Here is a 72,089-nt window from a genome sequence, read left to right on the forward strand (position 1 = left end):
CTTGGTCTTAAAAACCCATTTGCAATCAATGATATTTTCTTGGTTTTGGTTAGGCACTAGTGTCCAAGTATTGTTGGACATTAGAGCTTGAAATTCATTTTGCATTGCTTCTTTCCATTGGGATCTTGTGAGGGCATCTTTGGCATTGGTAGGTTCCACATCATCAATACATGTCTCAGTCAGTCCAATGTATGGTAATTTAGTTTTGTGAATGCTTGATTTTCTTCTGGTACGCATACTTGTGTCTGAGTCAGTGTTAGGGCCTGGTTCTGCGATGTTTTGTTGAGTAATGACTGGTGCCCCAAAGTGATCCATGGTCTCATGAACTGAGTTGTTTGCTGGTGAACTATTGTTGACATGATCCGAATCAATGTGTTTGTCTTGAAACATCTTCAATTTGAGTTGTTTCTTCTGCATTTTCAGGGTTGGTGTCAGCTTGAGTTGCTGTTGCAATCACTGGTGTAGGATCACTATTTTGAGAATTACCTACATGATGTAAAGGAAATGAAACAAAAAATTTAGTTAGTGTTTTTACGGGACTTCTTGTATTGAGAAGTCCATCATGGAATGTAAAATGATTTTCATTGAAGATGACATGTCTGGAGGTAAAGATTTTTCCATTGGAATTGATGCATTTATAGCCTTTGTGTGAGTTGCTATAGCCAAGAAATACACATCTGGTTGTGTGAAACTATAACTTGTGTTGATTGTATGGTTTGAGGCAAGGATAACAAGCACAACCAAAAGGCTTCAATAATGTGTAATCTGGTTTCTTCTGGTATATGAGAGTATAAGGACTCTCATTTTGAGTGACTAATGAGGGTAACCTGTTTATAAGATATACTGCAGTAGAGAAGGCTTCCCACCAATAATGTAAAAACATTTAAGCTTGAGCAAGTAAGGTTAGTCCAAATTCAACAATGTGCCTATGCTTTCGCTCAGCTCTGCCATTTTGTTGTGAGGTATAGGAACATGACATTTTAAATTGTATGCTTGTTTCTATGGCAAGTTTTTGCACTAGTTTATATTCATCCCCACCATCACATTGAATTGTGTTGGTCCTTTTATTGAATTGATTTTCTACCAAGTTTTTAAACTGAATAAAAACTTAAGTATCAGATTTTTGTTTCAAAGGATAAATCCATGTAAATCTACTAAAATCATCAACAAAGTGAACATAATAGTTGAACCCAGATGGTAATGTTATTGGTGTACGGCCCCATACATCAGTGTGAACCAACTCAAGGGTTTCCTGAGCATGAGAAGAGGAAGATTTAAATGGTAACAAATGCATTTTTCCATATTGACAGGCCTCACAAAAGCTAAAGTGATCACTAGGTGATAGTTTCACATTAAAACCTTTTAAGACTTTATCTAGGATGTTTATTCCTTAGGATTGGCATTAATTTTGTAAAACAAATAATGTAATCATCTCTGTTGTTTTAATATGTTGGGTTGAAGAAGTTCAACATCTGGACCAACATGTCATGTACGATGTCACGACATCATGCCTGTGACATCGTACATGTGTAGAAAACTGAATTAATTAATTCAGTATATATTCTGGGATTAGCAAGGATATCTGGTGAATATCCTAACTCCCTTGTGGAGGTCTTAAAGACTTAATCAGAATATATATAGGCTCTAAATATGGAGATATATATGGAGAGATTCTAGGATTGAAGACCTTGTTTGTAGCAGAATTTTTCTGCTGAAGTTGTAACAGCAAAGAACAAGTCTGCTGCGATTTCTGAAGGACCAAATCCAGTTGGGTGATTAGGTTATAAATAGCTAATTGTAACCTAGTATTTGTAAGCCTCTTAGAATGAATTTTTAGGGGTGTGTGTGAGGTAAACCTCCCAATCTGTGGGAAGGTTACCATGTGTTTCTCAGTGGTCAAAGCTGAGAGTATTTGTAACTCAAAGCCTGTAGGCAAGAGTGATTTTGTTCTTGAATGGAGCTGTGAAGCAAGTTCAAGGTGTGTTAACATTACATTGTATTTGTAGTGATAGGAATGGAAACTGGAGGTTTCTATCTAGGAATTCCTAGGTATAGATTGCATTGGGTAGGGATTAAGTGAAGAGTTGTAAATGGGGGAGTTTAACTCTGAATTAATACTGCTGATAGTGGATCTTCTTCCTGGCTTGGTAGCTCCCAGATGTAGGTCATGTTGGACTGAACTGGGTTAACAATTTCCTGTGTTTGTTTTCCTTCTGCATGTGTTTTTATTACTGTCATAACTCAGCTGGTATTTCAGTCTGCTTATCAAGATGATAACAGACCTGGTATATAGCCTTCTGTTTGAATGTCAATCAGAATGTTGTAACATTCATCAGTGACAGCGTATACTGATTAATAAGAAGGTTAATTTCAGTTCAGTATTTATTTAAGTCTGTTCTTTTCAAGGATCACAGACCTGGTCGAAGGATCAGTGTGAACCTGTCAAACTGGATGTGTTTACAATTGATACTGAAGGCTGATACTGAAGTAGAGACTAGTTGGTCTTTTACAGTACTGCAAACTTAGCACAGTTCGTTTCCAGGAACATAATAGAATCAACATATGTTCAGGCTGTCGAACTGAATGTTGTGACATTCATTCCCAATAGCATGTGCTAAAGTGTAGGATGATTGGTTTTTCTGTTTCAGTTTTTTTTCTCAGGCTATTCTTCAGGGATTCAACAGCTGAGATAAAATTCAGGAAACCTGTAACACCCTTCTAAAATACCCCAAATATTTAATAACAACAACAAGTATATATATCAGAGTAAATACACAAAACAAGGGTGTCACATCTTCGAAAATAACATCTGTCATGCTCTTTTATTATTTTAACCATAAAACATCTCAAAAATACGCAGCGGATAGAAATTATGTCAACCAATTAAAACGTATAACATATTACATGAAAATAGTTCAACAGCCGACAAGAAACACTTAAAACATCCCGTCCCGATGTTACATCTATCAGAGCATGACCCACAACGGAGACTACGCTAGACTCCAAGCACTAGCTTCTACTCACTCATTACTCGTTACCTGAAAAATAGTTGTAAGGGTGAGTTTCTCAATCAATGTAATAAGCATTATAATTCATCATGTAAAGCTAAGTAATTTAACACGTTTCATCACCCAAATCAGATTACACATACAACAACGGCAGTTATCAACTCAATATCATACTCAATAACAACATAAAATGCAACTCATATGAGACTCGACTCGTCATGCATGTGGTACCATTCGGAGTAAAACTCCCAACTTAAAATCACTGCCATTTTAGTGGGCATCAAGGCATAAGCCTTCAACTTTCAACTTAAAATTTGCCAATCCAGGCCAACGTGGTGTGAGCAACGCTCCGACTTAATGCATATGAATGTACATGGCATACACGACTCTAAACTGTCGACAACATAATAATACTATCAACACAGCAACGTTTTCAACAAAAATCAACTTATAATCAACTTTGGCTCATCAAGCCTACAACTCAGTATTTTCAACAACTTTAATACAACTTATCAACATATTTGGATCAACATTTTATAACCTCAATTCAACAAAATTACTCATCACAAGTAATTATAATAAGCCAATCACCAATTAGGTTCACAACATGAAAATATCAATTTTTTTCTGATTTCCAACAGTGTTAACCGGTTAACGCCCTGGGTTAACCGGTTAACGCAGGACAAAACACATTTTCTGGCAAAACGCAACAGTGTTAACCGGTTAACGCCTTGGGTTAACCGGTTAACGCAGGCCAAATAGCACATTTCTACAAAACATAACAGTGTTAACCGGTTAACGCCCTGGGTTAACCGGTTAACGCAGACAAAACAGCAGTTCCTGCGCTAACACAAGGCAGAATGCAGAGTTTCCGCATTTTCCGCCGTTGGAGGACTTCCGGACCTCCGATTCAATTTCCGTAAAAATCTATACGTTCGGGAAAACACTACTCGTCCAATTACCGATTTAATTTCAGGTTTAACACAACTTATTCATCACAATTTTCAGCACCAACAATCCCAATTAGGGTCAATTTAACGGCTTATCACTACCCATGACATGTTAATCTATAATACCCATTAAACGATGATAAACCCCCCTTACCTGAGATAATCCGGCAGTCTCTAAGCTCCAAGCTTTACCGATCTTCAACCTTTGCTCTTTCTCCACTTTTCACCTTTCAGCCGCTTTCTCTGTTTCACGTGAAAACTCTTTACCAACAATGAACCCTTTTTTCCATATTCCAACTTATATATTTTCCACTAATTATTATTCCAAATAATAATAATAAATAAATAATCCAATAATCTCAATTACTTAAATTAAATTAATAATTAAAATATTAACTTAAATTAAATAATTATCTTATTTATTTATCGGGGTGTTACAACTCTCCCCTACTAAAAGAGTTTTCGTCCTCGAAAACATACCTCAAGCAAATAACTCCGGATAAGACTCCCTCATCCGACTCTCAAGTTCCCATGTCATGCTTTCGCCCGCAGCTCCCAACCAAACGACTTTAACCAACACAATCTCTTTTCCTCGAAGAGTCTTTGTTTCACGATCTTCAACTCGTACAGGCTTTGTCTCTACTGTTAAATTATCTCGCACTTGCACATCATCCATACCAACCACATGAGACGGATCTGAGATATACTTCCGAAGCTGCGACACATGGAATACATCATGCAAATTCGAAAGATTAGGTGGTAATGCCATCCGATAAGCAACTTTTCCAACTCGTTCTAAAATTTGATACGGACCAATGAAGCGAGGAGTGAGCTTCTTAGACTTCAAAGCCCTCCCAACTCCGGTCACAGGCGTGACTCTCAAAAACACATGGTCACCAGCTTGAAATTCTAAATCCTTCTTCCGCTTGTCATGGTAACTCTTCTGCCTACTCTGAGAAGCTTTCATCTTCTCCCGGATAAACTTCACTTTCTCGGTAGTTTCTCGAACTAACTCTGGTCCAAGTACTACACTCTCACCAGATTCGTGCCAACACAACGGAGTTCTACATCTACGACCATATAATTCTTCAAAAGGCGCCATTCCGATGCTAGAATGGTAACTATTATTGTATGTGAACTCGATCAATGGAAGATAAGTGTCCCATGAACCTCCTTGTTCAAGAACACAAGCTCTCAGTAAATCTTCCAATGACTGAATAGTCCTCTCAGTTTGGCCATCAGTTTGAGGATGATATGCCGAACTCAACCTCAACTTAGATCCCAACGAATCTTGCAAACTTTTCCAAAATCCCGATGTAAACCTCGGATCTCTGTCCGACACAATACACAGAGGAACACCATGCAACTTTACAACTACTCGGATGTAAATCTCTGCCAACTTCGCAATTGGGTAAGTGATGTTAATAGGTATGAAGTGAGCCGACTTCGTGAGCCTATCAACGATCACCCAAATCGAATCATGCCCTCGTAAGGTAGCAGGCAGCCTCGTTACAAAGTCCATAGAAATGCTATCCCATTTCCATTCTGGAACTTCCAACGGTTGCATCAACCCAGCAGGCTTCTGATGCTCAATCTTCGACTTCTGACAAGTTAAGCACGCATACACGAAACGAGCCACATCTTCTTTCATTCCGGGCCACCAAAATAATTTCTTTAAATCCTGATACATTTTAGTAGCTCCTGGATGAATACTCAAACTGCTTCTATGACCCTCCTCTAGAATACTTCTCTTCAAAATCGCGTCGTCAGGAATGCAAATTCTTTCCCCTAATTTCAACACACCTCTCGCATCAACCTTAAAGTCACTTTTCCCTGATTGACCACAACGATTAAGGATATCTACTAATTTCACATCCAACTTCTGTGCCTCTCGGATACTATCCATAAAATCATTATTAATCTTTAGCATTCCTAGCATCACACTCTGCGGTGTTACTTCGCAAACCAAACTCATATCCCGAAATTGCTCAATTAATTCCAACTCCTTAATCATCATTGCTGACACATGCAAGGTCTTTCTACTTAAAGCATCGGCCACAACATTTGCTTTTCCTGGATGATAATTCAAACCGAAATCATAATCCTTAAGCAATTCGAACCACCTACGTTGTCTCATGTTCAGCTCTTTCTGGTCAAATAGATACTTTAAACTTTTGTGATCGCTGAAAACTTCGAATCTGGAACCATAAAGGTAATGCCTCCAAAGTTTTAGCGCAAACACTACAGCAGCAAGTTCAAGATCATGCGTAGGATAGTTCTTTTCATGAATTCTCAACTGTCGTGACGCATAAGCAATTACTTTATTATTCTGCATGAGCACACCTCCCAAACCCATCAATGAAGCATCACAGTAAATTATAAACGGTTCCCCCGGATTTGGCAAAGTCAAAACCGGCGCCGACGTCAATCTCCTCTTTAATTCATTAAAACTCTCTTCGCACTGAACATCCCACACGAAAGCTTTACCTTTGCAAGTTAATTTAGTCAACGGAAGTGCTAACTTAGAAAATCCTTCAACAAATCTTCTATAATATCCAGCTAATCCCAAAAAGCTTCTAATCTCGGTAACCGACTTAGGAGTTTCCCATTGCAATACAGCTTCTACCTTGGAAGGATCTACAGCAATACCTTTTCCTGAAATTACATGGCCGAGAAAACTGACTTCTCTTAACCAAAACTCACACTTGGACAGTTTCGCATACAATTTCTTATCTTTCAAAACCTCCAATACTAATCTCAAATGTTCCTTGTGCTCTTCTTCGGACTTAGAGTAAATCAAAATATCATCAATAAATACTACCACAAAATGATCCAGATAAGTATGGAAAATACGATTCATGTATTCCATAAATACTCCCGGCGCATTAGTCACACCGAAAGGCATCACAGAATACTCATAATGTCCATACCGAGTTCTGAACGCTGTCTTCTGGATGTCTTCATCTTTCACTCTGATCTGATGATAGCCCGATCTCAAATCAATTTTACTGAACACACAAGCACCCACTAATTGGTCCATCAAATCATCTATCCTCGGCAGTGGATACTTATTCTTGATCGTTACTTTATTCAATTGTCTATAATCAATACAAAGCCTCATACTACCCTCTTTCTTCTTTACTAGCAACACTGGAGCTCCCCACGGCGACACACTTGGTCTTATAAACTTCTTCTCAAGTAAGTCTTCCAGTTGCTTCTTTAATTCATACAATTCAGATGCCGACATTCTATACGGTGCCATCGAAACAGGCCTAGTACCAGGTACCAGATCAATAGTAAATTCAACTTCCCTCTCTGGTGGCACACTAGGAATTTCATCAGGAAAAACTTCAGGGAATTCTTTCACCACTAACAGTTCCTCTATCTTAGCTTTACTTTCAACCGACAACGTCGCCATCAAAGAAAACATCTGAGCTCCCTCTTTCATCAATTTTTGCAATTCTCTGAAAGGTAATAAGTCAACTCCTTCCTCTTCAGGAGTGGAAAACCTCACCGACTTATGATGACAATTTATATGAACATAATTATACTCTAACCAGTTCATACCAAGAATTACATCCATCCCATCCAACTGCAAACATACTAAATCAACACAGAAATCTTTATCGAAGATCGACAAAGGACATTTTAAACATACCAAAGAAGTAGTTACTGATCCCTTAGCTGGGGTCTCAACAATCAATTCACCATCCAAAGCGGACAATTTTAAACCCAGTCTTCGAGCACAGTTAGCAGAAATAAAACAGTGGGTAGCACCGGTATCAATAATAGTAATTAAAGGAGTACCATTTATGAAACATGTACCTCGGATAAGTCTGTCCTCACAGGAGGTTTGAGTTCCGGTCAATGCGAACACCTTCCCAGTCTGAGATTTCTTTGGCTTATGACACTGGCTTCCAATATGCCCTTCTTCGCCACAATTAAAACAAATCATTTCCTTGTGCTTGCAATCAACTATTGCATGACCAGTCTTACCACAACGAAAACATCTCTTTACTTCAGCAGTGCATACATTACTCTTATGACCAGCCTGACCACATTTGAAGCAAACTATACCAGCAGGAGCACCTCCCCTACTGGTCCTCTGAGCCGGAGCAGCTCCTTGTTTTCCTTTTCCCACTGGGGCATCATACGGCTTGCCACGATTTTGATGTTGCTTGCCCCTGCGGTCACTGACAATCTTGTAATGAGCATTATTGTCCTCTTCAAATATCCTGCAGCTATCAACCAGTTCAGTAAAAATGCGTATCTTCTGATACCCAACAGCCTTCTTAATCTCAGAGCGCAATCCGTTCTCAAACTTGATGCACTTTGAAAATTCAGCACCAGCACCAGTGTAATGAGGATAAAATTTGGACAACTCCACAAATTTTGCAGCATAATCAGTGACAGACATGTTTCCTTGCTTCAGCTCAAGGAACTCGATTTCCTTCTTACCACGGACATCTTCCGGATAATACTTTCTCAGGAATTCCCTACGGAATACATCCCAAGTAATGTCTTCACCTGCCACGGTCAACCTCTCGTGAGTCTCTAGCCACCAGTCATCAGCTTCGACTGCTAGCATGTGAGTACCATACCGAACCTTCTGAGCTGGAGTGCAATCCATAACACGGAAGATTCTCTCAATTTCTTTCAACCATCCCAAGGCTGCATCTGGATCATGCTTCCCTTTAAACACCGGCGGATCCTCTCTTTGAAAAGTCGCCAAGCTACGTGATCCAGCATCTCCACCAGCATTTGGCAAGTTCTGCACAGCTTATGCCATTGCTTGCATTGCGGCAGCCATTGCAGCGTCATTCCTTCCAGCCATTTCAACTTATCAACACAACACAACTTAAAGTTAGATTGGTAACAATACATAATTGTTAGACAGTAACGACACGACAACTGGCCGGACAGACCGACCTGCTCTGATACCACTAATGTAACACCCTTCTAAAATACCCCAAATATTTAATAACAACAACAAGTATATATATATCAGAGTAAATACACAAAACAAGGGTGTCACATCTTCGAAAATAACATCTGTCATGCTCTTTTATTATTTTAACCATAAAACATCTCAAAAATACGCAGCGGATAGAAATTATGTCAACCAATTAAAACGTATAACATATTACATGAAAATAGTTCAACAGCCGACAAGAAACAATTAAAACATCCCGTCCCGATGTTACATCTATCAGAGCATGACCCACAACGGAGACTACGCTAGACTCCAAGCACTAGCTTCTACTCACTCATTACTCGTTACCTGAAAAATAGTTGTAAGGGTGAGTTTCTCAATCAATGTAATAAGCATTATAATTCATCATGTAAAGCTAAGTAATTTAACACGTTTCATCACCCAAATCAGATTACACATACAACAACGGCAGTTATCAACTCAATATCATACTCAATAACAACATAAAATGCAACTCATATGAGACTCGACTCGTCATGCATGTGGTACCATTCGGAGTAAAACTCCCAACTTAAAATCACTGCCATTTTAGTGGGCATCAAGGCATAAGCCTTCAACTTTCAACTTAAAATTTGCCAATCCAGGCCAACGTGGTGTGAGCAACGCTCCGACTTAATGCATATGAATGTACATGGCATACACGACTCTAAACTGTCGACAACATAATAATACTATCAACACAGCAACGTTTTCAACAAAAATCAACTTATAATCAACTTTGGCTCATCAAGCCTACAACTCAGTATTTTCAACAACTTTAATACAACTTATCAACATATTTGGATCAACATTTTATAACCTCAATTCAACAAAATTACTCATCACAAGTAATTATAATAAGCCAATCACCAATTAGGTTCACAACATGAAAATATCAATTTTTTTCTGATTTCCAACAGTGTTAACCGGTTAACGCCCTGGGTTAACCGGTTAACGCAGGACAAAACACATTTTCTGGCAAAACGCAACAGTGTTAACCGGTTAACGCCCTGGGTTAACCGGTTAACGCAGGCCAAATAGCACATTTCTACAAAACATAACAGTGTTAACCGGTTAACGCCCTGGGTTAACCGGTTAACGCAGACAAAACAGCAGTTCCTGCGCTAACACAAGGCAGAATGCAGAGTTTCCGCATTTTCCGCCGTTGGAGGACTTCCGGACCTCCGATTCAATTTCCGTAAAAATCTATACGTTCGGGAAAACACTACTCGTCCAATTACCGATTTAATTTCAGGTTTAACACAACTTATTCATCACAATTTTCAGCACCAACAATCCCAATTAGGGTCAATTTAACGGCTTATCACTACCCATGACATGTTAATCTATAATACCCATTAAACGATGATAAACCCCCCTTACCTGAGATAATCCGGCAGTCTCTAAGCTCCAAGCTTTACCGATCTTCAACCTTTGCTCTTTCTCCACTTTTCACCTTTCAGCCGCTTTCTCTGTTTCACGTGAAAACTCTTTACCAACAATGAACCCTTTTTTCCATATTCCAACTTATATATTTTCCACTAATTATTATTCCAAATAATAATAATAAATAAATAATCCAATAATCTCAATTACTTAAATTAAATTAATAATTAAAATATTAACTTAAATTAAATAATTATCTTATTTATTTATCGGGGTGTTACAAAACCAACTACTAACCTACAATTACTGAACCTAACAAATAGCCTAGTTGTTAGCAATCTAATAAGTGGAAATTAGATTAACGTGTTCAACCTTTAATTCAGGAAATACAAGTAAAAGACAAACACACTGGGACAATGTTACAGATGATGTCCAAAATCAACAGTAAGACATCATGCTGATAACTGTGTAAGAAAACAACAGAAGTAAGTGCTATGAGGGATCTGTACTGAGTTTGTATACCAGATGCACAGGACTAGAGGTTCCTTCCCTCTAGGGTGACATAGAAGGAGATGTCGTGACATCTGTGAAAGAGTGCGTCAGTACAGGGTTTTTAATGTGTTAACTGTCTTGCTGTATTAGTTACAATGTTGGATCAGATGTCATGACTTGGAGTAGAACATCTGAATTCTGACTACACCAGAATTTCAAATGGTATCAGAGCAGGCATCCTGTTCTGTTTCTGGATGAGATCCATGGCTGATACTTTCTGGTATCTTGCAAGAAGTTATGTTAGTACTGATGTTGGAACCTGTAGAAGGTTCTGTGGTTTCCCTGAATGGTCCCTTGAAGTAGGTGGATGGACTATTCATGACAGGAACTGTGTGCACCTGCCTCTGGAGATTGGCAATTGGCCTTTGTGTGGGACAGCTGTGCAAGTATTGAATCATATTCAAACTTGGTATGGAGTGTGTGTTCATTGGTTGAGTTGTATTATGATTTCCGCTGCATAATACCTGGCAAAGCTCAAACTCTGATGTAGATTCCCCTCATGTGGATGAATTGCTGCCATATTCAAGATCTCATCATAATCTACTGAAGATGTCAAAGATACTTGAGTCTCCTCAAGTCCACTCATCATGACGTCCTCAATTCAGGATGGTAAGAATCACTTAATCACTGATTCCTTTACTCTCTTGAGTAGTGTATATGAAGACCTTGAAGACTTTCAAGGAAGGTTTGTTCCAAGGAGGTGGAACTAATGTTCTATGTGATGTTAGAACATGGTGTTCAACAAGGATGCAGCTACTGGTTGAAGAGTAGATGTTTCTAGGTGTCAAACAAAGGGATACTCTTGTTTGGAACCTACTCCTGACCTGGAAGAGGAGACATCTATGTGTGCGAAGGTGACAAGGGTAGGGTCAACTGTGTGTGTGCTCAAGAAGGTCACTTTTAGAAGTCTGATCTCTAGAAGTGGAGCTGGTTGGAATGTGACACTGTGCAATCCCCGCGGTGTGCCTTATCCCTGTAAATTGATCAGGGTTGGATAGTTGGTTTCTGAAGTACTATAGTGTACTAGAAGACAAGTCCCCTGGATGATAGAAGTCAATAATAGGGTAACCTAACTGCTATTCCATTTAAGAGGATTGGGACCATGAATCTTGTTATTCAAACACCACGATCAGAAGTGGCAGTTCTTTCAAGGAGTGAGAATATGAAGATTCAGAGGTTGGTTGAGGTAGTATGCTCTGGCAATGCATATCTACTATGGACTAGTGTTGTTGTCTTTCACTAGTACTTATGGTCAGCTGAAGTCTGATTGGTGTGAGTGGAGTATGTGTAGGTATAACTCATAGAGTTAGGTGCCACTGGTAGGGATGGTGTGTGTCATGTTGAGACATGTCTGTACAATGCATGGATATTGGTGTGAAGTTTCCATGAGTGTTAATTTGAGGGGGAGTTTTGGTTAACCTCCTCACATTTGTTCAGCCTAGGGTCTGGTTGGCTGTTGACCTGTGTCACATGGGTTCTGGTGGTTGTGTGACACATTTGCAAGGAAGAATTCATCTCTCTCATTCCTAAGGGTGAATTTAATCTGGGAAGACTTTCAAAATTGTCGAGGTGCTTGCAAGCAGAAGATGTTGACACAAGAAGAGTACTTTCAAAGTATTCTTATGGTAGAAGTATCTGAAAGGATAATTGGGAAAGGATTTAAGATCAATGTCTACTTGTGCCAAGTACAAGTGCTTAATTGATTATCCTTGGAGCTCAAGATAACTGATGTTATTAAAGATGTTGGAACATCACTTCTTCAAGACCCTGTGCAAAATCACAGGAAGGATAATACATTGGCTTATGATCTATCTCTTTGGTGGCAGCAAAAGCATATGATCTCTGAAAAGGTTTCCTGGCAAGAAACATGTTCAGCCTTGGTATGTACAAGAAGAAGAAGACATCATAGTCTTGATGGTGGTTACTTGGATCAGTTTATTTCTGATCTAGGTAAGGAAGTGCATTAGCTTATGCACACTGTGGAGTCAAGAACAAGTGGTAGCAGTCTTGACATCATGGAAACAACCTTGCTTTAGGAAGTGGAATCCTTGGTATAGCTGAAGGGTTAGGTTCTAACTGGTCCTTCTGAAGACTCATGCATCAGAGTGTCTGATGTCTTTGGAGAAGAAGCAGGGATTTATCAAGGTGTGAGCTTGGATGACTTAACTGCAAACCTGCAGGATGGAGGTTGTTTACTCAAACTTGGTTCCACAATCAAGTCTATGAGAACATTGAACTCTTGTTCTGTGAAAGGAGGAAGTTCTTTCAAGTGGCAGAAGAAGGAGCTGAATTCAACAGCTAGATGTCTAAACACAATGTTGTGACATTTGGTTTAACATCAGATTCTTAGTTGGTGAAGTGGCACATCAACTTAAGATAGAAGGGTCTACAGAGTTGTAGATTGGGTACTTCAAAAGGATCGTTCTCATTGCAGTTCTTAAGAGTTGCTGGTTGGAGAAGATGTTACATGTTCATGTCTAAGATACCCTAAGCCTTGGTTAACATGTAACTTGAAGTTCAAATCTCACTTGGAAGGTCAGAATATCTTTGGGAGAAGTCTGATAAACTTGGGGAGGTCAAAAAGCGGCATTTGACCTTTTCACATGAGGATTCATGAAGGAGGTAATCAACCAGTGGCATTTGGTCTATCTCAGAAGTGAGTTCGAAGAATCAAGATAATCCACATATGGCAGCTGATTATTCTTGAGGAAAGTCTGAGACAAATTACTTTTGAGCAGAAAAGTAGTAAGTGGAAGACTAAAGGAGGTGTTTTCTATTCATCTCTTGGAGCTTGTGGTAGGAGTTCTGAGCTATCTATGGAAGAGTATCTCTTGTAATGGGATGAAAATGTATATGTCCCAATTTATGTCTGGGTTCTTCTTGATCAAGCTGGTGACTCAGCAATATCTGAAGACTATCAGATGGTGTTCCTTGTTATGTTGTGAAGGATGTCCCAGCTGATGTTAGAACATCTTGTGAAGTGGTCTTCTGTTCTGGTTAGAAGAGAGATTGACACAGAGTGTGAATGTGTTCAGCTAAGAGGGTTGAACAGAGGGTGTGCTCTTGAAGACATGAAGATGCGTCTTATATTTTCCATTCATCAAGTGGTCTGGATTCTATTTGAATCAGGAAGTATGTGAAGGTCCAACTTTGGGGTGTTGGATATGCTCATGTGTGACCTCCAAGTTTCAAGAGGAGAGTAGGGCGTCCATGACAGGGGGAGTTCTGTCTTTGAAGCTGCAAGTAATCATCAAGCTTGTGGTCTATGTGTACTCAGATAACCAGGTATGGCACCTTGTCAGTTTTCAGGATGCTGTGATGTATGTCAAGGCTGAGTGAGCAGAAGAATGTCTGACTGGATGTCATGACATTGCCCTGGACAATGCCTTCTGAATCTTAAAGTCAGTAGGAATTATGAAGGTGATGTGTCTAATTCTGATAAATTAGAATAAGCCTGATGGCTACAGCTGTGTGGTACAGGGGGAGTAATCATCTGCTGAAGTATGGGAAATTGGCTATAACAGTGCCAGATGTCAAGTCTCTACTGGAGGTTTGAAAGGGGTCTTGGGAAATGTTGAATACTGGCAGAATGCAGGAACAAGCCGCGTGGAATGTTAAGACATCGCGTGCAACGTGTCTGACTGCATATATGGAATAGTCTCCATGCACTGGAACTGCTGTTTTGGAAAAGAAACAGTCAAGAGCTATAAAAGGTATTCAAAGATAGTCTGAGATTTTGTTGGTGATTCTCTGACTGTTTCTCAGCAAAAATTAATGAACCTTGACCAAGCATTTATTCCTACCGTTAATTCCTAAGCACGGGCTGGACTATTTAAAGGATGTAATAGCCCTCTTCTTCTCACAAGAGAAACACTCCATTCCCTCAGAATCATGGGGTATGTTAAGGTTTGGGCAAGCTGCGCCTGGATCTGGTAGTGTGAGGGATGCCTTTACAAATGTTTAGCTAAAAAGGGGGAGAGAAATACAGTCCTGGGGTTGAGAATGTACCAGAAGCAAGCCAACTGTGGGTGTGGTAGCAAACAGAAGTTGGCGTCAGGCACAAAATCCACCAACTGGGTTTACCACTTGTGTCTTGTGATCTGAGTTAAGAAGACAGTTGTGCCTTGTGATCTGAGTTACATTGTCTATGTACTCAGCATTACATACTCTTCAGGAAGCTCTCCTGTTGAGGGGAAGGGTTCTGGTACAACTGAGTCTTGTTCCTCTACTTCCTCATGTACACCAACTTTGGTGTTTGTGGTGGTGAAGCCAATGACAGAGATGAAGAGCATTCCCAAATTGGGATGTTTTGTCCAGTGTATTGTTTATTTGTTTTAACTAAAATTTGCCAAAGAGGGAGATTGTTAATTCCTTAGGATTGGCATTAATTTTGTAAAACAAATAATGTAATCATCTCTGTTGTTTTAATATGTTGGGTTGAAGAAGTTCAACATCTGGACCAACATGTCATGTACGATGTCACGACATCATGCCTGTGACATCGTACATGTGTAGAAAACTGAATTAATTAATTCAGTATATATTCTGGGATTAGCAAGGATATCTGGTGAATATCCTAACTCCCTTGTGGAGGTCTTAAAGACTTAATCAGAATATATATAGGCTCTAAATATGGAGATATATATGGAGAGATTCTAGGATTGAAGACCTTGTTTGTAGCAGAATTTTTCTGCTGAAGTTGTAACAGCAAAGAACAAGTCTGCTGCGATTTCTGAAGGACCAAATCCAGTTGGGTGATTAGGTTATAAATAGCTAATTGTAACCTAGTATTTGTAAGCCTCTTAGAATGAATTTTTAGGGGTGTGTGTGAGGTAAACCTCCCAATCTGTGGGAAGGTTACCATGTGTTTCTCAGTGGTCAAAGCTGAGAGTATTTGTAACTCAAAGCCTGTAGGCAAGAGTGATTTTGTTCTTGAATGGAGCTGTGAAGCAAGTTCAAGGTGTGTTAACATTACATTGTATTTGTAGTGATAGGAATGGAAACTGGAGGTTTCTATCTAGGAATTCCTAGGTATAGATTGCATTGGGTAGGGATTAAGTGAAGAGTTGTAAATGGGGGAGTTTAACTCTGAATTAATACTGCTGATAGTGGATCTTCTTCCTGGCTTGGTAGCTCCCAGATGTAGGTCATGTTGGACTGAACTGGGTTAACAATTTCCTGTGTTTGTTTTCCTTCTGCATGTGTTTTTATTACTGTCATAACTCAGCTGGTATTTCAGTCTGCTTATCAAGATGATAACAGACCTGGTATATAGCCTTCTGTTTGAATGTCAATCAGAATGTTGTAACATTCATCAGTGACAGCGTATACTGATTAATAAGAAGGTTAATTTCAGTTCAGTATTTATTTAAGTCTGTTCTTTTCAAGGATCACAGACCTGGTCGAAGGATCAGTGTGAACCTGTCAAACTGGATGTGTTTACAATTGATACTGAAGGCTGATACTGAAGTAGAGACTAGTTGGTCTTTTACAGTACTGCAAACTTAGCACAGTTCGTTTCCAGGAACATAATAGAATCAGCATATGTTCAGGCTGTCGAACTGAATGTTGTGACATTCATTCCCAATAGCATGTGCTAAAGTGTAGGATGATTGGTTTTTCTGTTTCAGTTTTTTTTCTCAGGCTATTCTTCAGGGATTCAACAGCTGAGATAAAATTCAGGAAACCAACTACTAACCTACAATTACTGAACCTAACAAATAGCCTAGTTGTTAGCAATCTAATAAGTGGAAATTAGATTAACGTGTTCAACCTTTAATTCAGGAAATACAAGTAAAAGACAAACACACTGGGACAATGGTACAGATGATGTCCAAAATCAACAGTAAGACATCATGCTGATAACTGTGTAAGAAAACAACAAAAGTAAGTGCTATGAGGGATCTGTACTGAGTTTGTATACCAGATGCACAGGACTAGAGGTTCCTTCCCTCTAGGGTGACATAGAAGGAGATGTCGTGACATCTGTGAAAGAGTGCGTCAGTACAGGGTTTTTAATGTGTTAACTGTCTTGCTGTATTAGTTACAATGTTGGATCAGATGTCATGACTTGGAGTAGAACATCTGAATTCTGACTACACCAGAATTTCATAGGACTTTATTGTTTGGGTGACCAAGTCTTCTATGCCAGCTCTCTTTGACAGATACATAAGCACGTGGATCTTTTCCAATCCCTGAGAGCTAATATAATCCTTCCTTAAGTGTTCTTCTTAGTATTGCCTTCCCTGTCAGCTTATCCTTCACAAAGCAATAATTGACACCAAACTCAATAAGAATGTTATTGTCAGTAGCTAGTTTAGACACACTCAAAAGATTTTTTGTAATGTTAGGCACATATAACACATCATGTAAATTGAGTAATTTAAGTTTGGAGGAGCAATATGGCTATAATTTTTAATTTCTCACCATTTCCAATAATTAAGGAATTCTTACCATGGTGCTCAATCAGATCTTGAAATTTGTCAATATCATGTGTCACATGGTTGCTTGCACCACTGTCAAAATACCAATCATAATCTTGCACAAAGTTTTATGATGCCTGGAATGCATTGTGTGGCCCTTGTTTGTCACCATCTACAAAGTGGTTTGATCCTTGATAGGCTTTGTCAAACCTGTAGAAGCACTGTACTGTTGTGACCAATTTTGGAGCAAACCTGACATGGCAAAACAACCTGGGACTTGCTTTCCATGAAAAAACAAACCATATCTTTTCAAACCATCTTCTTGTTAACCATTCACTGTATAAACTTGTTTCTCATTAACTTTGTTACTTTTTATTTCTTCTACTTTCTATTTCCGTTTCTATGTATTTATTGAATATTTATGTGATATTCATCATCAAGCGGAGAACAATTGAAACTCCAGCATTTGAAGCATTGAGGTCACCCATTGAATCTGCTCCAATCAAGGTAGTAATATAGATTATATATTTCTTTAAACTTTTGAGTAGTTCCTTAAGTTAAGATCAAAATGTGTACAATCCACTTTGTTTATGCTTTACAGGTACCCGAATCATCTACTATTAATGTTAATCCGATCAACTGTAAAGTGGAAAGAAGCTCTCTTGTCAGGCCCCCTCCAATTCTTGTATGAACCTGACCTTGTAAATTACACTTATATTTTGATGCTAGCATGATGACATTGATATATTCATTTTTGTACACAATATACACACTTGCAGACTGCATTCCTTTGGAGATTTAGACAATTTGAAGATGCTTCAAGTTCTGGTCCATTAATTAATTTGAAGATGCTTCACCATCTGCCGCCAAATCTGCTTGTGATTACATTAGAGATTGGGTTCTTGGAACTCCTAAGGTTGGTTATGTCATGCTTAATCTCTTCGATTCAGATTCTTTATAACCAACGACTTTAACTAAGGTTTATGTCTATGTTTTCATTGTAATATATCAATCATCAAAGAACATGGTTATCAATGGGAGTTTAACACAATCTTTAACTTGTGCTAAATTATCTCTTGAATTTTTCATTTATTTTATCCTTTCAAAAAACTTGTATTGAAATATGTTATGAAATTCATGAAATTATCTCTTGAATATTGCATTCAAAAGGGTTCATTGATCCACATAAGATAAATGCATTGGAATATGTTATGAAATTCATGAAATTTGTACAATTTTTAAAGCAAAGATCTGAGATAGAAGAGTTCAAGGACTCATGTAGAGTGGACTAAAAATTAGGATATGACAAGTTTATTGTTGATGTAACTATTACTAAGTCTCACATCGATTACTTTAAAAGTTATATAAATGTTTATAAAGCTTAAACATGAAATGAGAATTGCTTGAGTGGGTTGGACTAGTAATGGACCTTTGACGGTTAACCTGATGCATTTACGAAATGGGCTAGAGGCCCAATAGTTACTGCACAAAATTTTAGTTAATTAACTTCATAAAAAACTTAATTAAAATTATGAATTATTAATTTATTCTAAAAAATATTAATTAATAAATTATCTAAGTCAATATTTTCATATAATTAAAAATATTATTAAATATTAAGATATTCTAGTCACACTTACCAATTAATTAAAAATATTGTTTTATTCTAATCATTATTGTAACGTATGCAAAAGTGGAGGGAGATCACAAAAATTCGAAGACTATCAAAATTAAATGATCAAAATTGTTGGTTTTGTAATAGGGGGACCAATTATTTAAAACACCCATACTAGAGGGACCAAAAATGCATTTAAGTTAAATAACATTTATTTATATTTATTTGTTAGTATAAATAAATTATTAACATTTATAAATCAATCACTTTGAATAAAAAATTTAACACCTTATTAGTTGTAATTGCATTTTTTATTTTAAGAAAAAAGAATTGAGAAAATTCTTTCATTTTTACTGTAAATTTAAATTGAATATGTGAAAAACTTAGTCACAGTTGCATCATGGCTAAACTTAAAAAATAAATAAAATTATTATTGTGTATGTTTCAATATCTTTCCACATTATTTTTTTTGTATGTTTATATAAAAAGGTAAAACCTTATCTTTGTATATTTAAACTATGTCGATTAAATGTGAATTTTTTTATAGAGTTAAGAGAGAATATGCTGAGTCGATGTAGACTTTTATAAACTAAAGTTTGACCTATTAAAAAATTATAGCTTAAGTGTGATATGAAGTATGTCAAAGGCTTATTTTGAGGTTTGAGATTAACCTTTGGAATGACGGGTTGACCTAATATTTTAATAGAGTAACAAATTAAAAGAATAAGACTAAATATTTATTTGCAGTGACTTATCTGAACTTACTTAATAGCATAAATCTTGTGAGAATATTTATTTTTAGAACTTATGAAAACAACTTATAACATTGTTTCATAAGGACTTTTTCAAAAAAAAAAAATCCAAATAATTTTCAAGATAACAAACAATTATTTTTGTATTTTAATCCAAAATATAAAATATAATAATAATAATAATAATAATAATAATATTAATAATAATAATAATAATAATAATAATAATAATAATAATAATAATAATAATAATAATAATAATAATAATGATTAAACATGTTTCTAATCCCTCTAAATATAGGTGTTACGAATGTTGTTATGGATACTGCAGATTATATAATGATAGCTAATCTAGGATAAATCTACTAATTGCTTTCATTCATGCTTCCCCTTTATTACATCAGAGACTAGTACTTCTAATAGGACTTATAGTACTTTCATTTCACTATAGTCCAAGAGTCCTTTAACTAACTCTTGTTGACTCATTACACATATCAATAATGTAACTCATGGCTAAGCAATATCAAATACATTCTTGTAGATTTTACCCTTTTTTCTCCCCTTTGGAACTTCATAGTCATTAAGGTCTTTGGGCCTTCCACAATTTCTCTTGGGCCTAAGATGAGGAATTCTTTCCTCATGCTCTGACTCTTCTTCCTCCTACTGCATAACATTCCCTTGGTTTGCAAGAAACACCTTGTCCTCAAGGTGGAAGTGAGGGTAAGTGTGTTTGATGTGGTCAAAGTCTTCCCACGTGGCATCTTCCGAAGACAGTCCCTCAATTGATTGGTAGTTTTCGGTGAGTATTTGTTTTATTGTCTCCATAGGGATTGATGAGATATTATCATCGTTCTAAAATTTACTATGTCTTAAGCAAGGGTTTCGAATGTTTTGGGCTGGTGAAAGTAACATTCATAAGAGTTTGTAGCAATGGTAAAAGTTTAAAAAGATTAACGTTTTAAAAGACATATCAAGACTAGAGTTTATCAACCTATTTTGTATATATTCAATTAATCAAGCATGTGAACTTCATTTATAATCAACATAACCACATATCGTTAATCTATACCGCTTATGCCTAAGACGGTATTGCGAGTTTTACCGTATTGTTTAATCGCCGATGTCTTAACCTATTAAACAATACAAATAACATTAATAATCCGATACAAAGTGAATATCAAAGTCCACTTCCGTGTCTAGATTTGGTCTTTGATAAATGATAAACTTAGGTCAAGACGTAAAATATCTTTCTCAATCATGTTTTAAACCATAAGTATTCAATAAAAGAAAAGATTTTCATCTACATTGATTATCAAGTTGTTCACATGTAAAAGATTAAAAGAAATACATATAAGTTAAGATTGATTACATCTAATCTTGATACAAGAAGGTTTAACTACCCATAACCATGGTAGCTTCTTCAATAAGTAACAAGAAGAGATTCACAAGCATCAACGTCGAAAAACTCAAAGATTGATGCTTCAAAATCTTGATTTTGAGTTCTTGATATTTTTTTATCTGAAAATATCTTTGGAGTAAAGTTGGCGTGAATTCCTCTATAAAATATCTAGCCAAAAGTATATATAGCATGGGCCAAAAAGTGAAATCGCGCTAAGCCCCATCATAGCATGCTTAGCGCGATCAACAAAAAATAACTTAAACCACCTTGATTCGCGCTAAGCGCACTCCTAGTGTGAATTTCCCAATTTCCTCATGTCCCTCCCTTTCTAAGCGCGCTAGGACCACGCTTAGCCTGTGTCGCATCTCGAAAAATACGATCCCTCGCGATGGTCGCGGAAAACATTAGTTCGAATAGAGTCGCCACCGAACTTTATTTATCCCAATGAAGGAATAGGAAAATATCGATAAAACCTTTAGAAAATAGAATAATGGTCGTCGCAACCATATTCAGGTTCGGGAGTCGATTACACAAGGGGAAGGTATTAACACCCCTCATGTCCATTGTACTCAACGGGAACCTTTTAGTTAAAACTGCGATTTAAATGTTAGCTTATGTTGTTTGTTTTCTTCGAGTGATAAAATATTAAAAATAGAGATGGATGAAAACCTCAGAAGGGGGAAAAGGGAGGTTTTTTTTATTAGTATGCTCGCCAAGATCTCACAATCTCGTGCCTACGTATCCTTATGGTGCAATAAGGAAATCAGAGCATTCGTAGTTCGGGGAACTACGGTTTGTTGGTGTCTTTTAATGAACGACTGTTTAGATCACGTTCTAAAGGCTAAACATTGGCTTGTCTACTCTCGGCGGAGGCTTAAGCACTAGTTTGTTATGCACGTTAGAAAGGATTGAACAGTGTTCTTTCTGAAAAAGCTTTAAATTGCACGGGGCGAGAAAAGAAGTTTGATAGGTGGAATGTGTTTTAATGAACAAGTGCTCAGATTGCATCCTAGCGGTTAAACGTTGGCTTGCATGCTCGAGGTGGGAACTTAAGCTCTAGTTTGTGTACGCACTAGAAAGGATTAAGCAATGTTCTTTTCGAAAAAGAATTAAGTCGTCGATCGTACGGGGGCGTGAAATTTAGTTTAATGTATTTGGTATTTTGAAGGAACGACAAAAAATTGAGCAATATGGTGCACACCAATCATTCAATCTTTTGAGGAATAATAAGGCGACCGCCTCTTATTCCCTTTTTGTTCAAATTATTATTGAAAGTTGTTTGTGGAAATCGAATATGCGTGGTAGTGAGGCGAGCGCCCCCTGTCATACCCCAATTTTGTCCGGGTAAGAAAAATCTTTCACTAGCATTCACTACCAGATGTTATAAGGAATGAATTCTATCTCAAGGCATAAACTCTATCTTAGGGTTTCTCAGCCCTCAATAATATCAAATTTTCAGTAGCATTTCATCTGTTAAGATCCTTGTACATGACTCAAGAAAAACATCTGTTGTATTTGTCTCTTATTGCTATTACTAAAGCGTGGGATGGTATGCGCATTTTGGGACTTATTAGTTAACAAGGCCCATTTTGGTTTATCCATAAGATCTTTTGGTTTAAAAAAAAAGAGGCCCATTCACATCAACATGTCCATAATTAATATTGCAAAGTATGGTTCAAATCTTTTTACATTACTAATCCAAAGTCCATTTTCTTATTAGTAAGTATTAAGAGCCATGATTATTTTTTTATGATCACTTGTTATTAGCTCATTTCCACATCCCAAATGTTTATGCCAAAGTCTCAATCCTCATAAATATCTAAATTCAAGTTGCATTTTTTAAACATGTATTTGTTTTAAGCTAAGGTGAATTGTTGGAAGAGACTATGGTGATGGACAATGTTTTAAGGCTCATTTTGGTTGACATTGTTTTTATTGCTTATGGTGCGCGTTTCATGTTGCTCATTTAAGCCAATAATAAACATAATTAGAGGCAACCATTCGTGAATGTCCATTGGTATTTTATTATGGACCAAATAAATTTTCAGCAAAGCATTACTCTAAAGTTTGAACATTATGATTAATTACACCAGTAAGGTCTTAAATTAAAACCGTACATATGCTACAAACAAGTCCCAAAGTTAACACCATTATTCAAAATATAAAGTGATTACATCAAAATGTTATAATTGGATAACTAGATTGTACTGCTATTGGAAACAAAGTCCTTAAAAAAGTAAATTGCCCAACACCGTCCTGTAGGTCGAACCACCCTTTGGAATTGAAACGTCCTAAAATCCAATTGCCTCCAAAAGCTGGCGCAGACTTCTCCCTTCAATTGAGGTCACTTCATTTGTGTGACCTGCATAAAATAGCTTAAGTCAAAAAGGGCTTATCAATAAGCGCTTAAAAAGTTGAAGGATAATTAACAAAATGATCAGGTTAAGGCTTTGCACAAAAGACTACCACGAACACCCAAGAACGTGTTCCATTACCAGTTCAAAACAACAATGAAACCATAAAATAATAATCCTATAAAATCTGGGATGAAAAAAGATAACCTAACAAGTTATCTCAAGACTTAAAAAACTCATCATATATACCCAGAGAAGAACACAGTGAACAGAGGACGGTGAATCATAAAAAAATTAAATTAAAATTAAGATAACTTTGCCATCCACACAACCATCGAAAACGAAAAGGAGAAGAAGGAGAAGATCGAAAGAAGGTGCTTATCTGAAGCGTGGTGGAGAAACTCGCGTCGTCGGCGAACCGCTCTCAAACCAAGTAGATTTCTTCTCCTTTTTGCTTAAACTTCATATCATTGCATTCATCCTTGTGAACTAAGAAAAAGCCCCCTGTTATCTTCCTTAAATCGTAACTGTAGAAGGTCAAATTTCAAAATTTAGGGTTAGGGTTTCAATTGTTTGTTGGATGATGTTTAGGTTTTGATTCGTTGTTAGAACGAATTAGAGTTTTTGTTGGTTGCGTGAGAGATTGTTAAAGTTAAGGTTTAAGTTTGGGTTCTTTTGTTGAACACCGATCCGGTCGATTGAGGTTGATTTAGGGGAAAGGGAGGTCGGATTTGGTTTCTCCAGCCGAAAAGAGAGGGGGTTAGTGTTGGGAGTTTGGTGATTTGAGGGGTGGTTCGCCGGAGAAGACGGTGGTGCCGCTGCCGTTGGTCGGCAACCACCGTCTTCTCCGGTAGGTTTGGCCGTGGGTTAGGGACGGAAGTTGCAGAGCAAAGGAGAGCGATGGTTGAGGAGAGAGACACGAGAGTGTCAAATGAACACTCTCTCTCTATAATTTTTTTTTGTATACTGATGAGGTTGATGCATGGAGGCCAAATGGCCTCTCCAGAACGCGCCACGCGTGGTTGACTGCTGAGTCAACCAGGGGATCCTGTATGGATCCCCCCACCGTATGATGGTGTATCTTTTCCTGTCCATCGCTTGATCTGAAGACCAAGTCAAGCTGCTCGATCTGACGGTCCCAGACACCCCCACAAAGTCAACACAGTTGACCAAGCCTTAAGGGCCTTGTTGATTTTGTTTTGGGCCAGTCCAACCTGGGCCCATGCTTGTTTTTCTATTAAAACCCCCATTTTGCTCATTTTTTTGGCAGTTTATGTTTGGGCTTGGTTTCTATCCCAAGGCCCAAACTATTTTAATTTTAATTTTTATTTAGTCTTTTTTCTTACTTGATTTAAATAAAAGTTTTTTATAAATTAATTGAATTACTATCATCATTTCTAAAAAATAATTAAAATTATTTGAATATTTATTATTATTATCATTATCATTAGTTATTTCAATTATATAATTATTCATTTTTTTTGGATTTTATAAGGTTTATGTGTGTTAATATTGATTTAGTCATTTGTATAAGTGTTCGACTTCATATGCGTGTGGTGATATATTTAAGACAAACCATTACCATGCCATCAATTCAAACCAATTTTTTAACAAATTAAACTTCTCGATTCAAAGTCGAGCCCATTTTCAAACACCTTTGTAAGTCGATCGCTTTTAAAGCATCGCCATCAACCTCACATGGCTTACTCTTGGGCTTTCTTACAATGAGACCTATTCAATTTTAATTAATCGATTAGATGAACTACTCACTAAATAAATTCAATTCATTCACAAAAGTGCAAATTCAAAACCTCGATCCAACATCGAGTATTCTCCACGACTATTTGAATACAAGTTCTCTTACTTGGTTAGTCAAATAATTGTCGATCCTCTATAAACTTCCAAACCCTGATAAAATCAAATTATTTTCACAGTAAGCTAAATGAAAAGGGAGTTGAATTTGAGTTTTCAATTTCTCTCCTCAATTGGTTGAATACGAGTTCTCTTACTTGGTCAGTCGAACAATTGTCATTTTTCCACAAACATACAACTTAATCAAATTATTTTCTTAACAAAATATACGAAAAAGGAGATGGTTTTGAGCTTTCAACTCCTCTTCTCAAATGCTTGGATATGAGTTGTTCAAGTACTTTTTGTTCATTCTAAAATACGTCAACCATACGCAAACTCATTTTCATAATCACTCAGATGAAAAAGAAAGTGGTCTAGAGTCTTCTATTCCCTTTCCCGATTATTAGGATACGAGTTGTCTTACTCGATTATCCAAGTATTTGTCATCCATTCAAAACACCTTAATTACTATCAAATCCTTATCTTTATAAATATTCAGATGAAAAAGAAAGTGGTCTAGAGTCTTCTATTCCCTTTCCCGACTATTAGGATACGATTTATCTTACTCGACCATCCGAGTAATCATCCAACCAAAAACATCTCAACACATCAAACATATCTCTTTTTCTCGCCCTTGTGCGATCGAAACCAATCAAACAAAACATTCAAACATATTAATCCAACTTGTCACCCTCGTGTGACCAAAACTCTCTTTAAAAAAACACTGTTTAATCCTTTCTAACGCGCACAACAAACTAGTGCTTAAGCCTCCGCCGAGAGTAGACAAACCAACATTTAGCCTTTAGAACACGATCTAAACAGTTGTTCAGTAAAAGACTTCAACAAACTGTAGTTCCCCGAACTACTAATGCTCTGATTTTCTTATTATACCATAAGGATACGTAGGCAGGAGATTGTTGTATCTTCGCGAGCACACTAATAAAAAACCTCCCCTTTATCCTTTCTAAGGTTCTCATCCATTTCTATTTTCAATATTTTAACCAAAGATAACAAACAAACATAAATTAACACTCAAAAGACAAATTAGAACTAAAAGGTTCCCGTTGAATACAACGGACATAAGGGGGCTAGTACCTTCCCCTTACGTAATCCACTCCCGAACCCGAATATGGTTGTGATGACCATTATTCCATTTCCTAAAGGTTTTATCGATATTTTCCTATTCCTTCATTGGGATAAATAAAGTTCGGTGGCGACTCTGTTCGAACACTAATTTTTCCGCGACCATCGTGAGGTATCGTATTTTTCGAGATGCGACAGATGGCGACTCTGCTGGAGAATAGCTCCAAGCAAAAGAAAGTGAAGCCTAATTTAGTTCAGTTGATGTATTGTGTGTTAATTCTGTTTGTCTGTTTGTTATTTATTCTATATTATTATGCTATCATAATTATTGTATGGTGTTTTATTGGCTACGTATTATTGGGGTTTCTCTGGTTGGTGATACTTTGTGAGATAGGCTCTCCACCCGAGTCTGAGAAAAACCTTAAGATTAAGTTGGTGGTTGCATAGTGGACACCCACAAGAAGTCTTCCTTGTTGGGAAGATACGAAGACCCCGCCTAGAGGAGATTCTCTTGAGATATTATTGTCTGACGAGTCTTCGTCACGACGATAGTATTTTCAAGTTGGATCAATGACTCTAGGGACCTTTTAACCCATTATATCCGGTGGTTATGTAGTATTTACCTAAAAAGTCCCAGACTTATTAGATGAGATCCCTTGGGCGTATTACTATCTTACAGTAGTATTCCCGACCTCGATCTATGACTCTGAGAACCTTATTAGAACCTTGGACTCGAGAGTTGTGTAGAATGGACCCACTAGGAGTCTTCCTCTTTGGGACCATATGAAGGCCTCACCCAGACGAGACTTTGTTTGGGGATGTTATTGGCGGATGAGTTTTAGTCATGACAATAACTTTCCTAAATAGTGATTGATGACTTCAGGAACCTTTTAACTTTTAGCATCCTCCCAAAAGGGTTTTGTTTAGTAACCAAGAATACCCACTCCCACAGTCTATATGTTGACCTACCTGTGGCATGCATAACATCATTCATAACATGACATTCATATTATTTTATTTCCAAGGAATCTGAGTGTCATAAGGTACAGAAATTCAATGAACATGGAATCAAGCAAAAGGAACATTTACTCTTTCAAGTTCAAAGATCCCAATCTAAGGAGCTTACGTGACTTGATTTCTCAAATGCACCCGGTGTACAAAATCAACTTTGGGAAGAATTATGGAAATCTGCTCAACATCCTCAACCAACGAGTAGACTATACAGCTTTAGTCACTTTGGCCCAATTCTACGACCTACCTTTAAGATGCTTCACATTCCAAGACTTCCAGCTAGCACCAACGTTGGAAGAATTTGAGCGTCTTGTTAGGATCCCTATGAAGAACAAGCCACTATTTGAAGGGATAGATGAATCTTTGCCCCTTGAGATCATTGCTAGCACGCTTCACATGGATGAAAATGAAGTAGAGGCTAACCTAGAGACCAAAGGGAATACCAAAGGATTTTCGCTAAGTTTTATTTTGGAAAGAGCTCATACCCTACTAAAAGCAGAAAGTTGGGACGCTTGTTACTCTGCTATTACGTTGGCCATCTATGGCATCGTCATGTTCCCAAATATGGATGGTTTCATAGACATGGCTGCTATTTGCGTTTTCCTTACTGGAAACCCAGTGCCCACCTTGTTAGCTGATGTTTACTATTACATGAGCCATAGATACACTAAGAAGAAAGGGATGATTGCTTGTTGTGCTCCTTTACTATATCAGTGGTTTCTAGAACATCTTCCAAAAACAGGTGCTTGGGTTGAACAAACAAATGTTAGTTGGCCTCAGAGATTGGGATCGCTCCGATCCGAAGATATTTCTTGGTATTCCAAAGAATACATCAACATGGACATCATATTCAGCTGTTGAGATTTCCCTAATCTACCACTTATTGGAACTCAAGGATGCGTAAATTCTAACCCAGTTCTATCACTAAGACAACTTGGCTACCCAATGGAAGGCCCTCAAGAGGCAAGGTGTTTGGAAGCTTTCTTGTTGCTTGACTTTGGGGTTGAGAATCCTAGCTTGTTCCAAAGAATCAGAGAGGTTTGGAAGAACATCAATCGAAAAGGGAAAGCTAATTTGGGGAGAGCAAATGGGATTACAAAAGAACCATATTTTCATTGGGTAAAGGAAAGGGTGGAGATGATCAAGATGTCATTCGTCATTCGGACACATTTACCTCTTCCTGAACCTAAGCTCACCCATGTCCCTATTGAAGAAATGGAGGAACTCAAGATCACTATGGCAAAGCTAGAAAAAGAGAATGAAGAGTTGAAGATAAAACTCCAACAAATCATCAATGAGAAAAATACCATGAAGTGGGAGCTTGAGAGAAAGGATGCATAGCTTCAAGCACATATGGAAAAGTTCAACAAAGAGGAGCATAAGAGAAAAAAGATCAAAGTGGGCCTACAACAAGCTGATCATTGTCTAGATACTCTTAAGGGTCAATTACGACGAACCCAGAAAGAATGTCAAGACAATGAACATTGGTGGCATCTGGCCACGAAGGAAAACAAGACGATAAGAGATACACTTGAGGCTCTGATAAAAGAACTCACCAATTATATTCGTCATGCAAAGGCTGAAGCAGATCAAGAACGCCGACTCAAGAATATAGCCACCGAAGCTTCTAGGGTTTCACCCATGATATGGGAGGAGAAGTTTCGAGAAGTAAGAGATGCAAAGGAGTCTGCCAGCTATTGGAAGAACCAGCTAGAGTCATTACACCAAGAAAACTCTATATGGTTGAAGGAACGAGAGTATGTGATTGAAGATTATGAATCCTTTAAGAAGGTCATAGACTTCTTGCAAGGAGATAGGGATAAGTTATGTGAAAAGCTCGATGGGCTAGTGGGGTTCTGTAATTGGGCGGCTAAAGAATTACCATGGAAGTTAAGAGACGTAGTTGAAGAGTTGAAGGAAGATAGAACTCCTCCATCCATAATCAGTTTCATTCTGCTCTGTAGAGGGTTGCTAAAGAGATTCAAGGAAGAACTAGAAGAGCTCCAAGCCAGAAAGCCTGCAGTTTAATTTTCCTATGCCTTATATTTTGTTCCTTTAAAAATGTATTTTGAACTAAGGCCTTTTGGACCCCTATGTTATGTACTTGAATGAATGACGTTTAAAAATTACTCCATTATTGCTATTCTAAGTATTTCTTGTTTCTTCGAATTACTAACAACTAATGAAACTCGAATGATTCCCTGAAAATAAAATACGCATGACATTCGCATCTTCATTATGCATCACGCTTCATAAAAATTCAAAAAACTTACCCAACCTCTTTACCCTTTATCCAGCCACAGTGACTAATCAACACCGATACGAGACGCGAAGCAAATACAAGATGATGTTAGAGCAAGTTGAGGCTAACCAAATTACCATGAGGACAAACATCAATACGATCCAAGAGAAAATGGATAAGCTGTTGGAGACAATGCTCGCAATTTCCCAAAGAGAGAGGATTGAGGATGAAGAAGTTAGGGCAAAAAGGAATGATAGCACACCAGGTTTGAACCCCCAAGACGAGAGTTTCGTCCCAACCAAGAAGAGACTGGTTTAGATACCAGTAGGAGGCAAAGGAGATGGGGATCGTGCAGAGCCTTCTGATGCGTCTACTCATCATGGATCCGAAATTGGAGATGACCAGTATGATGCTTTCTATGTGCCTGATCAACCGAAGCCTAAGATACTTTCAGATCCTGCTGCAGATAGGCTCCGTACCCTGGAAAAGAAGATCAAAGCTATAAAAGGGAATAATATCTTTGGCGCCTCTGCCATGAACATGCATTTGGTATCAAATTTAGTCATCCCAGCTAAATTTAAAACTTCTGATTTCGAGAAATACAAAGGACAGACTTGCCCAAGAAGTCACCTGGTAATGTACTTCAGGAAGATGGTTGCTCATACCGAAAACGACAAACTACTTGTACACTATTTCCAAGACAGTCTAAGTGGAGCATCTCTGAGATGGTACATGAGCTTAGAGCAGGGGCGGATTCAAAGCTTGGAGGATTTGGCTGACGCATTTCTCCGTAAGTACAAATATAACTTAGATATGGCACCCGACCGAATGCAGTTACAAGGGATGGCCATGAAAGAAAATGAGTCATTTAAAGAATACGCCCAGCGGTGGAGAGAGTTGGCTGCTCAGGTTGAGTCACCATTGTCTGAAAAGGAAATGACTGGAATATTTGTGGACACCTTGAAGGATCCATTCTTTGATAGATTGGTGAGCAGTGCAGTATCCGACTTCGCACATCTAGTCATAATCGGAGATCGCATAGAAAAAGGGTTGAGGGATGGAAAGATTCCAGGAGCTATGGCAGCCCCTAGCGCACCGAAAAAGTATTCTGGAGGCTTCCCGAAGAAAAGAGAAGTTGAAACGAACGCTATATCCAGAGGCTATAAGGGGAAGCAACATGGTTCATATGGCCAAGTCGCCGCCGTGGTACCCTTACCTTACCAACAACCAATGTAGCAACAACAGGTGTATCAACCACAACATCAACAACATCATCATCAGCAAAACACTGCGCCACCAAGACAATTCAAGCCAAGACCTCCAAGAAGGCAACTTGATCCCCTACCAGTACCTTATAGCCAGATATTCCCATATCTACAAAAGGAGGGCCTTCTGACATTGAGGGAGTTAAAACCGGTTATTTTTCCATATCCACCCGGATACGATGCTAACACCCATTGTAAGTTTCACATGGGAGCACCTGGTCATACCTTGGAGAATTGTTTTGCATTTCAAAATCGGGTACAAGACTTGATTGAAGCAAAGGCCGTCTCTTTCACTCCGAGACGCCCGAACATGAACACCAATCCTATGCCAACACATAAGGATGCTTCTGTCAGTGCCATTGAGGAGAGTGATCAAGGTAAATTGATCCGTAAGGTTGAAGAGATTCAAACCCCTATCTCCAGGATAGGAGCACAATTGCTGAAGAGTGGTCTAATCCCGAATGAGCTAATTGCTGAAGAGAACAGTGAAAAGTTGAGGAATTTTTATACAACAAATGTTGGATCAAGGCGAGTTACAGATAAATTGCTGTGTCAATAGCAAGCGCCAGGAAGAGATAGCCGTGGTGGACATCCCTTATGATGAGGTTAATGCAGAAATACCTATAAGCCCATTGGTGATAGAGTTTCCAGCACCGTTCGCGTATAAAGATGAGAAGGCGGTCCCATGGATATATCAGCCCAGAGCTTTTAAGCAGGGGCAGGAAGACCAACCTTTGATGATCAACGAACCAAACGTCACCTTGATTGTGGGGTCGACAAGAATGACACGTAGTGGCTGAGTGTTCGCGCCAAGAATTGCTGATACTTCTGTAAAGACTAAAGGGAAGGAAGCTACTGTCCAGATCCCCGTCCCTAATCTAAAAATGCAAGACATCCACCTGTATCCTAAAGTTGCGGTCACTCGTGAAGAGGCCAAGGAATTTCTGAGGATAATCAAGAAGAGTGATTATAAAGTGGTGGACCAATTGAATCAAACACCTTCAAAAATCTCCATGTTATCTTTATTACTCAACTCAGAAGCACACAAGAACTCGTTGTTGAATGTATTAAGCGCCACACATATCACTAAAGACATAACAATAGAACAGTTTGACGATGTGATAACTTGTGTGACTAATGGAATTTTTTTGGGTTTTAACGATGATGAACTGCCAGTCAAGGGAAAGAACCATAACAAGGCCCTACATATCTCCCTGAAATGCATAGACACTATATTATCAAGGGTATCAGTGGACATAGGTTCCTCACTGAATGTCATGCCAAAGACAACTTTGATAAAACGGCCAATGGAAGGGATAAGTATGAAGCCCAACACCCTAATCGTAAAGGCATTTGATGGCTCAAGGCGAGCAGTGATAGGAGAGGTTGACTTACCAACCAAGATAGGTCCAACTATTTTCAATATCACGTTCCAGGTCATGGACATACATCCCAGTTATAGTTGCCTACTTGGGAGACCCTGGATTCACTCCGCAGGTGCTGTCACCTCTACTCTACATCAAAAGCTAAAATTCATTACAAATGACAAGATGATTGTAATTGGAGGGGAAGAGGATATCTTGGTTAGCCACTTGACATCTTTCCGATATATCGAGGTGGATGGCGAGATAACTGAGACACCATTCCAATCCTTGGAAGTGGTAAATATGATGGCCATCCAATAGACATTGAAGACCCCGAAATCAGGACCATCCATGGCCTCGTGACAAGGAGCTAAGGCTGTTTTGGAAAGTGAAAATGCTCAAGACTAGGGCAAAGTGGTGGAAGTGAAAGAGAAACGAGACAAGTTTGGCCTGGGGTATGACCCGTCATCAAATAAAGCCGGTAACCAACATGACAAAGAACAGATTCCTTTTGTAGAGAAAAAGTTCACCAGCGCTGGCCACATTTTTGGCAAACAGGTGGCGATGATCAATGAAGAAGATCGCGAAGAGGGGGTGTCTAGCTGGATGCGACAAGCCGCACCTAATGAAGAACTGACAAACTAGAAGGCTGTGGAAGTTCCCTAACTTTTTCAAAAGTAATTTTATTATTTTAGACAAAACCCCGTGCTCTGCCCAAGGCACAGTGGCGTGTTGTAGGGCCTTCTTTATCTTTTTCAAGAGTTTTTATATCATTAATGAAATGGCAATTTGCATCCAAATTTTTGTTCCTTTCCTTTCGTTTTTTTATTATTTACAAAAATGGTATCAATTTTTATGCACGCACTTTCTAAATAAACTGCATAAATCATAACATGCAGAAACACCACCGAGACCATTGATAACGATACTGCTAAGGTCCAATATGATTTTGATTGTCCAATCTACCAAGCTGAAGACGAAGTGGGGAAGATTGCGAACTCCCTGAAGAGTTAGCCAGATACTCAGACAAGAAGAGAAGGTCATTCAACCACACCAGGAGGACGTTGAAGTTATCAATCTAGGAACAGAAGAAGACAAGAGAGAAGTAAGGGTAGGCGCCGCGCTTCAAGATGCAGTGAAGACAATATTGATAAAGCTCCTCCACGAATATGACGACGTGTTTGCTTGGTCATACCAAGATATGCCCGGATTAGATACTGATATCGTGACCCACAAGCTTCCCCTTAAAGAAGAATGATCTGCTGTCAAACAAAATCTAAGAAGAACTCGACCAGATATGGCTCTCAAAATCAGAGAAGAGGTAAGAAAGCAGTTTGACGCCGGTTTCCTGGAAGTCGCTAAGTATCCGCAATGGGTTGCCAACATTGTACTGGTACCGAAGAAAGATGGGAAAGTCTGCATGTGCGCAGACTACCGAGACTTAAACAGAGCCAGTCCCAAAGACGATTTCCCATTACCTCACATTGATGTATTGGTGGATAACAAAACTCAGTTCTCCGTATTTTCCTTTATGGATGGTTTCTCTGGATATAACCAAATTAAAATGGATCCCGAAGACATGGAGAAGACCACGTTCATTACCCCTTGGGGCATTTTTTGTTATAAAGTAATGTCGTTTGGATTAAAAAACGCCGGGGCAACATATCAACGTGCCATGGTGACTCTCTTTCACGACATGATTCATGAAGAGATTGAGGTGTATGTCGACAACATGTTTGCCAAATCCCAGACAGAAGAAGAACATATCACTAACCTGGGGAAACTGTTTGCTTGGTTGAGGAAATTTAGGTTGAGACTTAATCCTAACAAATGCACATTTGGGGTTCGATCTGGGAAGCTTTTAGGCTTTATCGTAAGCCAAAAAGGAATTGAAGTAGATCCCGACAAGGTTCGAGCCATTAAGAACATGCATGCACCAAGGACTGAGAAGGAGGTTCGTGGTTTCTTAGGGAGGCAAAATTACATCGCCAGGTTTATCTCTCACCTTACTGCCACGTGTAAACCAATATTCAAGCTTCTAAGGAAGAATCAAGGCGTAGAGTGGAATGATGATTGCCAAATAGCCTTCGATAAAATCAAAGAATACTTGCAGGAGCCACCAATTCTGATGCCCCCTGCAGAAGGGAGACCTCTCATCATGTATTTAACCGTGCTTGACGAGTCCATGGGTTGTGTATTAGGACAATAAGATGAAACTGGTAGAAAAGAGGATGCCATCTATTATCTGAGCAAGAAATTTAATGATTGCGAGACCATATATTCATTACTCGAGAAGACTTGTTGTGCACTCGCATGGGCCGCTAAGTGTCTCAGGCAGTACATGCTAACTCATACAACTTGGTTGGTATCTAAAATGGATCCCATCAAGTACATATTCTAGAAACCAGCTCTCACTGGTAGAATTTCCCGGTGGCAGATGTTGTTGTCAGAATACGATATTCAATATGTTGCGCAAAAGGCAATCAAAGGAAGCATATTAGCAGATCATCTTTCTCACCAACCGCTGGAGGATTACCAACCTTTGAAGTTTGACTTCCCTGATGAGAATATCATGGCTGTTAAGGATGTTGAAGACTCCGAACTAGAGGAAAGTCTTGAGCCAAAAGCAGGCTGGACTCTCATGTTCGATGGCGCGTCAAATGCAATAGGCCATGGAATTGGGGCAGTGCTGATGTCTCCCAAGAATTTCCATCTACCGTTCACCGTAAAGCTCTGTTTTACTTGCACAAATAACATGGTCGAGTATGAAGCTTGCATATTAGGGTTGGAAGAAGCCATTGAGTTGGAGATCAAGATACTAGAAGTATTCGGGGACTCCACTCTAGTCATACATCAGATCAGAGGTGATTGGGAAACAAGACATGCTAACCTAATTCCATACCGGGATTATGTGTTGAAACTACTCCCAAAATTCGACAAAATCACTTTCTCTCATATTCCTCGAGAAGAGAATCAGATGGCAGATGCCTTAGCAACTTTGGCTTCCATGTACAAATTAATATGGCCCAACCATCAGCCTCACATTGAAATTAGGCGTTTTGACGAACCTGCTCATTGCTTGACGACAGCAGAAGAGCCAGATGCTAAACCCTGGTTCTTTGATATCAAACAGTACTTGGAGAAGCGGGAATATCCAGTTGAGGCTTCCAACCTTGACAAAAGGACCCTCCGGAGGTTGGCATCAAAGTTCCTCTTGAACGGTGAGGTGTTGTACAAACAAAATTACGACATGGTTTTGTTGAGATGTGTGGACAAACACGGAGTTGATCAGCTTATGAAGGACATACACGAAGGGTCCTTCGGTACGCATGCAAATGGGCATGCCATGGCAAAGAAAATCCTAAGGGCAGGTTACTACTGGTTAACGATGGAAGCCGACTGTTATCATTACACCAGAGCATGCTACAAATGCCAAATCTATGCTGACAAGATACATGTACCGCCTACCCCGCTGAATGTTATAGCATCACCTTGGCCTTTCTCTATGTGGGGCATCGACATGATTGGAATGATAGAACCCAAAGCATCTAATGGACACAAATTTATCTTGGTGGCCATAGATTACTTTACCAAATGGGTGGAAGCCGCATCTTATGCGAATGTCACGAAGCACGTAGTCGCCAGTTTCTTAAAAAACAACATCATATGTCGATATGGGATTCCCAACAAAATCATCACTGATAATGGGTCCAATCTCAACAACAAGACCATGGACGAGTTATGAACAACGTTTAAGATCGAGCATCACAACTCATCACCGTATCGACCTAAGATGAATGGGGCTGTTGAAGCTGCGAATAAAAATATCAAGAAAATCATCCAAAAGATGGTTGTCAGGTACAAGGATTGGCATGAGATGTTACCTTTTGCGTTACATGGCTATCGCACGTCGGTACGAACTTCAACATGGGCAACCCCTTATTCCTTAGTATACGGCATGGAAGCAGTTCTCCCTATAGAAGTGGAGATCCCCTCAATGAGAGTCTTGATGGAGGCTAAGCTAGACGAGGAAGAATAGGTTCAATCAAGGTACGACGAGCTCAACCTTATTGAAGAGAAACGCTTGAAAGCGTTAGGTCACGGTCAACTTTATCAACGACGTCTTAAGAAGGCATTCGACAAGAAAGTTCGTCCCAGGGTGTTTCAAGAAGGAGACTTGGTGCTGAAGAAAATCTTGCCTATTCACAAGGACTCTAGAGGGAAATGGACACCAAATTATGAAGGTCCATTTGTGGTGGTTAGAGCCTTTTCCGGAGGCGCTCTAATCCTAGCAACTATGGACGGTGATGATTTTCCACTTCCCACCAATACTGATGCTGTTAAAAAGTACTTCTCCTAAAAAAGTGGAATAATAAAAGTCGCTAAATCGAAAACCTGAAAGGGCGATTTAGGCAAAAATGGCTATCCCGGTGGATCAAAAACCCGAAAGGGTGATGCGGGCAAAAATTAGGGATAAAAATAAAAGAATTGACCCACTGAGTTGAAAACCTGAAAGGGCGACTCAGGCAAAAATGGCTATCCCGGTGGATCGAAAACCCGAAAGGGTGGTCCAGGCAAAAGTTAGGGATTAATTCCAAGGCAAAGATTTGTACTTTCAGGTGTTTAACATACCCCTCGAAGACAAAGAATCAATCTACCTCGCTTTTCAAAAGCAAAGTGCTTGGACTATCAAAGACATAAGGATCATAGCAATATGGAAAATCAATAAGAACTCAATTTTCATTGCCATTTTGTTTCTATGCACAACAATTACCTCATTAAGGAATTGCATCTTTATGTACAATCGCCCATTTAAGGGTCAAATCAATAAAAGAGAAATTTTCTCAACAAAAGTGGTCGCCAAATCATTTTTGTATTTTATCTGTTTGTTTGCAAAGCACCTTTACTTTTGATAAACATCACTCTTAAAATTATTGGAGAAAATAAAACACATGTTGGAATAAAGTGGTAAAATTGCTTTTGAAACAGTAAACAGACGGATCCTTTAGTCTCCGAGTTTGTTCTCATTTTTCATAGTGATGTAGGACTGTTTGTAGACACATATGTTCTTCTCAACCACTAATTCACACCTCTCATAAATTTACTCATGGTATAGCCAAACCGGGGAAGGGCTCCATTGCATTTCCAGCAGAAACGTTAATAAATCATGGATGGAGTATCGCGTGTTGAGAAGTCTGAACCCTTCAGTGACTTGGAGCAACCCGAATATATTCCAAAAATCACCTAGTTGGGCACCGAAACTTGATCTTCATTGGTCACCCCAATAACAAAAGTCCATACTATGGACATCGTTTCCCAAAGCGAAAATGCCTTAACCGGGGCATATCCCGATTATCCATTTGCATACCCGCATATATCACATGCGCCATGTACATCAATTACATACATAATCTTCCTACCAAATAGGAAAATTCACCAAGAAATAATCATACCAATCATTGGCATACATACGCATAGCCTTATGCGATTCGCATTCCTACATACACATCCTAAGTATCCCCAGCAATTGCATACTTGCATAAGTCTCATGCATCATCCCATGCATGGTATTTCTATCCAATGTGGAACATCATACAAAAATCAAATATAAAATATCAGGATCCAAGGTCATTCATGTATATCTTGGACATTTCTTATTTCCAAATGAAGTTATTACCCTGCATATGCTCGTGGAATTATTTCTCAGCAAATCATTTTTCAACTTTATGATTAATAATGATATTCCCAACATTTTTCTTTACAATCATTACTCCCCCAGCAGAGGTTACCCTAAAAAGTCTCTTATGAGTTTCCCCCTGCAAAGCATTTCCAGTATGTCTCCCTCAAAAGGAGTCTTTTCTTAAAAATTCCCCCAACAGACGAATATTCGAGATACTGCTTCATTTATCTGAAGAATCTCATTTTTTTATTTGAGATGCTGCTTCATCAATATGAAGAGTCTCATTTCATATTTTTTTAGAGATACTGCTCTAATATCCTCGGAGAGTCTTAGATTCAATTAAGGTATCCTTCCCTTGCTGGAATATCTTAATTCTATCAGATAAGATGCTATTTCGACTCGATAACAGAGAATCTCATTTTTACTATTTGAGATGCTGCTTCATCAAAATGAAGAGTCTCACTTCATATTATTTTTTAGAGATACTGCTCTAATATCCTCGGAGAGTCTTAGATTCAATTAAGGTATCTTTCCCTTGTTAGAACATCTTAATTCTATCAGATAAGATGTCGTTTCGACTCGACACAGAGAATCTCATTTTTTACTGTTTGAGATGTTGCTTCATCAATATGAAGAGTCTCATTTCGGATTTTTTTAGAGATACTGCTCTAATATTCTCGGAGAGTCTTACATTCAATTAAGGTATCCTTCCCTTGCTGGAATATCTTAATTCTATCAGATAAGATGTTGTTTCGACTCGATACAGAGAATCTCATTTTTACTGTTTGAGATGCTGCTTCATCAAAATGAAGAGTCTCACTTCAGATTCTTTTTAGAGATACTGCTCTAATATCCTCGGAGAGTCTTAGATTCAATTAAGGTATCTTTCCCTTGCTGGAACATCTTAATTTTATCAGATAAGATGCTGTTTTGACTCCCCGATACAGAGAATCTCATTTTTTACTGTTCGAGATGCTGCTTCATCAATATGAAGAGTCTCATTTCGGATTTTTTTAAAGATATTGCTCTAATATCCTCGGAGAGTCTTAGATTCAATTAAGGTATCCTTCCCTTGCTGGAATATATTAATTCTATCAGATAAGATGTTGTTTCGACTCGATACAGAGAATCTCATTTTTACTGTTTGAGATGCTGCTTCATCAAAATGAGGAGTCTCACTTGAAATTATTTTTAGAGATACTGCTCTAATATCCTCGGAGAGTCTTAGATTCAATTAAGGTATCTTTCCCTTGTTGGAACATCTTAATTCTATCATATAAGATGCTGCTTCGACTCGATACAGAGAATCTCATTTTTACTGTTGAGATGCTGCTTCATCAATATGAAAAGTCTCATGCCAGATTTTCTTTATACTGATTTAGCATCCTGGAAAAATCTTGAGATTTAGCTAGATATGTCATTCCAATACTAACATATCTCGACTGTGACGTCCAAGATACTGTTCTGACGACTCCCAGAAAATCTTAGCTGTTCCATTTTACTTTAAGATAACGTCTCTTACTATTTCTCACTGCATTTTCTTCCTGTATTTTCTTCCTTGCATTTCCTAGGACAAAATTTAGGTCTTTTTGTATTTAATTATCTCCTACCGTGAATGCACGAAGACTGCTGTCATTCTTACTTTCCGGTTTGAGGTAATTAAATAGGGGCAGCTGTCATACCCCAATTTTGTCCGGGTAAGAAAAATCTTTCACCAACATTCACTACCAGATGTTATAAGGCATGAATTCTATCTCAAGGCATAAACTCTATCTTAGGGTTTCTCAGCCCTCAGTAATATCAAATTTTCAATAGCATTTCATCTGTTAAGATCCTTGTACATGACTCAAGAAAAACATTTGTTGCATTTGTCTCTTATTGCTATTACTAAAGCGTGGGATGGTATGCACATTTTGAGACTTATTAGTTAACAAGGCCCATTTTGGTTTATCCATAAGATCTTTTGGTTTTAAAATAAAGAGGCCCATTCACATCAACATGTCCATAATTAATATTGCAAAGTATGGTTCAAATCTTTTTACATTACTAATCCAAAGTCCATTTTCTTATTAGTAAGTATTAAGAGCCATGATTTATTTTTTTATGATCACTTGTTATTAGCTCATTTCCACATCCCAAATGTTTATGCCAAAGTCTCAATCCTTCATAAATATCTAAATTCAAGTTGCATTTTTTAAACATGTATTTGTTTTAAGCTAAGGTGAATGGTTGGAAGAGACTATGGCGATGGACAATGTTTTAAGGCTCATTTTGGTTGAAATTGTTTTTATTGCTTATGGTGCGCGTTTCATGTTGCTCATTTAAGCCAATAATAAACATAATTAAAGGCAACCATTCGTGAATGCCCATTGGTATTTATTATGGCCCAAATAAATTTTCAGCAAAGCATTACTCTAAAGTTTGAACATTATGATTAATTACACCAGTAAGGTCTTAAATTAAAACCGTACATATGCTACAAGCAAGTCCCAAAGTTAACACCATTATCCAAAATATAAAGTGATTACATCAAAATGTTACAATTGGATAAATAGGTTGTACTGCTATTGGAAACAAAGTCCTCAAAAAAGTAAATTGCCCAACACCGTCCTGTAGGTCGAACCACCCTTTGGAATTGAAACGTCCCAAAATCCAATTGCCTCCAAAAGCTGGCACAGACTTCTCCCTTCAATTGAGGTTACTTCATTTGTGTGACCTGCAAAAAACAGCTTAAGTAAAAAAGGGCTTATCAATAAGCGCTTAAAAAACTGAAGGATAATTAACAAAATGATCAGGTTAAGGCTTTGCACAAAAGACTACCACGAACACCCAAGAACGTGTTCCATTACAAGTTCAAAACAATAATGAAACCACAAAATAATAATCCCATAAAATCTGGGATGAAAAAAGATAACTTAACAAGTTATCTTAAGACTTAAAAAACTCATCATATATACCCAGAGAAGAACACAGTGAACAGAGGACGGTGAATCATAAAAAAATTAAATTAAAATTAAGATAACTTTGCCATTCGCACAACCATCGAAAACGAAAAGGAGAAGATCGAAAGAAGGTGCTTATCTGAAGCGTGGTGGAGAAACTCGCGTCGCCGACGAACTGCTCTCAAACCAAGTAGATTTCTTCTCCTTTTTGCTTAAACTTCATATCATTGCATTCGTCCTTGTGAACTGAGAAAAAGCCCCATGTTATCTTCCTTAAATCGTAACTGTAGAAGGTCAAATTTCAAAATTTAGGGTTAGGGTTTCAACTGTTTGTTGGTTGATGTTTAGGTTTTGATTCGTTGTTAGAACGAATTAGGGTTTTCGTTGGTTGTGTGAGAGATTGTTGAAGTTAAGGTTTAAGTTTGGGTTCTTTTGTTGAACACCGATCTGGTCGATTGAGGTTGATTTAGGGGAAAGGGAGGCCAAATTTGGTTTCTCCGGCCGAAAAGAAAGGGGGTTAGTGTTGGGAGTTTGGTGATTTGAGGGGTGGTTCACCGGAGAAGACGGTGGCGTCGCCTTCGTTGGTCGGCAACCACCGTCTTCTCCGGTAGGTTTAGCCGTGGGTTAGGGACGGAAGTTACAGAGCAAAGGAGAGTGATGGTTGAGGAGATAGATACGAGAGTGTCAAATGAATACTCTCTCTCTCTAAAATTGTTTTTGTATACTGATGAGGTTGATGCATGGAGGCCAAATGGCCTCTCCAGAACGCGCCACGCGTGGTTGACTGCTGAGTCAACTAGAGGATCCCGTGTGGATCCCCCCACCGTATGGTGGTGTATCTTTTCCTGTCCATCACTTGATCTGAAGACCAAGTCAACTGCTTGATCTGACGGTCCCAGACACCCCCACGAAGTCAACATAGTTGACCAAGCCTTAAGGGCCTTGTTGATTTCGTTTTGGGCCAGTCCAACCTGGGCCCATGCTTGTTTTCCTATTAAAACCCCCATTTTGCTCATTTTTTTGACAGTTTATGTTTGGGCTTAGTTTCTATCCCAAGGCCCAAACTATTTTTATTTTAATATTTATTTAGTCTTTTTTCTTACTTGATTTAAATAGAAGTCTTTTATAAATTAATTGAATTACTATCATCATTTCTAAAAAATAATTAAAATTATTTGATTATTTATTATTATTATTATTATCATTATCATTAGTTATTTCAATTATATAATTATTCATTTTTTTTTGGATTTTATGAGGTTTATGTGTGTTAATATTTATTTAGTCATTTGTAAGTGTTCGACTTCATATGCGTGTGGTGATATATTTAAGACAAACCATTACCATTCCATCAATTCAAACCAATTTTTTAACAAATTAAATTCTCGATTCAAAGTCGAGCCCATTTTCAAACACCTTTGTAAGTCGATCGCTTTTAAAGCATCGCCATCAACCTCACATGGCTTACTCTTGGGATTTCTTACAATGAGACCTATTCGATTTTAATTAATCGATTAGATGAACTACTCACTAAATAAATTCAATTCATTCACAAAAGTGCAAATTCAAAACCTCGATCCAACATCGAGTATTCTTTATTAAAATTAAATTGAAATACTTAACCACAATTAAATACTATTTCATTTAGGAATGAAAAAAGAGATGGTTTTGAGTTTTCAACTCCTCTCCTCGACTATTTGAATACGAATTCTTTTACTCGGTTAGTCAAATAATCATCATTTATAATCCACTTAAGAACAAATAAATCAAATCCTTTTATAATAAGAAACCAAAAGGGAGATAACTTTGAGTCTTCAATTTTTTCTCCACGACTATTTGAATACAAGTTCTCTTACTTGGTTAGTCAAATCATTGTCGTTCCTCTATAAACTTCCAAACCCCGATAAAATCAAATTATTTTCACAGTAAGCTAAATGAAAAGGGAGTTGACTTTGAGTTTTCAATTTCTCTCCTCAATTGGTTGAATACGAGTTCTCTTACTCGGTCAGTCGAACAATTGTCATTTTTCCACAAACATACAACTTAATCAAATCATTTTCTTAATAAAATATACGAAAAAGGAGATGGTTTTGAGCTTTCAACTCCTCTTCTCAAATGCTTGGATATGAGTTGTTCAAGTACTTTTCGTTCATTCTAAAATACGTCAACCATACGCAAACTCATTTTCATAATCACTCAGATGAAAAAGAAAGTGGTCTAGAGTCTTCTATTCCCTTTCCCGATTATTAGGATACGAGTTGTCTTACTCGATTGTCCGAATATTCGTCATCCATTCAAAACACCTTAATTACTATCAAATCCTTATCTATATAAATATTCAGATGAAAAAGAAAGTGGTCTAGAGTCTTCTATTCCCTTTCCCTACTATTAGGATACGAGTTATCTTACTCGACCATCTGAGTAATCATCATCCAACCAAAAACATCTCAACACATCAAACATATCTCTTTTTCTCGCCCTCGTGCGATCGAAACCAATCAAACAAAACATTCAAACATATTAATCCAACTTGTCACCCTCATGTGACCAAAACTCTCTTTAAAAAAAACATTGTTTAATCCTTTCTAACGCGCACAACAAACTAGTGCTTAAGCCTCCGCCGAGAGTAGACAAGCCAACGTTTAGCCTTTAGAACACGATCTAAACAGTTGCTCGGTAAAAGACACCAACAAACCGTAGTTCCCCGAACTACGAATGCTCTGATTTCCTTATTATACCATAAGGATACGTAGGTAGGAGATTGTTGTATCTTCGCGAGCACACAAATAAAAAACCTCCCCTTTCTCCTTTCTAAGGCTCTCATCCATTTCTATTTTCAATATTTTAACCAAAGATAGCAAACAAACATAAATTAACACTCAAAACACAAATCAGAACTAAAAGGTTCCCGTTGAATACAACGGACGTAAGGGGTACTAATACATTCCCCTTACGTAATCCACTCCCGAACCCGAATATGGTTGTGATGACCATTCTTCCATTTCCTAAGGATTTTATCGATATTTTCCTATTCCTTCATTGGGATAAATAAAGTTCGGCGGCGACTCTATTTGAACACTAATTTTTCCGCGACCATCGCGAGGAATCGTATTTTTCGAGATGCGACACCTCCCACTTGCTTATTCAAGGAATAATGAGGCGAGCGCCGCCTATTCCCTTATCCAAGTTTATTTAAAGTATTTTAATCAGACGATGAGAGTTCGAGCAATATGGCGAGCGCCAATCATTCGAATACTCGAGAGATAGTGAAGCGAACGACTCCTATACTCTTTTTCATCCAAAGTTGTCTAAAGTATTTTAATTGGGCGACAAGAATTTGAGCAATATGCAAGCGCCAATCATTTGAGTACTCGAGAGATAGTGAAGCAAGCGCCTCCTATACTCTTTTTCATCCAAAGTTTAAGTTATAAAAGAATATTCTTAGAAGTTATATTGAAAAAAGGATTTTGAATTCGATTTTATAGAATTAATAGAATTTAGATAGAAATACTTTGTGTATCAATCAACTAATTGATTAATCAAAATAGAATAGGTCTCATTGTGAGAAAGTCCAAGAGTAAGCTATGTGGGGTTAACGACGATGCTAAAAGCGATCAACTTACAAAAGTGTTGAAATTGACTCGACATTGAATCGAGAATCGTGTGATCTTTCTTTGAAATTGGTTTGAACTCGGTTTTATCTAGGTGAACCAATCCTAATCTAAAATAAAGAAAGAAGTTACATTCTATTGAAATTAGTTACATGCACTTATGTTAGAAACCTATTTATTTAACTATATTTATAATACCTTAAAACAATATAAACTATAATACATAACAAAAATGAATTAAAACAACGCCAAGATATGTACGTTGTGTTACTCTAGACTAAAATAATAGTTAACTTTTATTATATATACAAGACAAGAAGCTAACCTCATGTAATTACTATTATAAAAATGAAATAGATCAAAGTCACCATATATCATAACGTTCGGTTATAATTTCCAAAACAAAACCATTACTGTAAAAGTTAAGCTTACATAATATTTTTGCATTAAATTTATGTGGACTTTTAAAACATAAACTCACCTTCCTGGAGACAATGAGACATACGATTATTTCAACAGAAACACAAAGAGAAGTTCCTCTTATTTCTTTCACTCGAGTTCGCATAAATCAAACACAAACATTAGCGAATCACTTTCTATCCTTTTTTATAAATAAAAAAAATCAAAACAACAAGATTGAAGCATGAATTGGAAATCAAAAAATGGAAAGATGTGAAACATAACCTTTGGTGGCGGCAATGACGGTGGACCTAAAGCGGAGGAGTTTGTGTTTATATGGTGCGGAGCGGAGTCGGAATCGTTGCTCATGGTGGCTGTTTTATGGTGATGAAGCTAGTTGTGTTTTGTTTGTCGGAAACGGTTGTAGTGCGTGAGGATGGTGAATAAAAATCTGGTGGTGGAGGTTATCTTGCAGTGGTTTAGCGGATGCTATAGTGTTAGCGTGAGTTGCTCGCCGGAAGCTGCTTAACGGAGGTAGACCGTTGTGTGTGATGTTGTTGTAGTTTTCAAGAGAGAAAAGAACATGAAGATTATGTGGTGACTTGAAGGAAATTGGAAGTGCGGAGTGATATCTGAAGTGAGATTTTATTGAGGGAGTCAATAGAGGAGGAACGAGTGGTATACGGCAGGAGCAGGTGGCGATGAGGGTGGAGGATCTAAAGTGGTGGCTAGGAGTTGATGATGTAGTAAAATGGTTTCACTATTTTCTAGAGTCTAAAAGCTGGTGCATAAAAAAATATGAAGGTGAGGTTTTGGGTAGTAATTGGTGAGAGTGAGAAAATGAGTTTCTTTTTGCAGAAAAATCAAAAGAGAGTTTTCTTCATTGGCGTGTTGTTGAGGATTTTTTTTTAAGTAATGAAAAAGTGGATCTTCTTTTTTATTCCAAGCGTGAGAGAGGTTCCCAGAGAGTCTTGAAAAAGTGGATCTTCTTGTTTGGTGACAGATATTTTTTATTTTTTATTATTAGTTAATTTCTATTTTTTATTGGATGAATGGGAATGAACAAGGTTTTCAAATATTAGCAATTGATTAATTTGAATCAACAATTCAGATCAAATCAAAGAAGCACAAACAATTCAAAATTGCAAAGTTATCCCTTTTTGATGATTTAATTGATTTAAAATGAATTAAATCAATTAATTCAAATAAAATTCACAACTTCTTAAATAAACATGATAAAATTAAAGTAAGAACATGGAAAATTCTATTTAAATAATTCAAATACTTTGGTGAAAGAATAAAAATAAAATGAATAAAAATGAATAAAAATCGGGCACGAATATGCTCAAAAAATTAAACTGAATGCATTAAAATGATCAGTGTGAAATAAACTTATTGAAAAATTACAGCGTTTCTTTTAATTTTGAAATAAATTTTGACCGGTTAAAAGGCTCAAGTGGGTTAAAATGCGACTGAAAAAGTCGTCGAAAAATATAACGAGTACACCAGGTTTAACTCCGCGAACCATAGATTAATAATACTGATGACTGCAAGCTTAATTTCGAAACTTTTTACCCGTTGATTTTGCACGTACTTGAGGAATGATTTAACCAATTTGTCTGTATATTTGAGAATCTATTCCTACTGATATTTTAGGTATTATCCATGATGAAATGCATTTTATGCTATGCAACTGATGCAAAATTGAAAATAAAATCAAACTTATGAAAATTTTAAAATGACCCGGACAAAATTGGGGTATGACAGTCTGCTTTGAAAAACTTGGGAAACCTCAATTTTGAAACTTTGGGTCTTGCTTGGTGCCTTTATGTTTCTCATGCTTCTAATAGGCTTTGAAACCTACAAATTTGCACCAAAATGATCAAACAAAAGTTATTTACATGATGATGTTAAAAACTACATATTTACACTTAAAACTAAGGTGCTAACAAGAAATTCCATTGATATCAAGTTAAAAGGGCCACAAAATACTATGGATTATTTATACAAATTGACCCTTAAGAACTTTCCCCAACCTAGAATTTTGTTTGTCCCCAAACAAAACTCTTTCAAACCCAAAAGAACCGAAAAAACCTCCAAGAAAATGGGAACGACAAGTTTTTAAGAACGAAAAAAGTTTCATGGTTCAAATTCAAAAGTACAACCAAAGTAAAGCTTACCACTATTCTAAAACAAATAATCCCTTTGAAATAAATGCTAAATGCACACTTTATACCAAAATTTCTAATACAATGAAAATTCAAACATGAACCACACCTAAACACACATTCATCAGAGGATGAGAAACAAACATGAGGGACTTTTACTCTCATCCAACAATCTTGCTAACATCCTGATCAAATTATGCATTCATCAACATATTATATTGAAAGCACAAAAGCATGAATCACTAAGGACTTTCAAGGGTTATAACTTGACTTGGGTAACAAGCAAGGGTCATTTCTCAAGTTATTGAAACGAAACAGCCTAATCTTATGAGAGCATTCACACCCCACATTCTTAAACAATCACATTATATTGACCCTTTTTCTTTGATTCATTGTTACAACCATGAGCTCACTTGTTGGCATAATTTTTTTACCATTTTTATTTCCTTTTCAAAGCTCTTCTTTGCATTTCTTCTTTTCTTATTCACAATTTTTTTTCTATCAACCACTTTCTTTTTCAACCTTATGAACCAACCTCTTTCTCCCCAACTTTTAATACAATCCAAGAATGCTCCCTTACTTTTTAAGGCAAGGAAAAACGCAACCACAATTTATGGTTAAAGGTTCAAGTGTTTTCCAACAAAAATCAAGATCCATTTCACAAATCAATTATGAACTTATTTTCATGTACAATTTTTAAAATTCAGTCATCAATATGGATCTTGAAACAAAAGTTCAAAGGGGGTAAAAAAATTCTCACCCACTCACAAGGTGAGTTGATGCTTTTTCTAGGACAAGTGGTTATGCTCAATTAAAAAAAATGCCCTGATCACTTTCATGCTTTTAAAAAAATCAACACAAATGCATGATTAAACATAATAAGATCGAGTTAAAACAAGGAATGTTGGTCTCCTACATTTAGTGCATAATGGATAACTTCCCTACACTTGTTTAGGATCTAAAGTGATTCATCTGTAAACATGCATTGCAAAAAAAAACTCATGGTATGATGTTTGCATAAATCATAAGTTTCAAGTTCATGCTAAACTTAGAAAGAAAATAAACATGTACCTTGTACTTGTTACTTCTTTTAAGCACTATCATTACCAATCAATTGCATATTGATCCATTCAATCTTGAAATGATCACTTAGTTCCTTCAAGTTATTAAAACCTAGGAACAAACACAAAAGAATAAACTTAATTAAAACTATACTTTAAATTAATTACACCACATAGAATATAAAACTTAAATTAACAACTTAATATATTACTCAAAAACCACCAAAACACGGTGTAACTCAAATTCAAGGAGACATGTAGTGCCCCTAAGGTGTTCACAGATCCTCATCCTTAAAAGGATGGTATAACACAAATTCATTAAACTAAGAAAAACAACATAAAAATAAACAACAATTACTAAAAACATGATCAAACCACTCAACCCACATTCTTATTGATCGCCTCCTCTAGGCCAACAGTCTCTCCACTAGACTCATCATTAGCATTGCCAGGATGTCCAACATTGTTCTCTCTAGTTTCCCCTACAAAATGAAATGACCTATCCCCAGGCCAGTCAACTAAAGAAGCAAATTCATCTCTAGTAGGCAAATGGTGGTCAACATGAGGCTCGCGGATCTGCAACTGCAACCTGCGCATGGAATCATGTAAGTAAGAAAAAGCTCTCTGGTTGGGCTGAAGCATATCCCGAATGTACATGCATGCAACTCTCTCATCATACTGCTTCTGCATAGGAGGATGTGGGGGTGGTGCTGGTGCGTTTGTAGGAAGTTATTCTCTAGGCATACAATGCCTAAGAATGTAGCGATCATTCACAACTCCCTCAATGGTTCCATGAACCACCGAAATAATTACAACACCAACATGCATATATAAACCCATAATAAGTCCTGGAAAATCTAAGGTGGTCGGAGTTCTGGTACCCAACCTATGACCACTCGAGGCAATCATTCTGATCTCATTAGAAATAACCCGAGCGACATCCACCTGTCTCTCATAAAAAATGTAGTACAATAAACAAGCAATGTCTATAGGAATGGATGATGCATGGCTCATTGGCCTGATGTTATAAAGGAGCAGAGCCATGAGTACCTTCATATCCTTCCTTAAAAAATTAACTGGAACCCCCAAAGCATTCACAACATACGACCTTCCCAAAAATATTAAAGCCTCTTTGATCAAGTCTATGTTCTAATCTGCACGCCACACCCTCTTATAGTAAGCACACTCTTCACCCCTCTCTAAAGTAAGAGGGTTGTCCAGATAATCATTGATCTTATCTCGTGTGAAGGAGACTTCTTTTCCCCTTACAAAAATGGTGAAGGGATACCTCATACCTTCAATTGGAAGTGCATCAGAATAAAATTCCCTATCAATCTCATAATTCAAATATGTAGGAGGGGTTAACAGCTTGGGTCAATTCTTGCATTCTATCAAAGCAAGGCATCCTCGGTAATCCCCTTGCGGGTTGATATTGAACATCCTTTATGACCAAATGTTTCTAGAAGCCAATTCAGCATACCATACTTCCTGCTCAGTCCCTAAAAATCTTTCCTGGTTGAATGCAAGAGTGCTCTGCTGAGATGAAGGGCCAACACTAGATCTTGCCCTCTTTGAAGAAAGAGCTCTTTGACCCATATGCAAAACAATAAGAAAAACCAACATGCAAGTAGCAAACATAAGCATACCAATTTAAAATAACTCTATGCACCATCTCTAAACCTTCCAACCTGCATCACCTATCAACAGTTTACAGGAAATAAGAAAAAATCACTTCAGGGCGCATTAAGCCACACTGAGGTGCGCTGAGCACGCTTATGAAAATCTAGAAATAACTCAGTTTCTTCAATGGTGCTTGCCACTCCCAACCACTACATAAAGTCCAACAGTATTACCATCCAAATTACCATATACTCTTAATACAACAACTACGTTCATAGAAATTACATGCTCATAACCTAGGGTTTGAAAAATCCCTAACCAAATCTAACATGCAACAAATAATGTTTAAACTAAAAACCTAATGAGAACATAAAATTGAAATGCACTGAACATACCTTGACTTGAACGAAGGAAGAGTAGAGAGCAGAGATGCACAAAGTAAGATTTGAATAATTGGAGCTCTAGGGTTTTCAAAGGGGAAAGAGTGAAAGAAAGATGAAAGACCAATTCTTTGTGGCTGAAAACCACTACTAGGACGCACTAAGCTTGATATGATGCGCCTGGGTTAAACTGGCCCATCTGAAATAAAGTAATTTTTTAACCATAAGTGGCAGCATGCTAAGTGTGCCCTGACCGTGCTAAGCGGTAGTAAAGAAACATAGTTTCTCACATCTGGCCTCAAATATATCCTGGCCCGATTAAATCCTAAACTAGCTAAAATAAACAACAAAAAACAATAGAAAAACTTACAATATTGGGGTGCCTCTAAACAAGTGCTTGTTTAACGTCAATTAGCTTGACGATTTGGTGGTGAATTTACGGATCACCAAGATAAATTATAGTTGTCCCCCGATTGAATTCACCACCAAGGTAAATCTTTAATCTTTGTCCATTTACTGTCCAAACCTCTTTTGACACTGGGTCCTCCAACACAATCGCACCATAATGTTTTACCTCTTTCACTATGAACGGTCCTGGCCATTTTGACTTTAACTTTCCCGGAAAGAGTTTAAGTCGCGAATTGAACAAGAGCACCATTTGTCCTACCTTAAAATCCTTGTAAATAATCTTCTTGTCATGATAAATTTTTACCTTTTCTTTGTAAAGCTTGTTCAAATCATAAGCATGATACCTCATTTCTTCCAACTCATGCAATTACATCTTTCTCGTGTCTCCGGATAATTTAGGATCAAAGTTCAAAAACTTTAAATCCCATAATGTCTTATGTTCTAATTCAACTGGGAGATGACAAGACTTACCGTAAATCATTTGGAACGGGGTTAGGCCAATTAGAGCTTTGTAAGCGGTACGATACGCCCACAATGCCACATCAAGTTTTAGAGACCAATCTTTTATCGAATTAGACACAGTCTTTTCCAAGATTTTCTTAATCTCTCTATTGGATACCTCAGCTTGACCATTTACTTGCGGATGGTATAGTGTTTCCACTTTGTGTTTTACACCAAAATGCTCCAAGGGTTTTTCAACTTGCAAATTGCAGAAGTATGATCCTTAATCACTTACCAACACTCTAGGAGTACCGAAATAGGAGAAAATATTTTTCTTTAAAAACTTGATCACCATTTTACCGTCGGATTTTTGTGAAGCAATCGCTTCAACCCATTTGGATACGTAGTCCACCGCCACTAGAACATACTCATTAGAAAAGGATGGAGGAAATGGGCCAACAAAGTCTATGCCCCAAAAATCAAATACTTCAACTTCTAACAAACTTTGTAAGGGAATTTCATTTTGTTTTCCAATTCCTCCAACCCTTTGACAATTGTCACCATTTTTAGCGTGCACATGCGCATCTTTAAAAAAAGAAGGCCAATAAAAACCCGATTGAATGACTGTTGTTATTGTTCTTAAACAATTATAGTGCCCACCATAAGGTGAGTTGTGATAACTCCAAAGAATACTTCCAGACTCCTCGTTTGAAACACACATTCTCAGAATATTATTAGCACCAATCTTAAATAAATAAGTTTCATCCCGCACATAATGTTTTGCATCAGATAAGAACTTCTTTTTCTGGTTCTAAGTTAGATCCTTCTGTATCAACTAGGTTTCCTTGTGATTTGCAAAGTCGGCGAACCACGATCTAACTTGTAGGATGAACAATGTTTCATCCAAAAACTCTTATTTTACCTCAATTTCTTGCTTGGTCGCCTCAACATTGACCAAACAAGATAAGTGGTCCGCCACCAAATTCTCCGACCCCTTTTTGTCGCAAATTTCTAAATCAAATTCTTGCAACAAAAGGATCCATTGAATAAGCCTCTGCTTTGAATTAGGTTTGGTGAGCAGATACTTTATCGCCGCATGGTCAGTGTACATAACAACTTTCGAACCAATGAGGTAGGACCTAAATTTCTCTAATGCATACATTATTGCAAGAAGCTCTTTTTTAGTTGTTGCATAATTTATTTGAGCTTCGTTCAAGACTTTACTTGCATAGTGTATGTCATGAGATGTTTTTGTTTTTCTTTGACCAAGTACCGCACCAACATCATAATCACTCGCGTCACACATTAATTCAAAATCCATTTTCCAATCGGGTGCGATAATTATGGGTGCGGTATCGAAAATAAAATACGTATCTTTATTAAGCAAGTTGCTTAAAGGATTTGCAATCTTGGAAAAGTCTTTGATGAATCTTCGATAAAAACTCGTATGAACCAAGAAACTTCTAATCCCCTTCACGTTCAATGGTGATGGTAACTTTTCAATAACTTCAACTCTGGCTTGATCAACTTCAAGGCCTTTGGAGGAGACTTTGTGGCCGAGCACATTACCTTCCGTTACAATGAAATTGAATTTTTCCCAATTGAGAACCAAGTTAGTTTCCACACATCTTACTAACACGGTATCCAAATTCCTTAAACATAGATCAAATGATGGACCGAATACATAGAAATCATCCATAAACACTTCGATACATTTCTCAATCAAGTCAGAAAAATAGCTTGCATACACCGTTGAAAGGTTGTCGGTGCATCACATAACCCAAAAGGCATTCTTCGATAGGCAAAGATACAAAAGGGGCATGTAAAAGCAGTTTTCTCATGGTCTTCCGAATTGACTATGATTTGATTGTAACCCGAGTATCCATCCAAAAAGCAATAAAATTCTTGACCGGGAAATATCTAGAGCATTTGATCCATGAAAGGTAAAGGGAAATGATCTTTTCTCGTAGCTTGATTGAGCCTACGGTAATCAATACACATTCTTCAACCCATCATGGTTCTAGTAGGAATCAACTCATTCATTTCATTCTGAGTCACCTCTATTCCACCCTTTTTAGGTACCACTTTAATTGGACTAACCCATTCACTATCCCAAATTGGATAAATCATTATGGCTTCTAACATCTTCACCACTTCCTTCCTCACCACCTCTTTCATGGTATGATTCAAGCGACGTTGAGGTTGGACTACTGGTTTAAAATCATCCTCCATCAATATCTTGTGCATACAATAAGATGGACTTATTCATTTTAAATCGGAAAGAGTCCAACCCACTGCACTTTGACTTTTTTTCAAGATAGCAATCAATTTTTCTTCTTCATTCTTGGATAATGCGTTGCTTATTATCACCGATTTGTGCACATCTTCTTCAAGAAATACATATTTCAAGTGTGAAGGTAACTTCTTTAATTCAAGTTTCGACTCTTCCATCTTTGGTTCTTCTCTCAAATTTTCAACTTTTGCTTCCAATGGAGGAATTTCTTCCAATGCCTCAAGTTCTCTTTGACATTCTTCAATTTCTTTTTCTTCGTCCTTATTGTGAACTTTGAGTGCATTGGTAAGAGCTTTTTCGAGGGGAGTAGACACATGAACTTGCCTTTTTACTTCCATTATAGCCTCATCGGTGATATCAATTTGAAAACAATCACTTTTATCCTTTGAATGCTTCATAGCTTCAAAGAGATTGAAACAAACCTCTTCATCTTGAACTCTCACCTTCATTAGACCATCATCGATGTCAATCATCATTCTAGTAGTCTTCATGAAAGGTCTACCAAGAATCAATGGTGCAACACCGTCTTCCTCCATATCAATAACAACAAAGTCAATCGAGAACACTAATTTATCCACTTTTACTAACACGTCTTTCGTTACTCCATGAGGATAGGTTATAAACTTGTCGGGCAATTGCAGTGTCATTCTTGTTGTTTTACACTCAATGCTTCCTAACCTCTTCACAGTGGATAACAGAATCAAGTTGATGCTAGATCCCAAATCAATCAAACCTTTTCCAATGTATACATTTCCTATTATGATCGGTAATGTAACCCTTCCCGAATCACTTTTTTTTCCCGCGGTAGAGTCCTTTGAATGATTGCGCTATAAATAGCATCATGAATGATTGTTCCTTGATCTACATATCTTCTATTTTTGGTAAGGATGCACTTCATAAACTTTTCATATGTAGGTATTTGCTCAAGGGCATCAAAAAATGGAATATTAATTCGTAACTGACTAAATATATCCAAGAATCGAGCATAGTGCCTAGCATTGTCCTTTTTGGAAAGAGCATGAGGATATGATAAATTTTGAATTGGAATATTATTCAACTTCTCCTCACCCTTTTTATTCTTTTTCTTTTTTTCCTCACTAATTTTCTTTTCTACTTCTTCTTTCTCACTTTTCTCTTTTTCAACTAATTCTCCCTCAACATTTTTTTCTACTTCAATCTCATATATTTCCTTCTCCTTTTCTAGTATAATTTCCTCTTCCTCCACTTCATCACCAATGTCCATGTCAATTTTTTTCCACTACAAGTTAGAATATACTTACAATGCTCCTTCGGGTTGTCTTGAGTGTTGGCGGAAAAAGTTCCTTTGTGTTGATTGGCTAATTTCTTAGACAATTGACCAACTTGAATCTCAAGATTTTTAATGGCCGCATCGATACTCTTTTGGTTATCCATTGACATTTGCATGAATTGGGTGAGAGTGTCTTCTATCTTTGAATTTCCACCTCGAGGTTGTGGAGGTTGAGTGTAGTTTTTATAAGGGTTTTGACAGTTTGACGTTCCTGCCTCTTGTCTCTAACCTTGTTGATAACCTTGGTTATTTCCTCTTTGTTGGTAACCTTGGTTGTTTTGATAAGGTGCTTGCCTTGATCGATAACCTTGGCTTTGAGTTGGGTTTCCCATATAATTCACTCCCTCTCCAACCAGAGGATAATAACCGGTAGGATGATCTCCTTTGCACAATTCACAAGGAGCAACTTGTTGATGCTTGTTAGGAATCTCTTGCATCTCTTTAATTTATTGTGGGAGCTTCGATATTTGTCGTGTGAGTAACTCCATTTATTGAGATAATAATTTGTTTTGAGGTAAAATTGCATCATTTGTGCCCAATTCAATGATTCCCGGTTTCCTTTGTGTCGTACCTCGGTTGTGTTGGCCTTGATGATTGTTGAGTGCCATTATCTCAATAATGGCTATTGCTTCTTCCGCACTCTTTGACATCAAAGAACCACCCGCGGTAGCATCCAATAGATTTTTAGGATGTGGTTGAATTCTATGGCAAAAGATATGGATTTGAGTAAGTTCATCAAAACCATGACCTTAACATTTCCTTAACATTGACTCGAACCACTCCCAAGCTTCATTAAGGGATTCTCTTGCACCTTGTGAGAAAACAACAATTGAATTCTTTACTTCCATGGACCTATTGCGTGGAAAGAATCTCTCAAGAAATTTTTCCTCTTGTAGGTGTTTAATTGGCTGCATTGTATGGTAAAACACTAGCTGGATTCTAATGCCTTGACTGATGTCATGACATGGTGTGAAGTTTACTGCAGGATTAGCTAATACAGGATTTGTTGAATGTCAAATTGGATGTGGTGACATTCATCCATGTCAGCAAATACTGAGGAATAGAACAGTTGGTGTTCTGTTAGAACTCAGTGTTTAATTCCAGTCTGGTTATCAAGGAAATACCAGACCTGGCATAAGGCCTACTGTCTGAATGTCAAACTGGATGTTATGACATTCATCATTGACAACATATACTGAACAATAAACAGAGTGGAGTTCTGCTACACTTCAGTATGTTTCTTAGTCTATTCTTCAAGAGTAAAACAGAACTGACTTAAGGCTAAATGTGTAAATGTCAAATTGGATGCTTTGACATTTATTATTGTAAGCTGCTACTGTAGAATGGACAGGTTGGTCCTGTACAGTTCAGCAAATTATGTACAGTCTGTCTTCAGGAAAAACAGACTTAGCATATGGTCCTTGATGTCAAGCTGAATGTTGTGACATTCATTCCTGACAACATATGCTATATTGTAGGTTGTTTATTTTTTCTGTTTCAGCTTTTTCTCAGGCTATTCTTCAGGGATTCAACAGCTGAGAGAAAATTCAGGAAATCAACAACCAAGCGACATTTAATGAACCTAACAAATAGCCTATTTGTTAGCAACCTAGATGTGGAATTTAGGGGAACTCGCGTGACCTTAAATTCAGGAGAATACAAGTGCAAAGGCCCAAGTACTGCAATAAAAGGAAGTCGTTCCTTCATTCAGAACTGGGGATTTTGAGGCGTGAAGATTTAGTGTGTCCATCATACTTCACTGCTGTAGTTTTGTGAGTCTTGTATTAGACATATCTTGTAAGCCAAGCTATTATCACGTAGATGATTGCTTTGGTATAGGGTGTTCATTGAGTTGTAAGTGTTGTGTCACTCTAAGCTTTTAAGCGTGAGTGCTGTGTATCTTGATTAAAGCTGTTAAGCACAATCAAGAGTTGTTTGAAGTGTGACTTCAAAATTGTCTTTAATTTTGATTAAAGGTAGTAATCACTGAGGTGATTGAGGGGGAGTGAGTAGGAACTCTGATCTTAGTGTAAGATTGAAATCGCATTGGGTAGGGATTAAGTGAAGAGTTGTAAACGGGTGAGTTTAGCTTTGAATTGATACTACTAATAGTGGATTTCCTCCCTGGCTTGGTAGCCCCCAGATGTAGGTCATGTTGGACTGAACTGGGTAAACAATTACTTGTGTTATTTACTGCACTTACTTTTAAGTTCTGCATAATTCTTGTCTGTGCAGAATTGGATGTCATAACAACCTGTGTGACATCGAAAGTCTGATAACTAGAATTTCAATTGGCATCAGAGCAGGCACCCTGCCTGTTATTTTCTGGGTGAGATCTAGGGAAGTTACTTTCTAGTACCATGGACAAGGATATAGGACACTCAAATAGACCACCCATGTTGGATGGCTCTAACTATGATGACTGGAAGCCTCGTATGATAGCCTTCTTAAGGTCTCTAGATAGCAAAGTCTGGAGAGCTGTCAACAAAGGATGGGAACATCCAACGAAGACAGGTGAAGATGGAGTCAGTGTGCAAATTCCTGAAGAAGAGTGGGACAAGGAGCAAGAGGCATTAGCCCTTGGAAATTCTAAGGCCTTGAATGCATTGTTCAATGGAATCAGTAAGAACATCTTCAGGATGGTGCACCACTGTGAGCTAGCTAAGGAAGTTTGGGAGACCCTCAAGATAACTCATGAAGGTACTTCCAAGGTGAAGATGTCCAAACTTCAGATGCTGACCACCAAGTTTGAAAATCTGAGGATGAAAGAGGATGAGACTATTCATGAATTTCACATGAATATTCTTGAAATTGCAAACACCTCTGGTGGACTAGGTGAGAAAATGGCTGAAGAGAAACTTGTAAGAAAGATTCTCAGGTCCTTGCCTAAGAGATTTGCTATGAAGGTCACAACCATATAGGAGGCTCAAGACATCTGCAATATGAAGGTGGATGAGCTCATTCTCCAAACCTTTGAAATGGGCTTATGTGAGGATGCTGAAAGGAAGAACAAAAGCATAGCCTTTGTTTCAAATACTGAAAGGAATTCAGAAGAAGGAAACAATGGAGGAAATGAAAGCATCTCAGAAGCCATAGCCATGCTTGGAAGACAGTTCACCAAATTCATAAAGAAGGTTGATCAACAGGGTAGACCTAATGTCAAGAACTCTTCATATGACATCAGTAGAAAGTCAAAATATGAAGGAAAGGTCACCCAAGGCAAGGGAATCCAGTGCCATGGATGTGAAGGTTATGGTCATATTAAGGGTGAATGCCCTACCGTTCTCAAGATGCAAAGGAAAGGGCTATCTGCCACCTGGTCAGAAGAAGACACTGGGAGTGAATCTGAAGGAGAATTTGCTAAACATGTCACAGCTCTGACCAGTGTCTGTGCCTCAGAGGATGACTCAAGCGGAGATGAGCTCACCTTGGATGAACTTGCTGCCTCATATAAAGAACTATGTGTTAAAAGTGCAGAAGTATGTATCCAAGGAGAAAAGCAAAAGAAACTCATCAAAGAGCTAGAAGCTGAGAAACAGGAGCAGCTGAAAGTCATCGAGGGTCTGAATGGTGAGATTTCTTTGCTAACTTCTAAGCTAGACCAAATGACCAAATCCATCAGATTGTTGAATAAAGGATCTGACACCTTGGAAGAAACTCTAAAGGTGGGACAGAAGTCAGGAACCATGTCTAGTTTAGGACTCTCTAAGAACTCTTCATCTGAACTCAAAAAGTCTAAGGCTGGAATTCAGAAATTCAAGCAGAAGTCACATCCAATGTCTCAACATCAGAGAATCAGAATGAGTAAACATCAGAAGAAGAAATTTCAGAGATGGAGATGTCATTACTGTGGTAGATTTGGTCACATAAAACCCTTCTGCTATAGGCTGCATGGTTATCCAAACCAGACCTCTCAAGGCAGACCTAAGAAGAAGGAGTCTAAGCATAATGTTCCCATTAAGAAACAAAAATGGGCTGCTAATCAGACACCTCAAGTCAAACCTCAGCAGCAGGCATCTAAGCCTAATCTCTCCCTTGAGAATCAACAATGTGTTGCTAACCTTACTCACACATCTCCAAGGGCACCTATCAGACAAGACTGGTACCTTGATAGTGGCTGCTCAAGGCACATGACTGGGATGAGCACTCTAGTGGTGAATCCACAACCTCCTACCACCAAGTTTGTGACATTTGGTGATGGAACTAAAGGAGAAGTCAAAGGAGAGCAGGAAGGGAAGCTGGGACATGGAAGACTTGGACAACTTCATGTAAAAGATATGAAGAAGGGCATGTCCAAGAAAGCAATGAGAGGAATCCCATATCTGTCTTTGGATAAAAGGACAGACTGTGGAAAATGTCTGATTGAAAGCTGTGAGTCAGTGGCACCTATTGGCCATCATACAAATGGTGTGGTAGCTAGGGATAAACAGATGTGTGTATTATTGTCGTATGCAGAAGCTAAATACCTAGCTTCTGGTGGCAGGTGGTCATCACTGGCAGGAATGAACCTGATGCAGACTGAATACAATGTCACCCAGGATGTCATGACATTGTATGCTACTCAGCTTGAAAATGGTAGGGGCAAAGAGGGAATGTGTACGTCTGAGAAATTATAGCAACTAATGAAGTTAGTTAGCTATTGTTTATTAAGTCAACTTATTAAACAACAAATAGTGCACTCTGAGTGGTAAAAAATTAATAGACCTTACTCGTGCAACAAGCGCTCCTCATTCTGTCGCTTCAACTCTCAGTCTTGCAATCCCTCTCCCAAGAAAACCGTTCGACTCTCCTCCAAGATTTTCAGCATGGCACACCAATCTGATTCCACCTCCTACATAACCCTGTCCGATTCCCCCAGCACTGAGTCGTGCAACCCTAACAGGGAGGAGTCTACTGTTAACACTGCATCGTCCCCTCATGCAAGAAGACCGAAAGAAACGGTCTCCAGAATCCCCTCAGTGGTCGCTCTGGACAAACCAACCAAGGAAGGATCGAGGTATGTGCATAATGCCATTGCCTCTATTGTCACTAAGATCCTATCTGGTGATAAGGATGTTCCTGGGGTTTATACCTGATAATGTTGCATGTCGAGAAACCGCAGTCGCATTAAGAAAGGATGTTTCTGAACAACCTGATGATCATGAGGGGTCTAAGAGTGATAAACCCTTAGACAAGGTGAGAAGTGAGAAGATCAACATCACTCAAGATGTTGATGACAACCCTAGGGCTGACACAGTTAACCTGGAAGAGTTCTCTGATAATGAACTATTGACCTCTGTTGTTCCTAGCATAGCCAAAAGGGTTAGGACTAAGAGGGAGAAAAAGACTGTGGTGCAGAGGTCCCCAACCAAGGAGGTAGAAGAGACAGCCTCTCCCAAGCAAAGAGTGACAGAGAGTGCACGTAAAAGGAAAGGTCATGGTCCTGCAAAATCTTGGAGCAAAGAGGTGCCCAAGAAAATGAAGACCAAGGCTGTTGTGATGGAGTCTGACTCAGATGTCCCTTGTGATGTCACAACATCTCTGTCTAAGAAGAAGCCAACATCTAGCAAGCTGGCTGCTAGTGTTCCAGAGGTACCTATTGACAATGTGTCATTTCACTTTGCCTCTAGTGTGACCAGGTGGAAGTATGTCTACCACAAGAGACTGGCTTTGGAGAGGGAACTGGCTCAAAATGCCTTGGAATGTAAGGAGATTGTGGACCTCATTAAAGAGGCAGGACTGATGAGAACTGTGACTCAACTGCCAAAGTGCTATGAGACCTTGGTGAAGGAGTTCATTGTCAATTTGTCTGAGGAATGTGCAGATGGGAAGTCCAGAGAATTCAGAAAGGTCTATGTGCATGGCAAATGTGTGACCTTCTCTCCCTCAGAAATCAATTTGTATTTGGGAAGAGCAGATGTAGTGCAACCAGTGCTTGAAGTGACTGACAACCGAATCTTTCAAGTCATCACTGCAAATCAAGTCAGGAAGTGGCCTCTTAAAGGGAAGCTGGTGGCCAGCCAACTCAGTGTAAAGTATGCCATGCTGCACAAAGTTGGAGCTGCCAACTGGATGCCCACAAATCACAAGTCAACTGTGTCTGTGATGCTTGGAAAATTCATCTATGCTGTTGGAACCAAGGCAAAGTTTGACTATGGTACCTACATCTTTGATCAGACCATGAAACATGCTGGGAGTTTCAGTGTGAAGGGACCTATAGCCTTTCCTTCGCTCATATGTGGCATTGTGCTGAATCAGTTCCCAAACCTCTTGACAGACAATGACTTTGTGAAAAGAAGAGAGAGTCCTTTGGCCTTCAGTTACAAACTGTTCTTGGGTAAGCATGTCCCTGACATTGTCATGACTTCAGGAGAAACATCCAATGTTGGCAACCACCCAGATAAAACTGGTGTCATTGCTGTGCTCAGAGAGACTTGCAAAGAGCTGGAGGCTAGGAAGATCGCTTTGGAAAAACTGATATTTCAATTGGAGACATCTGCTGAGGATACAGATGGAGCTGCTAAGCAAAGCTCTGAGGGCGAGGAGGAGGCCAGTTCTGAGGAGGAGGCTGATGATGAGGCTGAGGAATAACCCTTCTATGTATTTCTGTCATTTATTTGTAATTTTTTTTGGATCTGTAATTTAAAGTGTTGCTTTGGCAACATTTTTGACAAAAAGGGGGAGTAACAAACAGGTGATACCCCAGGACAACAGGTTATTGTGTTAAAACAGATATTCATGACAGATTCAACACCCCCCCTGCAGCTGATGTGTGATGAAGTTTTTATTTAACTTCTGTATGTGTGCTATTATGTGAAGTTTTTACTTAACTTCCATATGTGTGAGTGTGCTGCCACTTTGAGTGTATTAGCTAGGTCTATTTCCTGTTAGACGTGTGATTTCCGCTGCTATGAACTCTGTTATGGGGATCAAAGTGTTTTAGCCAAAAATTTGCCAAATGGGGAGTTTGTAGGTGTTTAATTGGCTGCATTGTATGGTAAAACACTAGCTGGATTCTAATGCCTTGACTGATGTCATGACATGGTGTGAAGTTTACTGCAGGATTAGCTAATACAGGATTTGTTGAATGTCAAATTGGATGTGGTGACATTCATCCCTGTCAGCAAATACTGAGGAATAGAACAGTTGGTGTTCTGTTAGAACTCAGTGTTTAATTCCAGTCTGGTTATCAAGGAAATACCAGACCTGGCATAAGGCCTACTGTCTGAATGTCAAACTGGATGTTATGACATTCATCATTGACAGCATATACTGAACAATAAACAGAGTGGAGTTCTGCTACACTTCAGTATGTTTCTTAGTCTGTTCTTCAAGAGTAAAACAGAACTGACTTAAGGCTAAATGTGTAAATGTCAAATTGGATGCTTTGACATTTATTATTGTAAGCTGCTACTGTAGAATGGACAGGTTGGTCCTGTACAGTTCAGCAAATTATGTACAGTCTGTCTTCAGGAAAAACAGACTTAGCATATGGTCCTTGATGTCAAGCTGAATGTTGTGACATTCATTCCTGACAGCATATGCTATATTGTAGGTTGTTTAGTTTTTCTGTTTCAGCTTTTTCTCAGGCTATTCTTCAGGGATTCAACAGCTGAGAGAAAATTCAGGAAATCAACAACCAAGCGACATTTAATGAACCTAACAAATAGCCTATTTGTTAGCAACCTAGATGTGGAATTTAGGGGAACTCGCATGACCTTAAATTCAGGAGAATACAAGTGCAAAGGCCCAAGTACTGCAATAAAAGGAAGTCGTTCCTTCATTCAGAACTGGGGATTTTGAGGCGTGAAGATTTAGTGTGTCCATCATACTTCACTGCTGTAGTTTTGTGAGTCTTGTATTAGACATATCTTGTAAGCCAAGTTATTACCACGTAGATGATTGCTTTGGTATAGGGTGTTCATTGAGTTGTAAGTGTTGTGTCACTCTAAGCTTTTAAGCGTGAGTGCTGTGTATCTTGATTAAAGCTGTTAAGCACAATCAAGAGTTGTTTGAAGTGTGACTTCAAAATTGTCTTTAATTTTGATTAAAGGTAGTAATCACTGAGGTGATTGAGGGGGAGTGAGTAGGAACTCTGATCTTAGTGTAAGATTGAAATTGCATTGGGTAGGGATTAAGTGAAGAGTTGTAAACGGGTGAGTTTAGCTTTGAATTGATACTACTAATAGTGGATTTCCTCCCTGGCTTGGTAGCCCCCAGATGTAGGTCATGTTGGACTGAACTGGGTAAACAATTACTTGTGTTATTTACTGCACTTACTTTTAAGTTCTGCATAATTCTTGTCTGTGTAGAATTGGATGTCATAACAACCTGTGTGACATCGAAAGTCTGATAACTAGAATTTCACCTCTAACACATTCCAATCGGTCATTGTTTGAGTAGGTTGATCAAGATACCATTATTTTGATTTTCCAATCAAAGAATGTGGGAATAGTCTCTTGAACACTTGCTATTCTTCCGCTTCTGGAGCTCCAATCGCATCGACAATCTCATAGAGTTTGGTAAGGTGAGTGTGAGGGCCTTCATGATAAATCCATGTGAAGGGATTTTCATACAAAAGTTGAAGTATCCTAGTCTTCATCTCCGCGTGTCTTCCATTATTTGCAATTCTAACAGACTGAGCATTTCTCATCGGGCTATTTGTACAAGGACCTCTGGGAAGTTCTGGAGGAGGAGGTGGTTCTGCAATGACCGTGTATACACAAGAGTTGTTGATGAAGTACCAACTAAATTTCCTTCATGTTCTCTTCTTTCCTTAGCTAGTTGTCTTCTCCTTCTTGTTTTGCTATTAAGTCTATGAGCAGTTCTTTCAATCTCATGATCAAAAAGAAGTTGATATGCAGGTACACTTCTTCGCATAAACAAAACTCTAAAAAGCTAACCAAGCAAATTAAAAAACACACGGGATAAGAGATGAGATAACATATAATAATAAAAAAACTTAAAACAAGATAAACTATTGTAATGCTTGCAATATCATAACAATAATCCCCGGTAACGACGCCATTTTGTTGTAATTGTACTTTTCTGTGAGTATGTGTTTTATTATCTCCATAGGGATTGATGAGATATATCGGCGTTCTACAGTTTACTATGTCTTAAGCAAGGGTTTCGAATGATTTTGGGTTGGTGAAAGTAAGATTCATAAGAGTTTGTAGCAATGATAAAAGTTCAAAAAGATTAATGTTTTAAAAGACATATCAAGACTAGAGTTCATCAACCTATTTTGTATGTATTCAATTAATCAAGCATGTGAACTTCATTTATAATCAACATAACCACATATCGCTCATCTATACCGCTTATGTTTAAGGCGGTATTGTGAGTTTTATCGTATTGTTTAATCGACGATGTTTCAACCTATTAAACAATACAAATAACACTAATAATCAGATGCAAAGTGAATATCAAAGTCCACTTCCGTGTCTAGATTTGGTCTTTGATAAATGATAAACTTAGGTCAAGACTTAAAAGATCTTTCTCAACAATGTTTTAAACCATAAATATTCAATAAAAGCAAAGATTATCATCTACGTTGATTATCAAGTTGTTCACATACAAAAGATTAAACGAAATATATACAAGTTAAGATTGATTACATCTAATCTTGATACAAGAAGGTTTAACTACCCATAACCACGGTAGCTTCTTCAGTAGCGTAACAAGAAGAGATTCACAAGCATCAATGTCGAAAAACTCGAAAATTGATGCTTCAAAATCTTGATTCTGAGTTCTTGATGATTTTTGATCTGAAAATGTCTTTGTAATAAAGTTGGCGTGAATTTCTCTCTAAAATATCTAGCCAAAAGTATATATAGCATTGGCCAAAAAGTGAAATCACGCTAAGCCCCATCAAAGCGTTCTTAGTGCGATCAACAAAAAATAACTCAAACCGCCTTGATTCGCGCTAAGCGTGCTCCTAGTGCACTCCTAGTGCAAATTTCCCAATTTCCTCTCGTCCCTCGCTTTCTAAGCACGCTAGGACCGCGCTTAGCCTGTTTTGAAAAATTTGGAAACTTCAATTTTGAAACTGAGTCTTGCTTGGTGCCTTTATGTTTCTCATGCTTCCAATAGACTTTGAAACCTACAAATTTTCACCAAAATGATCAAACAAAAACTATTTACATGATAATGTTAAAAACTACATATTTACATTTAAAACTAAGGTGCTAACAAGAAATTCCATTGAGATCAAGTGAAAAGGACCACAAAATACTATGGGTTATGTACACAAATTGGCCACTCACAACCAATGGTTGGATCAGAGGTTAGTTCTCCACGGCTTCCGACGGTAACTCTAATGCCGGTGTGATGGCTCCAGCACATGGTTTCAACTGAGAAGCATGAAAAACCGGGTGAATCTTGCTAGTGGATGGAAGTTCTAGAAAAGCAACTTATCCTAATGCTTTGATGATCTTGAAAAGCCTATAGAATCTTTTGGAGAGTTCGCGAACCCGTCGTCCCTCAACAAGATTCTGTCTATGAGGGCGTAGTTTCACAAAAACTAAGTCACCTACAACAAATTTGTGTGAAATGTGTGTTCTATCTTCAAAACTCCTCATAGTTTCTTGAGCTTTATCATGTTTCTTCTTCGGTTCATGCAGAATTTATGTTCGATTCACTAAAGTGTCCTCGACCGCCTGGATGTGCGTGCTGCCACTCATGTAATCATTCAAATTAGGAGGCTTTCGACCATAAACCACCTGAAATGGCGAAACTCCAGTGGAAGAATGGATTGCAATATTATAATGTCATTTCGTCCAATGAAGAAATGAATCCCATCACCTGGGTTTGTTGTGTACCAAGCACCTGAGGTGCAGTTGCGGGAGCTTGTTGACAACCTCAGTTTGCCCGTCGCTTTGAGGGTGATAAGAGGTGGACATTCTTAGCTTTATGCCATTTAAGCGGAACAAATCTTGCCAAACGTGACTGAGGAAAATGGGATCCATGTCAGAAACCATACTTCTGGGCATGCCATGTAACTTACATACCATTGAAGCAAATAACTCAGCAAGTTTAGAAGCAGTAAATTGAGTGGGTAGCATACCGAAATGAGAAACTTTCAAGAGGTGATCTACCACCATCAGAATGATATATGATTTTGGAATGAACAGAGGCCTGTGAAGAACTCCAATTGAGGAACGGGTAAAGAAGGGAAATGGATACGCGAGAGAGCCTATGCAACTTTATTTTAGGCGCATTACAGAGTCCAAAAGGCATGAGCAAGAATTTGTAGTGCCTTAAGTGTGTGTGAAATGTCGTTTTATGGATCTTAGAGGGAGTCATGCATATCTAATGATACTTCGAGTAAAGATCCAACTTTGAGTACCATAGAGTTCGTCCAGAAGTTCATCAATGGCTGGTATTGAAATCTATCTTTGACAGTCATGGCATTTAACGATCTATAATCGTCACAGAATCGTCAACTACCATCTTTCTTCATGTTTAAAAACAATTTGTACATGAAGTTTAAATTAGGTTTCTTTGAATTATATCATATCATTATGTTTCGTTGTTCTTTTCTATCACCCTTTGCAACTGTTATATCTTTGTCCTTGGCTTTGAGTTATGTTTCCTCAAGTTTAAAAGACTACTTGTTCTTTTCTATCATATCTTTGATCTTTTCTATCATGATGGTACCGTTAGTTTTTGTGTTACTTAATCGTATGTTTTTAATAATGTTACTTAATCATATTGCCAATATGGATTGTTGAACAACAGTATTAGCATGGTTTGTTACTGTGTTAGCATGGTTTTTGTTAATTTAAGGTATTAGCATGGTTATTTGCTGCTTAGGTTAATGTGTTAGTGATATAATGTTATTTCTATTGTGATTGCTATTATGCTCATGTCTGTGATTATTGTTAGTCATTTATGTTATACTATTATTATTTTGTGATAAGTTTAGAATTAATTTTGTTCTTTATAAAGAAGTATTAGTTAAAGTATTTTTTTAATATAAAATGCATTTGAATTCAATATGGTAAATACATTTAAAGATAAATTTTCTATTTAATATATAATGAAAATTATAAAATTATAATTAAAAATATATATATATATATATATATATATATATATATATATATATATATATATATATATATATATATATATATATATATATATATATATATATATATATATATATATATATATATATATATATATATATATATATATATATATATATATATATATATATATATATATATATATATATATATATATATATATATATATATATATATATATATATATATATATATATATATATATATATATATATATATATATATATATATATATATATATATATATATATAGGTATCTGTAAATAACCGTGGGTATCTCAAAATCTACGGATATCCATCGGACGGATATCCATACGAGTATGAGGCGGGTACGAATATCATATTTATTAAACGGACGAGTAGTGGGGGACTAGTACCTGTCTCCTTGGGTACCCATCGTCATCTCTAGTTGGGAGTATTTTGTGATAATTTGGAAAACTTGTTCATCAGGGACGTGAGGTGAAGTGATGTGTTCTTCATTGTTGAGAAATTAGAATTGTATGCACGTGTCGATAGCGTGAGTTTCCACCATACGTTGTAATTGATGGAGGTTTGCTTCGGTTGGGCTGGGTTTGGGAATTCCCTGCAGGTGAACCGATGATCCATGGATATTGAAACTCATAGTAAGTTTCTCATAATTTGTGACAATTGGGCCTAGGGTTTTGAGCCATTGCACCCCAAAAACCAACTCTGCACCAGTGTTTGGAAGTATGAACAAATCAATGTGGAATTCCTGCTGGCCCAAAAACAAAGATATATTGCGACACATGGTAGTGTGTAAGACCCTAATTTTGACCCTAAGATCCCTCATGACATCATGTTATTGCACAAGTGCATTGTCTTAAGGATCATATCATGTTTGGCTCCTTAACCCTAGGGTTGGGACTTGTTTGAGTGATTTGAGATCACCAATCATGCTTGCATTGTATGTTATTGCTTTTCTTATTTGATTACTAACCAAAAGCACAAAAATATGTCACTAAATTTTTTGTTTTGAAGCTCAATTTATCATTTCATGCATTTATGAGCCTATTTGAGGTCCATCAATAATTTGTTCATCAAGATTGGAAGTTTGACCTTGAAAAGTTGACCAGTCAAGTCATTTGACTAAGCTGGGGTTCAGTGAGCTATAACTCTTGAGGTGTTTGTCAAATGAAGATGACCCCAAATGAAAAAATATTCCTAAGAACCATATGAACAACTTTCATGTTCATCAAAAATCCATTTGAAGCTTGGAATGTCATCATTAATTCCAAAACATTATAGGTCCTTTTGACTGAAACCCTAATTTTATGTCAACTTGCCAAGGGCATAACTTCCTTAATTTTTATGATTTTGAGGTAAGACCAAAGGCATAGGAAATCTTGAGATGTATACTTCAAATGTTATGTTGGAAAAAACTTCATAATCCTAAATGAAATACATGTGATATTGCAAAACATTATAGGTCATCTTGGACCTAATTCATTGAATTTGAAAAAGTACCTAAGTTAAAATACCCATAACTTTGTCATATAAAATCCAAATGATGCAAACTTTGAGTCTAGATTGACCACCTTAAAAATATCTATAACTTTGATGTTGAAGATTTTCTAATTTGAAGCTTGTATCATAAGGACAGTGGGGTTTAACCAAGCTTACTTTTGAGTTAAATTTTCAAAATGATTTGAATATGTTTTACACTTGAACTTTCCAAGCCAGTTTTGATCAATTTACACATGTCAAATGGTTTTTTGTACAACATGACTTTTTGTCCTTATTTCAAGATCTTTCCAACCATTACTCACAATGGTCATTTGGATCTACCATTTGGGATATTCGAATTTCTTTTCATTTATGTGCATTTTTTATATTTTATGTTATAACTTGAAATGCAAGTTGTTTCCATTCCATGTGCACGACCACATGCCTTCCATTTGAACTCAGTAGGTCTCTTCAGCCAGTCATAGGCCTCTCACGCGTCCATAAAGGCCCATGCACTCAAACTTTCAAATCCCATGCACATGAGTAAAGTGTGACGATCAGATGCATTCAGCTATAAATAGAGGCTTCCTCTCATTCATTTCACAACCTTTTGGAGATCCCACATGCTGCTGCACTGAAACCACACCCTCACCAAAGGAATCCTTCACCATTTTTTTCAGATTTTTTGAGCTTGAAATTCAGCAACATTAGTTTAGTTTCAAAGCTAGATTCCTTAGCCAATCATCTTCCATACATCCAGAGATCAAAAAGAGGCAAGAAGTTTGAAGAATTCGTGGTCAGAAGCTCATCATTTGGAAGGTATAAACTCAAACTGTTTGGATCTGAAACTCATAATTCAATGTAGTATTCTTGTGTTTTTGTGGTTCTCTGAAGTCCTCATACTTGAGGCAAGCTTTTGGTGCATTCAATTTGCCATTTCATGAACAATCTGTGTGGACACCATGATGTTCTCCTTCATCTTTCTCTCAATATAGGAAGAGTGAGGGGAATCCAATGGTACAGTGATGATCTACATCACATGAGCTTCATTTCCATGTCCTTGTTTTTCATTTTCGTTGAGATTTATTTTCCTGCAATTTTGGCCGAAATCTGTTGGCTGACCGGAGAAGATGGTGGTTTCCACTGCCACCACCATGTGTGCTGGTTCCAGCCCTTGGATCTCTCTCTCACGATCTAATCTCATGCGTCCGTTTTAATTACTTGTTTTAATTCATTATGTTGCGCTGTTGACTTGAGCCTACCGTGCATCATCAGATCCAAGTCGTGCAGTGTGCCACGTCAATTAATGAATTGGATCCAGTGGCTCAGCATTTTTCGTTTATTTCATTTTCATTTTATTTTATTTTAATTCATTCTATTTTCAATAATTTATTAAAAATTCATATGAAGTCAGAAAAATATGAGACCAATTTTGAATTTTTTCTTGAAAAATCTAGTTTCATATTATGATTTTTAATTATTTTTGTGACTTCATTTGATATTTTTCATAAATTATTTAGTTTTTAATGATTTTAATTCATTTTAAAATGCCTTATGACTTTTAAAAAATACAAAAATATTTTCATAGCATCTATGGATCATGATAATTCATTGAAAAATAATCTCAACAATTTATTGCTTGTTTTGAGATTATTTGAGATTTTAATTCATCTTATGCTATTTTTGGGTTGTTTTTAATTGATTTTAATTACTTTCTGACTTTAAAAATTTGTGAGAAAATTAGTCAAAGTTTGTTTAACTATGTTGAACCTATGAGAATTTAATTGGACTCATTGAAGTTGTTTTGAGTTGAATTGGAGGTTCAACCTTGTTTGTTTATTTTTTATTTGTATTTTCTTTTAATTCAAAAAAATACCAAAAAATATCATTCACTTCTTGACTTGTTATATTCATTCTTCTTCTGTTTGGTGTTGATCAAGATTGAATTGATTCAACTTTGATCAAATTCATTGGATCTTGTGGTTTGAAAATCCTTAAGGATCATCACCTAGAAAGATGAATGAATTTGATCAAGGATGAGTTATCCCTTGATCAATTGGGATTGGTTGTTGTCTTCTTACCCCTCTCCCTTTCATCTTCATCCCTTTCTTTCCCTTAATGACCAATGAGTTAAAGTCTTGAGGTTGGTCTTGACAAATAGGAGTTTAATCTTCTTTGATCCAAACCAAGCTTAACTTGATCCATGATCAAGTGAGTTATTTTGTGTCAAAGATAGGTTACTTCTTGGTCAAGCAACTGGAGTTTAATCCCCTTTTGTTTGGCATGACAAGTTTATGGAGCTTGGCTTACTAGTCATGATCTCTAACTTGTGTTCTTATGACAAGCCCTTCCCCTGAGATAGGTGTGACTACTATATTAGTCCACTTACGATTGCTTAACACAGCGCTACATTGTCTTATGACAAGCTAACATAACTCTACTAACTACTAACTTTAATTTAAGCTTTTAAATTCTTGTCATTTACTTTTAATATCCTTTATTTCTTGCTCAGTATTCATCTTGATTTTCATCTTTATTCACTTGAGCACATATTTTATGTTTATGTCATTTTTCTTTTGCTCATTTGAGCCCATTATTGTGTAAATATTTTGCTATTTTGTGTTGTTTGTGTTTGTTTTAATATGAACCAAAATGCAAAAAAGAGAAAGGACTTAGAATTAGTATTCACCCATGCTTAAAGGAGCTCAAAAGCAACTAGGCCTCATGCCTTTAGAATGCAAAATATGGAAGAGCAACTAGGCCTCATGCCTTTAGAATGCTAAAATTCAAAGTTGACCTCAAAGGACTTCTCCTCAAAATCATTCTTTGTTCATTCCCTTTATTGTGTTATGAGCTTTTTGATGTGTGCTTTTGTGTGATAGGAACCTCATCTTAAGATTGGGAAAAGAGGACCATTGTCATGAGTAGCCAAGTTAAGAGCCAAGCTAAATGGAGATCCTAGGAGCTTGAATTCAAATTGTTGAGTGCTTGTTTTGTGTGCTAAATCCAAAGGAAAAGAGCATCTTGAGTCATCTCTATGACTCCAAGAAAAGGAACTCCAAGGGTTATCTTTCCCCTCTTATCTTTGTATGCTTTAGGAATAACCCTTCTCTCTTCTCCCCACTCTAACCAAGCCAAAAATCATTTTCAAAACTTTGACTTTATTTCAAATTAGAAACCTAGGCCTTATGCCTTTGACTTTTCAAAACCATTTTCATAAATACTCATTGTAAATAAACTTTAATCCAACTTTGACCTCATTTTGTAAATAAATTTAACTTGTAAATATAACCCATTTCAAGTTGTTTTATGGTTCCAATGGCCACTTGTTTCACTCTTTTCAAAAACATTAGTCATAGGTTTGAGTTATCATAGTGGTTGATGTAAATATCACCTCATCCTTAGTGTTGGATTATAAGTCTTCCATGCTTATTATAGGGTTAACCCCTCACTAGCATGTTGAAGCCTTCCTCACATGGTGGATTGTTGGTTTAGATTGAGTTTTCTCCCTTTGATAACAAAAGACCTTAAGGCTTTTGATTAAAATCAATTCACCAACCTTTGAAATTTTTACCACGAACTACGAGGTTTTGATCCTCCTTTGTGATGGTACGTAGGCAATGGGTTCATCCATTCAAACAATAAAACTTATAAATATAATCTATTCTCTTCTCATCCCTTCAATCTTTTGCACAAATATTTTCATAAATACCAACCTACAACGTGTATTTGCAAAAAGGGTTCCCTTAGAGTACTAAGGATGTTTTGGATGCGTAAAACTTCCCATTTCATAACCAACCCCCTTACCCAGATCTCTGACATTTTTATTAGTTTTTGATTTGAAAAAATTCTTACTTGGCTTTTGTTCGCTTTTTAGCCTTTCCTTTGGACAAATAAAAGTGCGGTGGCGACTCAAATTGTATGTTGACTTTTGGTTTAGTCAATAAACCTAAAGGTAACGAAAACCCCGCTACATAGTGCATTGAAACTCTTCTCCATTCCCCACTAAGACC

At 37.5% G+C, this 72,089-nt stretch overlaps 1 protein-coding gene across 1 annotated transcript; it reads left to right on the forward strand.

Annotated features, from left to right (window-relative positions):
- Window positions 1-27,406: 27,406 nt before the first annotated feature.
- Window positions 27,407-28,216, forward strand: LOC127122286 (uncharacterized). The gene has a single exon (XM_051052650.1). The coding sequence runs from the start codon at window positions 27,407-27,409 to the stop codon at window positions 28,214-28,216; it is 810 nt and encodes a 269-aa protein (XP_050908607.1).
- Window positions 28,217-72,089: the final 43,873 nt, after the last annotated feature.

Source organism: Lathyrus oleraceus, chromosome 2 (assembly GCF_024323335.1).
Source record: "Lathyrus oleraceus cultivar Zhongwan6 chromosome 2, CAAS_Psat_ZW6_1.0, whole genome shotgun sequence".
Lineage (NCBI taxonomy): Eukaryota > Viridiplantae > Streptophyta > Magnoliopsida > Fabales > Fabaceae > Lathyrus > Lathyrus oleraceus.

What these genes read in the sequence shown, in the direction of transcription:
- LOC127122286 (XM_051052650.1), top strand. Translation starts at nt 27,407, where the DNA reads ATGGAATCAAGCAAAAGGAACATTTACTCTTTCAAGTTCAAAGATCCC.